Below are 72,089 nucleotides of genomic sequence, written 5' to 3'. Positions count from 1 at the left end.
GGGGCGCAGAATCCACGACCACTGCAGCATCATAATATGCGTGATAGGAGACGCATTAGAGGAGGTGGTGGTATTCTAGACAAACTGCCAGTGGAATTACACATTCCAGGGTATAACTACTGTCGACCTGGAACAAAGCTTCAGAACCGCTTGGCACAAGGTGATAATGGGGTTAATCTGCTCGACGAAGCATGTATGGAACATGACATTGCATACACTGCAAATAAAGATCTCTCAAGTAGTCATGTTGCAGATAGGATTTTAGCTGATAAGGCTAAGGCAATACGGAGAAGAAAGGATATTGGTATAGGTCAATGCCTCACATCATTTGCAGTTAATAAAACCATGCATGGAAAAATTAAGTTGGGTTTAGGACTGATTAATTTCAAGCCAGTTATAAATGCTGCACGTTGTGCACTGAAGAAGGAGAAGAGCGGGAAGCAGAGCTGTTTGAAGAACTGTGTCCTGACAGCGATGTATGCTGCTAAAAACACACTGACGCATAAAGGTGCTGGAAAAATAAAGAAGAGAATTGGTTAAAGCACCTCGAGTTCTACCAATACCCAAGACGTCTGGTGGTTTTCTTCCATTCGTCATCCCAGCCCTCTCCACACTCTTGCCGACAGGGTTCATCGCTGGTGCTGCTGCAGCTATTACTCGAACAGTCAAGAATGTGCAAAACTTCCAAGCACAGTTAGAAGAGGCAAGAAGATGTAACCGCATGATGGAAGCCGCAGCCATCGGAAAAGGACTATACTTGAAACAGTACAACAAAGTGCTTGATCTATTCATAAATTAAAAAAAGCCCATTAGCGGTCCTATCAGTTCGACCACTCACAAACACTGATCTACTTAAGTTTGTTAGAAAAAAAAATCAACATTCCAAGATTCCTTGGGGTGTTTAATCAGGGTACATTACCAAAGACTATGCGGAAAACTAGTGAATGTGGTATTGTGAATTTATATGTTGCTGGCGGCCCCGCTAAATACTGGGTGTCATATGTTATGAAAAATTCGGATACCGTCTACTACGAGTACTTCGACTCATTTGGTGAACTGCAACTGCAAGAAGAATTACAACGATACTTTCCCTCAGAGAAGACGTGTGTTCTACAAGTTTCGGCGCTATCAGGACTTTAATGCACACCTCTGTGGACATCTATGCATCGAGTTTCTCTTGACATTTACAAAGAAGAAGAAGCAGGCTATAGAAAGACGAGCTTTAAACATTCCTTCATCAGTTGAGGTTCAGATGCAATGTCATACACTTTGACGTTAAAAGAATGATCATCTGTACTGTATGCAAATTACTTCCCACTAATTGATTTGAGCATTGGTGAATGGAGTATTGCCTTGATTGGACTGGAGATGTACAACAGCAACCCAAATATCACCGAGACTAACAACAAATTGCATCTGGATATTAATGGTGAAAAAGACATTGTGGAAATAGAACTGGGTGCATACAATATCGACGATTTAAACGAAGTCTTAAAACAGTCTGGAAAAGGTATTGAGCTACCTGGAAACATCAGTATACTTAAATCTGAAATAAGGACTGTAAATGCAACGATTGACTTTAACCAGGAAGGTTCAATAGGGCGCCTACTGGGTTTCACAAAAGGGTAGGTTTTGAGGAAGGATCCTAGCAAATTTTACAAGTCAGATCAGACTGTCGACATACTGCCATCAGCACAAACCGAGTCGAGCGTAGCACTGCAACGAACTCCTATCTCAACGATAGTCTCATTCGTACTGTTTACGGATTCTTCCCCTCAGTTGCAACAGGGTATAAGATTCTTTACACTCCTGCCAATGCAATATACAGTACCTTCCAGTGACAGCTCAGACATTGAACTATTTGGAGCTGTGTACTGCGGACCAGAATAATCAACTTATTCACTTTCCTGGTGAGGAAATAATTGTATGATTACATCTAAGGCAGGATGGGCATACGGTATAAAACCGGTGTACGCAATCCACAGGGCGTCACTTCACTGCAGAACTGCAAAGTGATAACATGTGCGAACTACGAGTTTCTTAAATCAGTTGGCTTGAAACCTGCAATGACGTCCTCAGTATAATCAGCCCAGTAAAGTATGGTGAGAAAATTATACGTCAGGAATACTTCTCAAATAAACGTTACACTTCAACCAGTTTAACAGTACCAAGACACACTGACGTTTCCATGCAAGAGTTTCATATAACTAAAGGGGTCATTCAAGAAGACCGATGGCAGCGATACAGAGGGATCTAAGCTTACTTGTAACACTTTAGCATTCCTGTTCCAAGAGATACGTTATGAACTCAGTGGGTCTGAGATCGACTGTACTCGCAATGTCGGCATAACATCAACCCTTAAAACATACATCTCTGCATCACTCGTGGAGTTGCATAGATTAGAAAATTCGGGACAGTTCATAGATTATCCGGAGTACAAGCGATTTACTGCATGCATACCTCTAAAAATGTTTATGGGCTAGTTTGAGGACATGAGGCAGATTATCATTAGCGCTAAACAGGAACTCATTCTGTGCAACGGACAATAACTCATACATTCAAGGACCTCAAGAGGACAATATGATCACAATCAGCAAGAGAATATGGAAAATGCCTCACTTCAGTGTATCAGATGAGGAGCGTGTCTATCACTGACATTTCGCTCGTGGGAAGTTTTCAAGTGCCCAGTCTTACCAACTGCGAGAAGACAAATTTGGGCTATTAAAACCTCTTTGCAGCAAGAGACACCTAGATTCATCGTACTTGCGTTTCAGAGTGATAGAAGAAGTAATGTAGCAAATGATTCCACTGTGTTCGACAACTGCAAGTTAACTAATGCCAAAGTCTACCTGAATTCAGAATTCTACCCATATGACAACATACTCCTGCAGTGGAATGAAAATGTATGCAGACTAGCATATCACATGTATGCAAAGTTTCGCGCTTCTTATTATGATAGTGCTGAAGAAGAAGGAGGAGGGTGTCTACTTAATCTATGGAAGTTCAAGGGGCTATCACTGATCATCGTGGTAAACTGTTCAAAACAAAATGAGATAATTACGTCTGGGCCTATAGATGCCCGAACTGAATTTGAATCTTCGATAAATTTCACAGAACACACTGCCATGATGCTCTAGTTCTACATGACTGTGTGATCAACTACTGCCTGCTCACCGGTGTTGTGCGACGAACTGAATAAGTAAACAGGTGCTACACCATACCTAGAGCATTCCAGAATGGCATCTCAAGGTGTGAACATCAGTACAAACGCTCAGGGTTTCAATTATGGTGTGCGTAGGCAGTTCTTTTTTAAAGATGTTGCATTCGTAGTGTACACAGATGCTGCAGGAATAATAGAGAAATTCTCAGCAAACTTTACATCACAGAGGTCTTTCAAGTATGTGAAGTGTGCTAAGACATGCAAGAATGCAACGTGGTTAACACATTTCTACCATGGAATTCACTGGGATAATCCAGGCATACCCTATAAAGATTTGGTGACATCGCTTCAATTATTTGACCACACAGATACCATTATCTACGGGAAGGGAAAGGAGAAGATCTCATGGATGTGTCGAATCTTTAAGTTTGCTGCTATTCTATAGGTGTTCTTCTCTCCATCGACTCAAGAAGAAGAAGATATGTGAAAATAGTGTTGCAGTGTCTGCTTATGAAAATGCAAAATTACTTTTAAGTTGGATGGCAAATAAATGAATTTTTACCTCACAACCTCTGTATTCTTTCCTTTTTTTTTTTTTTTGCAACCTTTTACCTCTTTGACCATGTACAGTCTTAACCACATGCTATGTCTGTGGTTTTCTTCAAGCACAGGACATATAATTTTTGACATGTCTGCTACATGTCTTTGTAAGTGGACATGGTCATGTGCCTCCTGCTCCCATACCCAATACGTGATGCATGATAGGCGTAATTCCATGCAACCATTCTATATATTTTGTTATCTTCCATCTTAAACTTCACCTCCTTAATAGCACTCGCCTTCAGCAAAACTAATGTCATTTGTGATCTGCACAGCATTTATATACATATATGTACATAACAGAGGATAGGTCTTTTGTAAATAACTACAACAAAGTCGTATGGTGACGATTTTTTTTTCTTCGTTTATTCAGTTCACACAAATACAATAAGTTGTTGAGATAAAATATAATTCTTGAGGTACAATGTAGTTTTTGAGGTACAATATAGTATTCTTCAGGTATGAACTGACTCTGCTGTTCCAATGCAGAAATACTTTTAGCTTACTTGCTACAACTGTAACACTGGTTGGATTTTTTTTTTATAAATCTACGCTAAAACTAATTTGGAGATACTTTCTTTACTACAACTAAATTCCACAATCCCAGTAGCACAGCTTTTACAATAATTCTGAAGGACTGTGCATGCTTAGGATCTAATTTCAACAGCCCCAATAGCAAAGGTTTTTACAGTAACAATTCTGATGGACTGTGAGCTATGTAGATATATACACACTTAAAAACTATTCTGACTTGGGTGGCTAGTGGCAGGTGAAAAACTTAAGAACTATTCTATTTACAAGATGCACATGGTATGTAGGTATTCATATTTACAGCCTACACATATGTTGCTTATGAACAAATAAATAAATATACAAATATTTTCTTTTTTCTGTTTACGCTCTTTTAATATTTTTATCCTTTTTTTAAATTTTTTCTTTTTCTTTTTTATCATTTTTCCACACATGCTCCCTATGTCTCTATATACACGTGTACATAGTACACATAAATATTTAATCGTACACACACACACACACACACACACACACACACACAAAATTACTTACACTATGATAAAAGAACCATACTACTACTCTGTAGACTCTCTCTCTCTCTCTCTCTCCCTCTCTCCCATTTTTTCTCACTCTCACTCAATCAGAGTCTCCCACCCCTTCTCTCGCTACAACTGACTGGTGTGAGTACAGGAGAGTTTTAGTCTCATCATCACAAATGACTCTTTTATCGTCATGAGGCGACAGGCCGATGTTAGATTGCAGCATAGGGTGCACCTCATGTCCACTCAATCAAATGCTGGTCTGCCATACCATATGCGGCAGCTGCGGTGCAGCACCGCGAATACTGCTATACAGACGCCACAAATAGTCTTTGATAGAGAGGGCTCTTGATGCCATACGACGCACACCCTTAGCCCAGCTCTGGGTGGCACCTCCCAATGTGCGATTTTTGAGCGTAGACCTACAAACTCCACAACTGGCAATCCTTCATAAGACCGATAACCTTCTTGCTCTGTGGAATAATACCATAAGGATTATCGGCCTGTATGAGGACGTGTCGAATTCATTACTGTGAAATCTCATTACTTCATATAGATCACAGTTCTTTGCCCAGTAGATGACGCTATCTGTATCCATATAAAGTAATTTAGGGTCTGCGAAATAAGTTTTTGCAAACTCATAATGAAAGAGTTTGGCTATGTCTACTACGCACATCCCCACATAAATAGGTTTCGTAAACTCTACTGTAATCTTTGCCATCTCCACAGCAACAAAATTCTTATTGATTATGGTGACCCGCTTAGAATTTGGACTGGTAATGCATTTTCTTACGCCATTACGCCCATCCCATTCGGTTCTAATCAAATTCTCTATTGTTTGAACAAAAATTGAATTATTAATTTGTAAAAATCTTTCTCAAAGTAACATGTCATGGAAACTCTCTGTCTCGTATTCAAATCAATATACTTCTTGAACCAGGAGGACTGCTTGAAGGAGATAGCCTGGGTGATTCTAACCAGCTGCATGCCCAAGCTGAGACACTGCTGGAGATTACAATAAAGAATAATGTATCTCTTTTTATTCCCCAACGTTATTAGTTTTGTCATGGAGCCTCCTCACAGAACTAGTTGCTCTGGACACAGCAGTAAATAGGTGTGTGCATCATGCAAACTAGTAGTATATATGAGTTCTGCCTTCATCACATACCCTACATCAGAATCAGCTGCCATACCCCACACGATTTTTCCATCTAATCCCTTGCATTCGTCTTCAGGCACCCATCGAGGCTCTCCAATCTCCAGCCATTGCTGCATGACGTGCCCATATAAGTTATTTACGTCCAGGTACATTATGTAACTTGAACCAAGGGATGCGTTGAAGCTGTCACCCATCCATGGGTTATATGCCTTTGTGTAACTATGGACACATTAGCAAGGTCCCCCATGGATCCCTCGCTCAAAGGAAAGAAGCATGTCAGCATTGGTCAATAATTCAATGCTGCACTTCGTTTTCTTGAGCACTGAGTCCAAAGACAACCCAGGCGACATGTAATAAAAGGCAGGCAGGATCCAGAGAATATGTGGCCATGCATAGACTCCAGAATTTCTCGAAAACGTCCACAAGGAAGCGCACATCTGTGTCCTTGTAAAGCAATGCGTACTCTCCTAAAGTGGAGATGATGAATTCCCGCCAGACATTCACAGCATGCTCAATCTCTGCATCCATTATGGCATCACCTGTAAGGTTGCTGGATATGCAGTTATGTTGGGTAGTTTGGTATCGTTGGGTTTCGCCATACTATCCACGTACTCGTATGGGAAAACCCCCTTCCTAGTGTCAAGTTGAAATTTTCCTCGTGGGGAAATGCAGCTCGAGTGATATGCTTATCCTACCAAGGTAGAGTTTCAACGAGTTTCTGGAATGGAGTCTGCATAAAACGCAGCGAATCAAGGAAGCGGAGCGTAATTCTTGGCGTCATTCGTTTGGAGAACGAAATGTATTTCTCGACGCTCTCAGGTAGGACACTGGCCTGATATTTCTCCATGCAGAAATCAGCCAAGTACTCAACTAGAAATAGAGCGTCATTCCCGCTTAAATTATGGAAGGAAACGGGTATGCGACTTGGTAGCTGGTACTTCAAATTGCACACATTGTGAGCGACACCACGGAACTTCCTCATAAGATGACAGTGGTCGTTGGGAGGAGTTTCCGATTTTCTGTGTAACGGCGGCCCACAAATATGGCAACCAACAGCGTTTTTATACAAATCTTCATACTCCTCCTATCTGGTAATGGGAACATTCTCACTGTAAAGCTTGTAAACCTCCCGCGAAAGTTTGTCGAGCTCAATGAGCAGCAAACTGCAGAATTATCCCCAACATATTTGTAGTGGATAAGAGTGGAATCAAAGGACGATACAATTTGGTACACTGCCGCATATGGTACGCGTTTTTCTGTAAAGGTAGTGTGTGAGGCTGTAGGGTCACCTTCACGGCGGGTCACAGCAATGAGGAAGCATTCACGTCGGTGTACACTACAAATGGGCATCGCTCCTGGTGGTGAGCATTCATGAACTTTACGAATTTGTTTTCCTCAGTAGGCATAATAACATATACCTGGTCATTGGAAACGCAATCCACTAGATACACGGCTAGTAACTTGTCTGAGGAAAAATAATTCAGGCACCTTAAGCAAATATGCTATTTTATGTTCGGTTCTGACAATTGACTGTAAAGGAGTCGGGACATGTTTTGATCCAAACATGGTGATAGTTATCCCTTTCCTATAGGAGCAGCATGTTTACATGCAACTCACATTCACCAGCAAATTTTGAGAAATGGAGGGTCCTGACAACAATGTGCTTGTTTGCTCATCTGACTTGCTTTTCTTCTCCAGGCCACTTACTGTGTACCTACATGTTTGGTTTGACTTTGATACTTCATCACAATATTTTATGATCTGAAGATGACAGTAGCCAAAACTGGTAATAGTGTAGTGTAAACGTTTGTGTGATCAAGACAGACCAGTAAAATAAAGGTCCTGTTAGGACAAGAATTTCCATGCAGACAAGCTGAGATATCACATAAGCTCCTACATCAACAGCAAAAGAGACTTTGACTATTTCTGAGACACTTTACGAATTTGGAGAAGGGACTCATAGGTATTGGACAGGTTGTCCTTTTAGAATCGCTATGAAGACTGCAACCTGTGTTATTCTGGGAAGTACTGCAAAAGATTTCTATACTGCATCCAGAGGGCTACCTGGCTGTTATTTACATAGACGTGAGACAACAGTACAACAATGAGAACCTTTTAGCTGCACCTGCTTGGGTGAGTCACTATGCAGACATCTCTCACTTGGCAATTAGGTCTGCACTGGACCGGCAGGTATGCGTGATGGCTGGGTAAACACATATGCGTCTGGAGGTGTCTCACTTATGAGATAGCTGTCCCGTTAGGATCGCTAGGGAGAATGCACCCTGAATTATTCTGGGAAGCATTGCAACAGATTTGTATAGCACAATTCCAGAGGGAGACTTGGCTTTTATTTACACAGACACGCGACGTTAGTATAACATTGAGAACCTTTTATCTGCGTCTGCGAGGCTGAGCTGCTATGCAAACATCTCTCTCGGCACTGGACCCACAGCTATGCGTCAGCCATGGTGGCCAGGAAAACTCGTGTTTCGACCAGAATTTCTCAGGTGTCAAGTATGAAAGGGATGCCGGCGCCTCAAGCTTGTGAGTCCCAAACAGACACCTGTGCATGGCCTGGCAGCTGACACTCGCTTTGCAGGGCTGACTGCACCGGTGTGTGTGTGCGTTGGACCTCTGTTGGGAACAGTTCGCTGATACGTCACGGTCGAATTTCTTAATGACAGTTCAAAAGCTATTTTACCTGCAATTAGTGTTTGTGGACTGCATTATTTTCGGCAATTAAGCTTTGTGAGCATGTTGGCAGAGCGTTATATATGCATTATTTTTTGACGATTTACGAGTTGTTACCATGTCTGTACATCAGTGTATTGCATTATTTCGATAATTTACAAGTAGTTTGCAGGTCTGTAGGCTCTGCAATGCATTATTTCAACAGTTTACAATTAGTGAGCTTATTTGCAGAGCATTATACATGCCTTTTTTTTGACAATTTACGACTTGTTTGCGTGTCTGTACATCAGTTTACTGCAACATTTGGGTGACTTACGAGTAGTTTGCAAGTCTATAGGCTGTGAATTGTAACGCCAAGCACGTCAGAGCTACGTGAAATCCGTCCCTAAATAAATTGTTCCAAAATAAATAAAGTACTCTCCTTCCTCTCTCCAGCAGCCCAGCACAGGCTGAGTCGTTTTCTGCCCATTTTTCCCAAGATCGCCATGGGATGATAGGGCCCTCTGGTGGCAGTACTGTGTACTAGGTCAGTTGGACTCCGGACCTCATGGTGAACACACTGGATGGAACTACTGCCTATGACAACTCAAATCATTTAAATAAATACTGACTGCAAAATAAAGACTTACATCCATCCTATCCAGAAGCTCAGCACAGGCTGAGTCCTTTTCATGCTAATTCCAAGGTACCTGTAATGGTCAGATGACTTAGGTTAGTGGAGGTAGCCCAAGTAACCTATTTTCCCGCCATTTTCTTAGGTAAGTGGAGATAACCCATGTGCCCTTTTTTCCCTGTGAAAATTTGAACTTCCCACTATTTTCTAGCGGAGGGGAACGGGAGGGTGAGGGAAGGGGGTTAGGTTAGTGGAGGTAGCCCAATTGACCTATTTTCCAGCCAAAATTTGAACTTACCGCCATGACATCATTGCGACAATGCCACATCTAATGCCGCTATCTTCGATCCGCCACCTTGAATAAATTTGGCAACAATGCAAAATGGAGTGATTCTCCCCTCGTCCTATTACTAAGCCAGAGATAAAGATGTGGGTGAAAAAGTGGAAAATTAAAGGTACAAACAAAACACTTTACATTTTCACTCACCAAATTTTACAACATTGTACAACAGAATGGCTTCAATTGGTATATTCCACAATGTGTCTAAGACATTTGACTGTGTCACACTCAATATTCTCCTAGATAATCTGAGGTTTTATGGAACTGATCTTATAAACTACAAATGGATAATGTCCCATCTAACTGTAACATAACTGTAAGGTTGAAAAACGTTGTGCTTAGTAATTCAACCAAAGGAAGGAGAGGAGATTCGTTTGACTTGTGAGGAATCATGTATGGAGTTATATGAGGCCCTCAGTTGTATGTTGTTTTTCATATATGTAATCAACATTCTGTCTAGCATTCAACAAATAGAATTCGTTCTTTTTGCATATGGCATTAGTATTGTAATCGATCTAGTCATACATAAAACAATAGAAGAAATGGTAAACGTTATTCTGAAAGTATAATTGACTGGTTTTATGCGAATGGTCTCACTTTCAATTTTAAAAACACACAAGATAGTCAGTTCTGACGCAATATATTCGGTTCCCGACATTTAGGGTTACTACATCAGTGATAAGTGTAATACACGCTGAGGAAATAATAAATAGGGTAGAAACTTCAAAATTCTTAGGTGTCCATAATGATGAGAATTTAAACTGGAAAAAACACATTTTGGGTCTCCTAAATCAACTTCGTTCAGCTACATTTGCACTTAGAATCATTGCAAATCTTGGAGAGAAACAAATCAGTAAGTTGACATGTTTTGCATATGTTCATTCATTAATATCATATGGAACAATGTTCTGGGGGAACTCATCTTTAAGAAGGAAAGTCTCCATTACACAAAAATATGCTGCAAGAATAATATGTGGTGCTCACCCAAGAACATCTTGTAGACATCAGTTTAAGGAGTGGGCATTCTGACTACTGTTTCACAATATATTTATTCCTTCTTGATGTTTGTTGTAAATGATCCCACTACAATTCAACAGAATGATGAACATAATTACAGTACCAGAAGGAATAATGGGATTCATTACCCCACATTAAGGCTGTCTTTAGCACAGAAAGGGGTGCACAATGCTGCAACAAAAATTTTTGATCACTTACCAAGTGATAAAAAATGTCTGACAGACAGCAAAGTAAAATTTGAAAACGAATTAAGAATGTTTCTCCTTGACAACTCCTTCTATTCTGCTTAAGAACTTGTATTACTGTAATGTGTAAAAGGTTGAATATACCTTTTTTCGTTATGGCTTTTTAAATGCTTTTTTCTGGAGCTCTTAAAATGAGTACAATGATTTGAGTACACATAGCACTTTAATTTGCGCCATAAATAGGAATCACAGAGAGAGAGAGAGAGAGAGATCAGGTGACTGAGTTGACCAAGAGATTGTGCTGCCCTTGCTGATTGTCCTGAACTGTGCACTCCTGACAATGTTGTGCTGTCCTCCTTCTTGCTGAAACTATCTATTCATCTTGTGTGAGTATATGCATATATACGTTAGATAGGTCCTAGACAAACCAGTTAGCATTAACCAGTAAACCCCAGATTCTTTGAAAAATCTAACTACATTGTATAAAACTCTATTTAACTTCTGAATACATTACAAATGAGTTAATGTGTTAAACATTTGACATTAAGCTTGTAAGATAGAAAAAGGTTAGAAAACGTTTCAAATTATGGTTGAAGTTTGTAGGAAGTTGCTCTCATTATGAAGCTATAGATGAACACAGTGTAGGTTATTTTGCATTTCAAACTTTCAATGATATATGTAGATAATGTCTGCAAAGTGTTGTGAATAGACTTAGTAGTAAATAGTAATAAATTAAAACGTTGTACCTGATGCTGAAGATTTACTGCAAGAACAGGAAAAATGCAGCCAGCGATAAACTACTTTACTTTCATTATTTTTTGAGGGGGGAGGGAGGGTATGAGGGAGAAATTATTTTTAAAGCTTGTTGGAAGTCGGTAATTGGTCTCATTCTCAGATGCTCGCGAATCTATTAAGGGTAGTTTGCAAATTGTGAGCTACACTGTCTCAGGATATATATACATTTTCTAACTTTAAGACTTATGTTAAACTTTTAACATAAGATTGTACTTCTAATGGGTACATTATGGCAGCATTTAAAAATTTAAATTCGATCAATAATCATACGAAATATTTAAAATAAAATATTTTGTTCCTGGAAGCCTTTAAATAAGCAACTTGCAACTGGGGCTGTGAACTATGAGCAACAAACTGAAAACCAGGTTATGTGGTTAGCAATATAGACAGCTCTTCAAAGCACTGATGGGGTTTTTCTGGTGCATAATATCATATGTTCTGTGAGTTCACACACCGAGACAGGCTGAACCAGGCATCATCTGAAGAAATGAAAAGCGAAAGATTCAGAAGTCCTCATTCCACTTCACTCAGTAACCACTGGCAGCACTCCATACGCCATAGTTTGTATGGACGCTTTAACTCAGGTGCAAAAGTAAATTTGTACTGTTACAGATACAGATTTGATATGACAATCTCTTAATTCCGATCTGCATGGATAAATGGCATTGAGATTTCGTCGGTTTTTTGTTCCAGGGTTTCCTTTATTTGAGCATTGTTTTCTAGTGTTTTACTCTTATAAGCTATAGAGCCCATTTTCCATTGCAGGCTTTACCAGGGGTTGTGTCGAAACATTTCCAGTCTTAAGCTCTCATACAAACAGTTCCAGACAGGTTTTCCACAACTTGTGCTTTACATAGTACTGAATAATGATGATGAACTGCCGGCCGGGTTGGCCGAGCGGTTCTAGGCTCTACAGTCTGGAGCTGCGCGACCGCTACGGTCACAGGTTCGAATCCTGCCTCGGGCATGGATGTGAGTGATGTCCTTAGGTTAGTTAGGTTTAAGTAGTTCTAAGTTCTAGGGGACTGATGACCTCAGAAGTTAAGTCGCATAGTGCTCAGAGCCATTTTTTGATGATGAACTTTTTATCTTCAGCTACATTTCGTGCTGTATTCAACTGATCACTAAACTTGTCTGATCCTGTCAGTCACTCAGATGTAATGACACAGCGAATTACTCAGGACAGAGTAATATTTGGAGATGCACATGTTATGGCAGCAACTGATTGAGCCATTGAAATAACAGTTTCCAGTATTTTCTGTTATGGCCAATTCTCCTGGTCACTATCAAGGATCAATTTTTTCATCAGTCTTTTAAATATTTTACGATCTGGTTTTATTTTTGCCCAGCCCATAGAAAACTCTTTAAGTTATTTTTGGAATAACTGTGAGTTGTGATACTGGACGATATGTTTATTTTATCAGTGTAGACTTTTTTTAAATAGGGAAGTTACATCAGCTGTTTTTTAGGTTATAGGGAAAGTTCCAGCTCAGCAGGACGTATCTACAATGTACGTTTTAAGTTTTATAACACAATCGAAGTACTTTTCAAGTAGATACCCTCGACCACCATAATACTTCCATTAATATTTGGTTTTAAGTGTATTGTTATTAGTTTCCTCTTTATCTTTTCTGACTTGTTAAGAGGCCATAGAGTTCAGAGTAGTATTTACATAATTTGGGAGGCACATGGGTAGGTCTGTATAATGATTCTGAATTGAGCAATTTGCTATGTTACAAAATACTCATTAAAATTATCAATGACATCTCTTCTCTCTGGATGTGTGTTATTTTCTGTTAGCAGATAAATTTTTTGACAGTAGTTATTATTTGCCAGTTTCTGAACTGATAACCTTCTAGATAGCTTCAATCTTATTTTCTGAGGCTGAAATTATCAGTATTATGTGTGTTGGCTTCTTTCATCACCTTGTTATAATTTAGTTAGTTCATTATTGATGCTCAGGATTCTAGCAGACGAATTTATGTGTTCTGCTGTTCCATTCACTGCAAATACAGATACTGTTGCTGTATTTTCTTTCTTTGAAAGTGAGAACCTGCCCATTATATCCGTTATTTACATAGCAGTATACAGGACAAAAAGTATTTAAGAAGCTCTCCCAATACTACATGAGTGTGTTATTTATGTGAAGTATGTTCTAATATGCGCAAAAAATACAATTCACTGCCAAGAAAGTAAACTTCTTCCTTTGATCTTGAAAGTAACTGAAACACCAGCAGAAATATGCTTGCACCATTATCAGAATACACATTGGCTGGATATGTGCTTAATCTGAAATCATTCTTGTTTGGAAAAGACATTTCCTGAAATAACTAGCTTGTAAATTTTCTTTTATACTTAACAGGCAGCTGACAGTGAGACAAAATCCCCTTTTAACTCTTTCCCACATGTGTCACTCTTCTTATGTATTTTGTTTTGACAATGAGTGGTAGTTTGTTTTTACCAGATAATCAACAAGATTTGAATATTCATTCGCATTCCCATCTTTCATGCTTAATTTGTAAATTATTGACAGTGACAAGTCCCAGAAGTTCTCAGAACTGTGAAAGTGAGTTATAAAATTTTTGTAGATGGCAGGACATGAACCAAAACTACCATATTACCTAGACCACCCCAAACACAATTAAGAACAATAACCACTACAACACACTTACGTCATGCAATTGATAAATTTTTCCTGGGTCATATCTCTCCTGAAATCTCTAAACATCAATAACCCATTATCTGACATTTAATATTAACAAAATGCACCTTTTCGAAGGATCCCCAATGTGCTAGTGTTTTGTAACAGCTTTTCTTTATAGTATGTAAATTATAATGTGGTTATAATTTAAAACACACCAAATACTAGCTTGACAAACCTCGATATAATCTGACCCTTGTGCTGAAGCCAAAATATAGCTTTCAAAGCAGCACAGCCACAGTACCTCTCATAACATTTATGGGAATAAATGCATGTGATTTCAACCAATGCCACCTAGTGGCATCTAGATGGTGTCACTTCAACTACAAAAACAATGGTATATGACATGTATATACAAAGAGAAATATAAAGCCTATATAATCGATGTTTCTTAACCAAAGAGATACAGCCATTTAATATTTCATAAAGAAAATATTTTTTCTACAAATTTTATGTTTTTAAATAAATCTGTAAGTATGATTATAATACTGAATTTTAGATTTTCTTAAATTTAAATTATAGTATATCAGTTACTTCAACATTCCACAAATTATGAGATGTGCTGAGCAGCTGCATTAATGTGTCCATAGCCAATGAAGGCAAAAATACTGCAGTGTAGCTCTTACCGCCACAGTAACAACAACTTTTTGCACCTCCAGAGAATGTATTTGCTTGTAATCTGAAAAATGTTATTTGATTAATAATAACATAAATTTGTCACATTCATTATTACTAAAAGGTTTATTTATTTTTATTTATTAATTATTTTTTGTCCTATGGATCAAATCAGTACAGTGTCTTTTACCCCTAATTTGGAATAGGTCAGTACAAAAATACACATTGCATGGGATAAGACAATACAAAATTACATGTTGCAACATATACAACATAAATATCACACAGCATTATTATAAAATTTTACACACATTCAATGCCTATACCTGTATAGTACAGGTTCTAAAAGCTACAACTTCATGTAATTTATTATTTTATATTCTTATATGCTGCATGAATGTGCAAGATGCCATATACTGAAACAGTTACATTTTTTAATTAATTTACTTTCATTTCTACAGATAGTTTAAAATGTGCATGACAATAGTTTAAGTGATGATTGTTTGAAATACTCTTATTTATTAGGACAGCTCATATTAAAAAAATTTCTGAATGGTGTAAAAGCAGTATTTTATTAAGAGAGAATTTACATTCATTTTAAATTTATTTACTTCCCAAATTTCTTTTATTGATGCTGGAAGGTGATTATCTAACTTTATTCCTATACATTTAACATCATTACTGTACAAGTTTCTTGAATGAGGGCTTAGTCTTAAAAAGGTTTTGATCTTGTGTTATCATAGTGGCAGTCCACATTTCTGTCAAGTTTGTTAATGCTTTTCTTTGTGAAATGTAATATTTCTAGTATGTATTCATACAGAAGGGGCAATACATTTAGCTTCTTCAATAGAGGTTTACATGTTTCTCTTTTTGTTTGAATAAAATTGTTCTGACTACTTTCTATTGAAGTTTAAATAGTTTAATTGTCTCAGGACTTTGACCCCAAAAATAATTCCGTAACTAAGTACCAAATGTACAAGAGCATAACACACTGTTGCCATTGTAATATTGGTTATTGTCTTCCTTATTCATCAGGTCATAAAACATACTTTACTGAATTTTGAGCTAGTTAAATCTATATGTTTTTTTTTTTCAAGTAAGGGCGCCAGTTAAGTTTCATTGCCAAATTCAATATTATTATTGTCCAGTGATATAGTTGGTGCCAGTGAATTTCTATTTTGGCAGTCCAAATAGTTAATATGACTGTCTTTTTTACATTGAGAAGCAACCTGTTATCTTTAAGCCATGAATCTGACTGATCTGTGGTAATATCTACAGCAGACTGGAGAGTTTTATCTGTAGCAGATATGAGAACAGTGGTGTAATTAGCAAGCAGAAGGGTCTTGGTGTATGACAGACTATGTGGAAGATCATTTAGGTAAAGTAAAAATCAATAAGGGACCCAAGACTGAGGCTTATGGAATGCCTTGCTTTATGGTTTGTCTGGAAGAATGTGCAGTGCTGTCTGTTCCCGAGGGCCCTATTTTATTTAGTTCACCATACTGATGTCGATCTTTCAAAGCTTTTAAACCAGCCATGGGCGGTTCCTCTTATTCCATAGAAATACGTCTTTAGCAGCAGGATGCTGTGATCAGCCATGTATAAGGTTTTTGTCTAGTCTAGAAAATATCTATGGCTGGTAGTTTTTTTGTCAACAAGCTCCAATGTAAGATCAAATACTTCATGTATTGCACCAGCAGTACATTTCTTTCCTTGGAAGCCAAACTGAGGAGGTGACAAGATTTTTGCTTCGTTTAAAAATGATTAAGTCTGATGGATATTACACAGTCAAGTACCTTTCTAAATATTGAGTGCACTGCAATAGGCCGTTCATTGCTCGGGTCTTCTTACTTCCTTTTCCATCCATGCAGTTTACTGTGTCTGCAAATTCCTATGCCACTCTAATATTGTTTCTATACTAAGAAATTAGTAAGGTAACTTACCTTTACAGACAGATCAGGGTCTTTGGACATCTAGGAGATACAGACATTGTACCTCTTATAATGACTGAAGTCAAAACTATCAGAATTTGTATTTCCCTTAATACAGTACTGTGTCAGTAGTAGGCTTTCTTCACAGTGTTCCCAATTGTCATGACTCTGGTTAGTGTAGAGTCAGCTGTCCAAGCACCGGTATGGTAATTTCAATGTGCCATAATTTTCTACTTTAGAACAAAAGGATCAGTATAATTTTGGTATTATTTTGCATCAATGGTGTGCAAAGTCAACTATGAATACTTCGTAATGAGGAAGCAGTTATACATTTAGGGCTAAGTAAAGTAGGATACCGTCATTATCAACTACCTATTCTAAAAAGAAAGGTTACCTTAATCACTATTAATGGCCTCATTGACACTGTGTGGGTATATGAAGTATTTATAGTATTCAATCGCAGTAAGGCACCATTGTAAGTTAATCTCTGGCAAATATTACATACAGATCTCAGATAAATCTATAGTACTGTACTGTGTGAGGAAAGTCTGTTCCACCATAAATACGTTGAACACTTTTTCTAACTTTGGACTTATTTTTATTTCTAGAATGGTCAAATTATATCTCTTGAGTTTCTTTTATTGTGGTTGAGACAGGACTAATGCATCTATAGTTTCCTTATTATTTCTCTGGAAGCCACATTAGGGCAATTGTTTAATTTGTCTAAGGAATGTGTGACTCTTTGGTTTTTGTGTTTGCTATCCTCAATTTGATATTTATTGACAACTTTATTTATTTGGTTTTAAGTGATATACCCCTATTAATCAGCTACATTACTTTATGGATTACATATTCTGATATAGTTACCTTCAACAAAACTGAAATTACACAGTAATGTCACATACAAATACATATGCTCAATGCTTGATTTGCGACTTGCGACAGTGTGCTCTGGTACTCTGCAATGCACGCTTTGAAAATGCACAGAAGAGTGTTACAATAAGGTTTTACGAAGTCTACATTTTCCCCCAATCCCCAGAAGGGCTTTTTTTTAAAAAGAAATATACATACATAACTAACTATTGATCTCTACAGCTTTGAGATATGTTCCCTTAATCTGATAAATCCTTATATTGTTCATACTTAATAGAACTATAATGGATATCGGCAAGGGAATGTTCAGCTGGTTAAATTTTGATATAATTTCGTTCACTGTGGCAGGTATTTGGGGCATACTAAAAGCAAGAAAAATGCGGTTTTGTTTACAAAACAAATATTTCTGTGCTTGCTGCAAATGAAAGCCACGCAATAAATTTGTTAAAATTTCATGATTTAAGGCAGTTCCTTCTTCGCTGTCTTGACTGCATGGGGAATCAACAACTTTAATGTTATAAAGGTGATTTGGGAATTATTATTATGGTGTTATGGCGCTGTTTTCTCATTCTGGCTCATTTAAAACAACAGACTTCTCGGCAGTTCGGAATGAATACGAGCATAGAATCTTCCTATGTTGTCGATGATGGAGGCTAAAGAATAAAAATTTTCTTAGGGGCAAATAAGAGCTAGCATAAAAAATCCCGTTTCAAGATAACAAGAATGTAATATCATTTCTAATATCTGACCGGACGCTGCTCAGTCACACTAAACAATTGTGACCATGGAAATCTTGAGAAAAATATTGTATGACAAAATATTTAATTGGGTTTCTGCTAGAAAAGTGAGAAATATCGGAAGAAATGAATAGCTGTTATGGGAACAATAAGATTTCTGTCTGACACATTTCTTCTTCAAAAACGCATCTATTTATGCCTTGGTATTTAAACTTCCAGAATGAATGATTCGAAAGACAATAAATATCATAAAATTCTTCGATTATATTCATAAGTATTGCTTATTTCTGTTTTTGTTACTGTATTTATTGTGGTTCAGAAAGTCAACGTTTATCTTTATTAGATCTTTCCCGTAACAAGTCAGGTTGTCAGTACTGTGTTGCCTTATTGCATGTGATTTTTATTACGTTGTGTTGAAGGATACAGTATAATCGTAAATTTAGGACCGAAATTAAATTGTTGGCAGTGAATTTCAGAGTATGACAAGTACTCTGAATATGATGGCAATAGTGTTTGATGAGTATTCTGTTGTCATTACGAAGAAACTTCAAAATAATGACACGAGTTCACTGTGACATATTAACTAAGGATATTATTAAACTCAAGGAAGACGACGGACACAATAGTTATGAACTTAGCACGGTGAAGACGGTATGATGTTACTTATTAATGTGATACACTGTAACTTCGTCGGATCAGTTTCAGTACCCCTGATATACATTTGTATTTATAGCGAGTAGGAATCTTGTTTTCCTTGTGATGAAGGTTAAGTGTTATATATTTGTTTATTACCTGATTTCACAGATTACACCCGCTTGAGAATTACAAAGTACAAAATGATGGAAGATTTACAAGGAGCTGACATATGCCGTGTCTGCCGATCGGAGGGTTCCCCAGAACGGCCCTTGTTTCACCCGTGCATTTGTACTGGAAGCATAAAATGGATACACCAAGAGTGCCTAGTTCAGTGGATGCGTTATAGCCGAAAAGAATACTGTGAATTATGCGGTCATCGCTTTTCATTCACACCTATTTATTCTCCCGACATGCCCAGGCGTTTACCTTTACGGGATGTAGCTGGCGGTTTGCTTACAAGCATAGCTACAGCTGTCAAATATTGGTTACATTATACGTTGGTAGCTGTTGCGTGGCTAGGTGTTGTGCCTCTTACAGCGTGCCGTATCTACAGATGTCTCTTCACCGGCTCTGTCGACTCGGTGAGTACAAATTTATTGTGAAAAACTAATTGTGTAACAATGTGCAATTGTGGAGTAAAGAAGTAGGCATTTTATTCCAGTAATATGACTTAATAGTTTGTCAACGAAATATTGCTTTGCTTATTTAAATTTATATCATGGTCAATTGGTAAGGAGAACTTGTTTCATATTTGATGTGTGATAGATGCCCAGTATCGAGTCACTCAGCTTTTCAGCTGTTCTGTGCAGAAGTTACTATGGTTGGAATTACAGAAAGTTATTAACAATAATTTGATTTGAATGCTGCCTTTATTTGGTATTGTTTTCAAATATTTATTAAGTCCCACAGAGTTGTGTGTACATCTCACAGTAACAAATCTGTTAGTACAATCTAGTTGTCCGTGACACTCATTACAGCACAGTGTCCTTCTAGCAGCTGTATATTGTTGGTCCTGTGTTCAGTGGTGTGTTCTGCCAACATATGTATGTAAATATATTTTGAACAAATTGTGGGACTAGTGTGAACAATGTAGAATTGCGCTGACAGCCCCATGGTGTACACAAAAACACCATAAAAATAAAATATGACAGGTGGGAGTTATAGGGAAGCTGTTAATAAAACCAAGAATGTTCTTGTTATTAATGTCATTAAACATATTACAAACTTTAAAATAAGAGTGCATTGGAAAAATAGCTGTTTTGATCAGGTACTATGAAATCTGGAATGTATAAAGAAGACAGATTACGTTGTGGGTCATTCCATATCAAATCACCCAATAAAAAATAAATTTTACACCCACCTACTTAGATTTTCATGAAATTTGGCTCAAATGGTTCTAATACCATCCTGACAACACCTGCAAATTTTTTTTTGCTGTATCTCTTATAGATTTTTAATAAATTTTTAAAGTTTTTATGTTTTGCGTTTTCCAAACCTTCGGAAATGGTAAATTTAATTTGTATTCAAAACTTTAAAATTGCTTATCTTAAAAACTCTTTTAGATAACATCATGAATTTTTGCAGCAAGTTTATTTATTATACATATTTGAAGATAAAAATGATACTATTAAAATATATTAGTATTATCTATGAAAAAATATACATTTTTTTAACGGATGTTTTGTTTTATAAGAATTGCAATATCTAGAGTCTCAGACCTGATAGAATGCTCAAATTTGTTTTAATTTACTCTTAAACATATAGGCTACTTGATAAAACAAAAATAATGATGGCTTTTTTAACATGTTTATTAATTATAGTAGATTACATTAGAATTATGTACAAAGATAGTGTACTTACGACACTTATGAATAACCCAACTGATTGCTTGAAACATTGAATTTTTTGAGTAATTTTGTCTTTTTAATAAACATTAATGCTGATCAAACCGTTTTTCCACTTCATCCAAGAGCTTTCAGTTCTTTTGATACAGTCTTTTTTGAAGTAATACATTCTTCCAGTGCCGCTTGATTGAGGTGTGTCTACTACACAGACTATGTGCTCCAAAGGCACTATGCAATTATCTTCTCTTTCAGGACAATAAAATGATGCAGCTGGTCCTGAAGGACGTAGAAATAGAATTTCTGCATTTTCTTCATCATTGAATGTTGTTTTTACCAGTCCAAAGTACCAGTTACCATCATAATTTGCAGCCACATAGCTATTTATGGATGGTTCAACACGAACCCAATCAGAAGAAGAATGGAAAGAAAAGACTAAGGAGGATTTTACACTATCTGTAGTCCTTCTAATTTCAAGGTTGTTTGTTGGAAGTGGTTTGAAGTTATGAAAATTTCTTGTTCCAGGAATGGTTTGGGTTGCTGGAAACCGTTTTTCTAGTTTTAACCATAGCAAATCAGCTTCTTTTTTGTCAATAAAGTGAAAATGAATGCTGTCAATATTTTTTTTCACAAAACTTGCACACATCGATTGCTGTCATTATTTGTTCTTTGTCTGAAAGCTGTAGACTGGCTTTCCTTAAAATTCTTTTAATAGTTCCTCCTAGGCCATCACAAATTGACTTCCCATGACTTGTTGCAAAAAAAGAGTGTTGGGCCTTCAAATTAAAGTCTCTCATGTGTTCAGTCAAATTTTTAAAACTGTTTCTATTTTTGTACTGCCCAGCACAACCATCTGTAAGATAGTGAACTGAGTCTATGTCAGTATGATGTAATGACAGCCACTTTGTAATTTCTTTTTGTACAAAGTTAACAAAACCAGTGTCATGTTCTTGGTCATCACTAATAAAGCAGTGGTTGGAAACAAAAACATTGTTTTCCTCATTTCTTAAAAAAACTCCAGCTGGGTGTAGAGTACAACTACCTCTATTCCAGTGGTAACTTTGGATCTCATTTTGTATAACAAAGGAACAATTTTCACTGAAATCCATCACAATAATTGGTGTTTTGGGTGGTGGGTCTTCTTTCAATCTTTTAATGGCTGCTGATTGGGATTTTGGTATAAACGAGTGCAGGGTGAGCTTTTCCAATGACCTAACCAATAAAGAAATGTAGTCTTCAACACTGATAGACTGTTTGATCATTTCTGCCCTGTCTGTGTTAACCCACTGACTGATTACAATTTCTTCTTCTAAATCATAATCTTCACGTAGTTTTTCAGTTAAGTACTCAGTTAGTGCAGTATTTGCAGGACAGCTGTCGCAATGATGTAGCATGCTGTTTTGGTTTTCCGTGTTGCACACAAGCATCTTAATTAGGTCTTTATAAGATTCTTCAATTTTCACAGCATCCAGTAATGTTTAACATTCTGGTGGATACTGGATACTGCATACGCATACAGTGTGTGTGCCTGCAGCACCAGCAAGGATACACCATTTAGATCTCAAGAAACAAAATTTTGAAAATCCTACTCCTACCTCGGGATTCTCCCATTTGAAAGAATAATAGAGTTCTCTCAAGTTACACAAAATGAGTCTTTTTTTTGCATGTACACATTTTTTTGAACACTTACTTTGTCTTTTGTTCCAGGTAGCACTCTGGAACCTTCATCCTTTTCAAAAAAATCTGTTACAAGTCTTACTTTATTTTCAGAAAGAGTTTTACCTTTTTTGGACCAGGAGTTTGCAAAATACCCTCTTCAGATTTTAGCTTCCTAGCTTGTCACACCATGTACTCACTTACATTAAATTCTTTCATCACTTTATTTCGACTCCACCAATCTGGAGCCAAGGTCAGAATCTGGATTTTTCTAGACCTCCCAACAGATTAAATCTTCTCTTTCATAAGATAAATCATTACATCAAAATCCTTTGCTTTCTCAACCACACTTGTATCTTCTTTGTCATCATCAGAACTTGGTGCATCATATTTTAATGCTTTTGAAACCACATTTTTGCAGTCTTTTCAATACTGCTAACCTTCCTTTTAAAATAAGACCCTTTGCTTTGTTCTGACAAGCCATGAAGCTTTATCAGTGTTAAACCTAAATTATCAAGAACAATGTTTGTTTGTACAAGGGATTCATTTCTGGATTCCAATGATTCCAATTCAACCGTGACTTCATCATCTGTTTCACTTTCATTGACTTCAACTCTTAATTTTTCCTCACAAAAGTTATGGCATGTTGAGCAAAGCTTTTGTCCAGGTTTTATGCTAATATTTTTTGTCAGTAATTGTTTCGAAAGATCCAAGCCTAAACTTCTCAATGATTTTTTGATGGGCTTTTTGTGTTTTTTTTAGTGGGTCTACACATGTGCTTTGATACTTTTCAAAAACATTTAAAAAGCAGTAGCTGTGGTGTGAACATATATTCTTAAATTCACACAGATTAATTCCAGATCGTAAGTGGATCAAATCTTTTTCTTCCTCACTCAATTCAGATACCGGTTGTAACTTTTTTTGAAGGTGTGTAGGTTGTTTGGAAACAGTCAGATTTTTTTAAATAACCCTAGGCTACAGGTTTCAATATCTGACATACTGATTTCACTTTTGGTCTGATTACTGTTCTGGTTACTTTTATACGATATTGGAAAAGAATCACTGTAAACTAAGTAACAGTACTTACTGAAAGTTCGAATAAACTTAATAAAATACTATTCTTTAATATACAAATTTTTTTAGTTGTGAGGACATGTTTAAGTTAAGATTTCCGACTGCTGAAACAACGCCAAATCTAAATACTTTAAAAATTTATAAAAAAGAGCTATAAAAGATAGAGCAAAAAAATTTTACAAGTGCTTTCAGGATGATAAAAGAAGTAATTGTACCAAGTTTCATCAAAATCTGACATGGTTGGTGTCAAGGCCTGGGTGACTTGACATGGAATGACCCTCATTTCAGATGATGTCGGAATAATAAAAATGGCACCATTAAGTCATTGAACAAGGTCCTTATCTAAGTGTAGTGTACATCACAACCCAAAACATAGTGGATCATTATCTCCACTAGACCTACATAGGTCTAGTAAACAACACGATCTAAACTACTACCCACAAGAACTAAATTAAATGTTATATTTACTATGAAATAGCCAATAAGATAAACAAAAATATTATGAGTGGCATCAAAGCAAAATGTCAAGTGAGGTAACTTACAGGAAAAGAGAGAGGTACAAAGATTAAGAATTCACTAAGTAATTTAAAGTAGTGATACGTTTTAATGGGAGGAAGTATAAAGAACTACATTGTTTTGTCTACTAAAACCTTGTTTACATTCTGTTGAAAACTGAAATGTGTGATTTTACTTGTTTAACACACGTAGTCCTTCTTATAGGTCATATTTTTTTCAGATTTTCAGTGTACTGTAATTGCAAATCTTTTGCATTGAAGTGATAATAATAGTGTTTGATAAGATCCAGATTAATAGATGAAAGCATTGACACTCAGTTAAAAACATTGTATTGAAAGAGCTATTTCCTTTTTTTTTTTTTTTTTTTGCAGATCCTGACTTTACCCCTTGACATGCTCTCCACGGAAAATATTGCATCTGATGTTTTCCATGGTTGTTTTGTTGTGACCTGTACATTATTTGCATTCATTGGGCTTGTGTGGCTAAGAGAACAAATACTTCATGGTGGCGGCCCAGATTGGCTGGAGAGGGACAACCACCCTCAACCTTTGGCAGATGCACCAGCCCCACCTGCTAATCCTCCACACCATCCTGACAACAATAATGTTCTACATGGTGGTGGTCCAGATTGGCTGGAGAGAGACAACAACCCCCCAGCTGTGGCAGATGCACCAGCTGCACCTGCTAATCCCCCACAGCCTCCTGACAACAATGATGTCCTTGAACAGGTAATGTGTGTTAAAACACTGAATGTGATAAGAAGTGTTTTAATGTAGATGTTCGTAGACTACAGGGTGATAGAAACATTATTAATATTTGCTTGCCTAAACCGACAGGTAGGCTGTCCAAAGCATGTGGAAGGAGAAGGTTGTTTGGTGTGACATTCATGAAAGAAAATTTAGACTCATTTCATATCATAGTGAGAGGTTTCAGTTATGATGCATGGAAAGTGCAATAGCTAAACATAACAATACAGATTATTAAGATTTGTTTAAATAATGACAATGTTATGAAAAGATTAGATTGCTACTCACCGTATAATGGAGATTCTGAGGTGCTGAAAGGTACAACAAAAAGACTGCAAACAAGTTTAGTTTTTAGCCAAAAGGCCTCCGCGGTCTCTCTCGCTCGCGCGCGCGCACACACACACACACACACACACACACACACACACACACGCGCGCACGCAGGATGGTCCATTGATAGTGACTGGGCCAAATATCTCACTTAATAAGCATCAAACGAAAAACTACAAAGAATGAAATTCATGTAGCTTGAAGGGGGAAACCAGATGGCACTATGGTTGCTATGGTTGGCCCGCTAGATGGTGCTGCTATAGGGTGAACGGATACCAACTGCTTTTTTAAATATGAAGCCCCCTTTTTCATTACATATTCGTGTAGTGCGTAAAGAAATAGGAATGTTTTAGTTGGACCACTTTTTTCGCTTTGTGATGGATGGCGCTGTAATAGTCACAAACGTATAAGTACATGGTATCACGTAACATTCCACTAGTGTGGATGGTATTTGCTTCGTGATACATTACCCGTATTAAAATGGATCATTTACCAATTGCGGAAAAGGTCGATATTGTGTTGATGTATGGCTGTTGTGATCAAAATGCTCTATGGGCCTGTGCTATGTATGCTGCTCGGTATCCTGGACGACATCATCCAAGTGTCCGGACCGTTCGCTGAATAGTTACGTTATTTAAGGAAACAGGAAGTGTTCAACCACATGTGAAACGTAAACCACAACCTGCAATAAATGATGATGCCCAAGTAGGTGTTTTAGCTGCTGTTGCGGCTAATCCGCACATCAGTAGCAGACAAATTGCGCGAGAATCAGGAATGTCAAAGACGTCGGTGTTGAGAATGCTACATCAACATCGAATGCACTCATACCATATTTCTATGCAGCAGGAATTGCATGACGACTACTTTGAACATCATGTACAGTTCTGCCACTGGGCACAAGAGAAGTTACATGACGATGACAGATTTTTTGCACACATTCTATTTAGTGGCGAAGCATCATTCATCAGCAACGGTAACGTAAACGGGCATAATATGCATTATTGGGCAACGGAAAATCCACAATGGCTGCGACAAGTGGAACATCAGCGACCTTGGCGGGTTAATGTATGGTGCGGCATTATGGGAGGAAGGATAATTGGCCCCTGTGGTATACACCACTTCTAACAAACACCGAACAATGCGCTCCAGTATGCGGCCGCCAAATACATCGCTGGCCGCACTTATCCGGGCGGCTCGCGGCTACCATCACTGGCCGCTTTCGCGCGCGCACGTGCGTTTGTCAGCACACAGCAATTGGCTACGCCAGGAAATATTGCGATTGGTTTTCCCTGGAAAACAGCGACCCCAGCCGACGGGTCCATTAACTAGCAAGCCTTATATAAACCCGGCCGCCACCGCAAACGACAGTTCGCATCGGGAAGTGCAGTATGCTGTGTTCCAGCTGCTTGTGGATTACTCGCCGCACCACTTGTGGTTACCTGGCTGCTCGGCGGAAAATCTTGCGACTTCACTTGGAGAGACTGAACTTCACTGGACTTGGGAATAATTACGGAATGTGCACCCCACCATGCACATTCGGACATTGGTATAACCAAACTTTAATTCTGCATTACTTCTGAGTGTGAGCCTGGGTAGCCGCTTGGCTAACATAATTGTTAAAAGTGATTTGTGATTTAATAAACCAGACTGAAGAGGTTATTGTGTTATTCCTGGTTATAACAGCCCCCATTTTATCAAAGGCAATCTAAATGGCACAATGTATGCTCATTTCCTACATAATGTTCTACTGATGTTACTACAAGATGTTTCACTGCGTAACAGAATGGCGATGTACTTCCAACATGAGGGATGTCCGGCACAAAGCTCGCGTGTGGTTGAAGCAGTATTGAATAGCATATTTCATGACAGGTGGATTGGTCGTCGAAGCACCATACCATGGCCCGCACGTTCACCGGATCTGACGTCCCCAGATTTCTTTCTGTCGGGAAAGTTGAAGGATATTTGCAATTGTGATCCACCGACAACGCCTGACAATATGCGTCAGCGCATTATCAATGCATGTGTGAACATTACGGAAGGCGAACTACTCGCTTTTGAGAGGAATGTCGTTACACATATTGCCAAATGCACTGAGGTTGACGGACAGCATTTTGAGCATTTATTGCATTAATGTGGTATTTATAGGTAATCACACTGTAACAGCATGCGTTCTCAACCCATTCATATATCGTATAACATCGTTAGCGTGAACTCGCACAAGACGAACTCATGGTTAACGCATAAAAAATGTTGGTCCCGCCAGGAATACATTAGTTCTTATGGTATGTTTTATTGGTTAACACGAATTTCGGTTAAGGTGATTTACGAACTCTGTTTCAGTTCCTAGCATAATTAAATTTCACTGTAACACAAACTTCCGACAGAGTATTCTGAAGCATAATTATTATTAGATATTTTTTTTTTTTTTTTCCCGAAATGAATGTAGGAAATGTAGCTACAAAGCTAATTATACTTGTTGTTGACTTGTTTTTAACGTATTGTAGGTCGGTAGCCGTGATTATCACCTCAACAATCAGCGTATGCTGTACATTGTAAGATATTCAATAATGTGTGCAGCAGCATTTAGGAATGTACTCGGTGCCAGATTTGACAGGTGTCCTGTTAGTTGTAGCCGTATCGAGTTGGAATACTGAATAAAAACTACAGTTACAACCAGTACCGTAGCACGCGAAAATGGCAAAGAGGAAACAGACCTCTCTAAATGTACAGTTAAAGCTTAAGATTCTAGATGAAGTGGACCATGGTACCAAGAAAACAGCAATTGCAGATCAGTTTGGAATACCTAAATCTACTTTATCTACTATTATTAAGAATTGAGAAAAAATTATTAATGCTGCGGCATCAGGCTCTGGAAACAAATCCAAACGACTTCGTACCGCCAAGTATGAAGACATCGATGCGTTACTGCTAGAATGGTTCAATCATATGTGTGCATCTAACATACCTTTAACTGGCCCTGTGATTCAGTCAAAAGCAAATGGTATTGCTAAAGATATGGGCATCGCAGACTTCCATTGTTCTGCTTGTTGGTTGTATCGGTTCCAAAACAGACATTCAATTTCATCTGTACAAATTTGTGGTGAAGCAAATAAAGTTGATGAAGAAAGTGCGAACAGCTCGTTGCATGAATTAAACCAATTGAGGGAAAAGTATGCCTCATGTGATGTGTTTAACATGGATGAAACTGGATTTTTTCCACAATCTTTTTTCCAAATCACACCCTGAGGATAAAAAGTGATAAGTGTCATGGTGGAGCATGAAGCAAACAATGTGTGACTGTTGTTCTGTGCTGTAACACTGACGGCAGTGAGAAGTTTCATCCCTGGAATATTGGTAAACCCGAGATACCAAGTTGTTCTAAAAACATAAATATGGACACTTTACTTTGCATATACTCTCACCACAAGAAAGCTTGGAGCGATGGCACATCATTTTGCAAGTGGCTTCTTCGGTCCGACAGTCGAATGGTTGCTCAAAATAGACATGTTCTTCTTATATTGGACAGATGTGCTGCCCATAACGTTCATGATTTAAACCTATCCAACATAAAGGTTCAGTTTTTTCCACCCAACGCCACAAGCCGCCTTCAGCCTTTGGACCAAGACATAATCTCTCTCATAAAGAGAGCTTATCGTAAGCGACTTGTAAGAGCTGCAATTTGTGCTGCTGAAAACAATAGTGCAACCCCAAATTGGAATCTGCTTGACACAATAAAAGCCATCGCAGCAGCCTGGAACTCGCCACATCATATATCGAAGTGCTTTAACAGAGCTTGGAGACATAGCAACACTGAAGATGTCCACGAGTTAGAAGGTGCCATGTCACCTGCTGAATGGACAGTTCTGCAGGACGTTGCAAACCCTGGGATTAGTTTCGAAGAATTCATTTTTGTAGACGATGATGTTGCCGGATATGCTTCTGTGGAATCGGATGTGCCAAAAGCTGTTAACGAGGTGCAAGAAGGGCAATCAGAAGAAAGTGAAGAGAAAGAGAATAAAGATACCATTCTGCCTACCCGTCAGGAGATGTTTACAGCCTTGGACTGTTTAGAACGGTTCACTTCAACATCTGACATCACTGCTAGGTTTACGGATGCTATCATTAAAATTGGTTGTGAAATTACAAAATATTATCATTCCAATGAACGTCAGCGAACTATGACCGAATTTTTTCCAAGAAAGTAACTTACATAATTTGTGAGTACTTGGATTTTACAGTCACTTTATAGTGTTATAAGTCTTCAATAACATGATTGATAGTGTAGTGTATTACACATTAGTGTACTGCTGTACATGTATACTTACTAAAATCTGTGTTTTTCACTTAACACAAACTCCTGATTTTTTGGTCCCTTCAGATTCGTGTTAACGAAGTTTTACTGTACATTATCCACAAAAGATTGCAGCTCCTTTTCGATAGCCATTTTTCCAATCTTGAGCATTTGATCTTGTTAAAGCTTCATCAACTGTGATTGGCTCATTGTTGATTGTTTAGGCAGCATACATTTCATATTCTGGATATTCTTTTGGTTTTGCTATACGTGATGACCACCTTGAACAGACTTCCTCTATTGAATCTTCTTCCTCAGTTTGATTCTTGGGTAGCCCATCAGCTTCCTCTTTTTTTTTCTTGTCTTCCTCTGTTTCAGTTTCCATCTCTGTTCCAGCGCTTTCACACATTATGCTTTGTTGCATCACTGTATCATTTTGACTACTTTCCTTTATTTTAGCTCTATAATCATCTAAAAATACTACATCTGTACTACTTATTATCTTCTTATTCACAGGATTATAAAATCTGTAACCTTTTGAATCCTCAAGGTAGCCAACAAAAATATTTTTTTGAGATTGCATCCCATTTTCCTCTTAATTGTTTTGGAATCTGAACCATGGTTCACATCCAAAGACTTTTAAGTACTTTAGATCTGGTTTCTTCCCAGTCCATGCTTTATAAGGTGTCATGTGTCTCACAGCTTTTGTTGGTGATCTGTTAATTAAATACACTGCTGTTGACACATCCTCTGTCCAAAAACACTTACATAGCTTAGCATCGCTTAACATACTTCTTTCCTTTTCTACAATGGTTCTGTTGGCTCGTTCTGCAACTCCATTCTGAGGAAGACTGTAGAGAATGGTAGTTTGATGCCTAATACCCATTTCATTCAACTGTTACTTAAACCATCTGTTTACATATTCTGATCCATTGTCTGATCCAATAATTTTAATTTTCTTCCCAGTCTGTCTTTCGACCATTTTGCAATAAACAAAAAACACCTCATTCACTTGATCCTTGCTACTTATAAAATAAACATACATGTATCTAGAAAAAGTATCGATGAATGTCAGGAAATAGAAGCCAGCTCCTAAGGATTTGTTCTCCATAGGTCCACAGAGATCTGAGTGTATGAGTTGCAAGACTTCGGTAGATCTGCTCTGACTTGTTTAAATGGCAGTCAAGCCTGCTTCTTCTGCAAAACACACCTCACGTTGGACATTATTCATTCCATAATTTTCCATTCCAGTTGCCATATTCTTCAGTAAAGTCATACTTTTCCTATTCAAATGTCCAAGTCTCCTATGCCACAAGAAACCTTTTGCAGCATCAACAGAGTGATTTTCTGTTTCGGCAGTATTTTGAGATGTATTCACTTTATAAATACCCCTTACATTACTTGCAGTAGCTACAATATCACCACAAGTCTATCACTTGGCTCCCTCTATATCGAAGATAATTTTGTTACCCTTCTTTACTCTTTCGCTTACTGACAACAAATTAGTTTCAATATTCTTTACATAATGTACATCATGAGAAGTAACAATTTCCTTTTCCCCATTCACAAGCAAATTTAAGATCCCCTTTTCCTGCGAGTTCACACCTTAACTTAGATCCGTCAGTTGTGGAAATTTCACTGTCAGTCCTTGACTGAACATCATGCAAACCTGACGGGGCTTTGGTAATGTGCACAGATGCTCCTGAATCTAGGAAGCATTCTGCATGATCGTCACTTGCTTCATTGAAAGAGTAAAAAACAGAAAATGCCTCACCTTTATGGGTAGTCTTTCTCTCAGGACTACTAGAATTAATACTTAACTTTTCGTTGCACTGTGAAGCAATATGTCCAATTATCTGGCATCTGAAACATCTTATTGGCTTCTTCTTCTTCATGTAATGGTATTCCCGAATTTCCCAAATCCATAATCATTGGTGAATATTTCTCTGGTAGTCCAGCTAACAATAAACTTCCAGTCCATTCATCTGCAATTTCAAAACCAATATTCCATAGATGATTGGGAATTGAAATTATTTTATTCACATATTCATCTATGCTTTTACACTTATTCAGTCTTGTGGTTATCAGCTCATGAAGTAATCCTACTTTTGTGGTTAAACCACCATCTTCAAATACGTTTTTCAATTTGTCCCATACCTCCTTTGCTGTGTAGCCTTTTCTGTGTGAAATAATTCACTGGATCAATCAAAAGGATTAGTTTTGATTTCACCTTCTGATCCTTAGTAGCAAAACTTGATTCCATAGGTTCCAATTTACCGTTTACGACATCCCATTTCACTTTAATTCAGTAGCTGGGCCCTTAACCTGTTGTAGTTTATTCAGATTAACACAGCTAAATGACAAGTAACAACTATTTAAGGGACAAAATAGGCTTTTGCTTTATTTGCACAACACGCATTAATACATTGGGCTATGCAAATATATTACATTGCCCATCAACAAACACGGAACATGTATATTCTACAGAGTCTAGTGCACTCTGCACATCATATCTTGTGCACCACTATGCATGCTAGGAAATGTTTGTTCACACATCCCCAATAACGCACTCCCTCCCTCCCTCACTCACTCACTCACTATTGAACACTACCTTTCCCAGCACCCTATGGATTCCGGTGTCACCTCAAACAAATCTGGGATATGGCAATGGGCACCCGCATGACACTATCCTATGCCAACCTATCCATTTGCCATCTAGAGGAATCCTTTCCTAACCACCCAGAATCCCAAACCCCTCACCTGGTTCAAATTCATTGGTGACATCTTCACAATCCAGACCGAGGGTTAGGACACCTTATCCACATTCCTGCAGAACTGCAACAGCTTCCGCATGCATTTCACCTGGCCCTCCTCAATCCAACAAGCCTTTTTTCGTTGATGTTGACCTCTACCTCAAAGGTAGCTATATTAGTAGCTCTGTCCATACCAAGCCCACTAGCCACCAGGAGTACCTCCACTTCAACAGCTGCTACCCATTCCATATCCAAGGAGTCCCTTCCACATAGCCTAGCCACCTGTGGCTATCGCATCTGTACTGAAGAGGAGGAAATAAATCATGGGCCTCACTGAGGCCTTCACAGTTTGTAATTAATCTTCCAACATTGTACCGAGCGAGGTGGCGCAGTGGTTAGCACACTGGAGTTGTATTCGGGAGGGCGACGGTTCAATCCCGCGTCCGGCCATCCTGATTTAGGTTTTCCGTGATTTCCCTAAATCGCTCCAGACAAATGCCGGAATGGTTCCTTTCAAAGGATACGGCCGACTTCCTTCCCCGTCCTTCCCTAATCCGATGAGACCGATGACCTCGCTGTTTCGTCTCTTCCCCCAAATAACCCAACCCAACTCCAACGTTGTCTGGAAACAGATGTCTTGTGCCTTATCTTTCAAACCTTCCACCACGTCCCAAGATCCCACTGTCCGGCCACAGAGGAGTGTTCCCCTCGTGACTCGTTATCACCCAGGATTTGAACAACTGAATCACATTCTCCACCATAGCTTCAAATACCTCATGTCATCTCCTGAAATGAAGGATGTCCTCCCCACTATCCTTCCCACCCTCCCACAGTGTACTCCATCGTCCATTGAACCTGCATGATATCCTCGTCCATCCCTACACAACCCTGGCTCTCAACCCCTAGTCTTATGGCTAATGCAAGACCTGTCCCATACATCCTCCTGCTGCCACCTACCCCAGAGTGATCACAAGCATTACATAGTCCATCAATAGCAGGGGTGCCTGTGAAACTAATCATGTGGTCTACAACCACTGTGGTGTGTTTTACGTGAACATGACAACCAACAAGCTGTCTATTTGCATGAATGGTCAATGACAAACTGTGGCCAAGAAACACGTGGACCACGCAGTTGCTGAGCCCGCTGCCCAACATAATGTTCTTCATTTCGGTGACTGCTTAACAGCCTGGGCCATCTTGATCGTTCCTACCAACACTAGCTTTTCTGAACTTTGCAGGTGGGAACCCTCCTTGCAGTAAATTGTATGTCCCCGTAACCCTACTGGCTTCAACCCTCGTTAGTCGTCCTTGTCCATCTAGTACATTCCCTGTTCCTATCAGTTTTGTTTTATTATTATTATTTCTTTTGTTTTCTGCCTCTTCCCTGGACACTCCCATGAGCAGCACTTTGTAATCCCCCACCTCCAACCTACTATCACTGTCCCTCTCAGTCCCAGCCTCCTCCTTTCCCCCACCACCCAGATTGCTTATCCCATCAGTCACAGCTGCTCGCAGAGTTGCCTCGACTTTCAGGGACAGTGGTCATATGAGTGTGAGTTATATTTGTGCATGCGCACCTGTGTGTGTGTGTGTGTGTGTGTGTGTGTGTTGTCTAATGAATGCAGAAGAGTGTTTTTGCCAAGCTTAACTTTTTAGCAGCCCCCCCCCCCCCCTCCGTTATTTTTTTCCTACTCACGGTCTCCACTGTGTATTGAGTAGGAATCTATCCTTTTCATAATGCTGTCATTATTCCATCCTGGATTTTCCATCATTAAACTTGATAAAATTTTGGATACTTTCTTTACATACAAGTTTAGACATTTATGGCAGGTTAAAATTGTTTACTGGGCCGAGAGTCAAAGACCTTTGTCTTTCAAGAGTTATCAGTAAAATTTTTGACTGGAGTGTCTGTCTGCTGATACATTGCTCCTGCTGTTTTTTGCAAATGATTATAACTCTGTATCAGATGTCATTATCATGGCTTTATGCATGTGAATCTAGTAGGTTTGGAAAATGGGGCCAACTGAATTTCACAGTACCACCCATCTGCTTTAATCCTGGATGTAACTGTGTTGTATGATATCACAAGGGTGCAGGGAATTTGAAATGGATTGTGTTTGCAGACACTGTGTTGGAGTATGCAGTGGTGTGCTCAAGTATGGAATGTTTGTCTCTAAATGGTCCAAGAGTCCTGTTAGTGATTCATTGGGCTTCTTGAGTGCAGTTTGTGAGATTAATATTAGAAGAATTCGTGGCAGTTTGTTAACGAGTTATTTTGATGTCAGCACTTTTTTTGCAGTAGATTAGTTTTCGGGTTGGGTATTGTCAGTGTGATGTGTTGTTTATGGCTGGAGATGTAATTTTATGTTTAGTTCTTTATCAGTAATGAATGACAACAGAGTACGCAAGTAGACCTCTGCATTCTTTAAAGGATTGTTGGTTGGTTGGTACTGTGAAATTCAGTTGGCCCCATTTTCCAAACCTACTAGATTTACATGCTTGATGGTTTTGATGTATTCTTCTAGGATTGTTTTACTTTTGTGATGTTTTAAATAAATGTTTCATTTTAAAATGGCATGTGATGTTTTGTTAAAAAGGTCAGTTGAAGTGTCAGATTCCAGAGTTGTTGAGCTGTTTGTGGTTTTGTGATGACATGGTCTTTTTTTTTCCCTTAAGAATGCCACTATTATGAAATTTTAAGATGACGATGATGTAGTCACGAAGACTGATATGGGTAACCAATTTTGTATTTGTGTTCATTATTTTTTAGACCATTTGTGAATAGGAACATTTGAAAATTAAAAATGAAAGTTTTGACATCTTTCTTAAAGCTTTAAGTTTTGCAGAAAAAATTTCTTCAAGCAAAATGTTTATTGATAAAATAGTGTCATGATGCTCTAAAAACAGTCCATTATTTTTGTTTGTTTCACAGGAAGCACTTCCCATGGTAATAGGAGCTTTTCTTGGTGGTGGTGGGGGTGGGGGTGTACCTCCACCACCAGTAGCTGGTGCAGAACTTGGAGCTTTCCTTGGTGGTGGTGTCCCTCCACCACCAGTGGCTGGTGCAGAACTTGAAGCTCCAGCAGATGTTTTAGAAAATGGGGGCGCTGAAGGGGACGAGCAGGGTGCTAATCAGGGAGCTGATGAAGGCAACTGGAATCCTATTGAATGGGATCGTGCAGCAGAAGAGCTCACATGGGAGAAGCTTTTGGGCTTTGACGGGTCACTTGCATTTCTGGAACACGTTTTCTGGGTTGTCTCTCTCAACACTCTCTTCATACTGGTATTTGCATTTTGCCCGTATCACATAGGACATTTTGCAGTTATGGGATTTGGTCTACAGCAACATGCTACGGCATCACGTTTTGAAGGACTTGTAACAACACTATGTGGGTATGTCATGATAGGCCTGGGACTTGTTGTGCTGCGCACTATAGCATCTCTTCTGGGATTGAGGCGTTCAAAGAGAATTCTTGGTCTCTGTTATGTTGTTGTTAAGGTATGTGACTACTCTATATTTTATTAGAAATTAGGCTGCTAGCAGCAGTAGATGAATGAGTTGCCATAGAAGCATCATTGTTTTCCGTGATACGTTATCATTATGCGATGATAGTGTGCATCCTGAATAAGTGATAAATGGTTTGATCAGTGCCTATAACTATTTATAACTAAGGGAGAGGATTGTAATGGTGGACAAGAACTAGCAACAAATGAACACACTGATTAGGGAAAACAGCTATATGTAGACAAAAATCATGTAATTCTTTCATAAGAGAGACAGAACTGGTGAAATAGTGGTGACAGATTGAGGTGTCTTAAAGTGTGCTGTTAGATATCATGGCCATTGATTATGGACTATTTATAAAATGTGGTTGGAAAATCCCTGTGCTTCCTCCCTATAATCCAGCTTTAACTCCTGATTACCACCTATTGGGACTTGTGAAGTATCTCAGGGGGAGGGAAAGGGTTCGTGACATGAATTTTGGCGCCTCTGTTGGCATCAGAAAACAAATTTTGGGGATCTCAGAACTATATGCAATTGAATGGAAAATGCATTGAAGAATAAAACAATTTTAATATTCAGGCACATAAACTTTTATCATTGTTGTTTTTTGTGGCTTAGAAAATATGATCATGACTTTTTGCTTTTTCTCATATTTCAAACTCGGGGAATTGAGTTATGGCACACAGGAAGATCAGTTGAAAAGCCCAGGCATAACTTCTGGATTATTAACTTTTTCTCATACTCTGACACTAAGGAGTATACCTGTAAGAATCTGCATTTTGTTAATGTAAGAACTGAAGACCTCCTCTCTGGTTTGACAGGAAGGGTAGCAGGTGACTAAACTTTATGCAGTACAGCTGGAAGAGTGCATTATCATATTTAAAGGCGATATGTGGGTGTAAAGGGTGCAAAATTTAGTACACAATCCTGCCACCTCTGTCAGCGATAATGGCTCTAATCTTGCTAGGTATCAAGTCGTGTGAATTCCTAAGGGATCAAACTGTAAGTATCAAGTCGAAATAAGCTTGGTTGGTAGGCATAGGTTCATCTTTCCGTGCTACTACAACTCTATGCTGGAGTTCATCAATTGTATTGGCTGGTTAGTGGTGATATGCCAGTCCATCAGCAAGCCATAACCAGATCTTTTCAGTGAGTCAGATACCTGGACAACATGCTGGCCTGGGCAACATTCAAATACTCTCTTTATCAAAGAAGATCAGGACAGCAAAGGCAACATGTGGTCTTGTGTTATTTTGTTCAAAGATAAAGTCACAAAGATCTCTAAGATACACCACTGCCTTTAGTCTTAAAACATCTGAAACGCAGTGCATGCTGCCCGAACTAACAGCCATATGAACCAGAGGTCATCTTCTGTACCCATAGCACTGTTTCATCGTGCCAGATGTTGGACCCATGTGTCAGTTAGTGGCCTCTGGCAATGTTAGTCCCCCTTGGAGCCTCCATGTATGCAAATGTCCATCATGTTGTTGTATACAGAAAATAGGAATCATCTGAAGAAATGCTGCGGTGCCACTCTTCTGCATACTATGTTGTCATTGGGGCCATGTCTGTTGGTGTGCCTCTCTCTCTTGCTGTGTCATCAAGGTACACTATATAGAGGCAGAGCCAAGCGAACAATATGTCTATTGCATTAAGTGCTAATAGTGTGGGTGCTGAGATCCTGCCCTCCTGAACCCATTGATTCCATATTCAGATGACAGTTACAGGATCCCATCCAGTGGAAGCAACAAAATTGTAGAACAATAAACTGCTTTCTCAATAGACCATGATCCTGGCACTGTTGGATTCCAACACCTGCAGGTGACCATTTCTCCGTGTTACACAAGGTGTAATATGATCTTGCCAACAAAATCTGGATGACAAATCCACTGCATAATCTGGCCTTATATGCTTAATGTAGAATTTGTTACTCCAACCTACATTGTGTGGATGGACTGAAATGCTAATTATTTGCATACCCAAATCTATAGTGTAGTTCATGCCAATTTTATGATTGTTAAATGGTGCAGTTTTAATGGCCAGGAGTTCAGCATTCAAACTTTTAATTAAATGCTTATTGTGGCTTCCGTTACACATCAGAAAATTTGCATTGCCAACTTTAGCAATCAGTCATGTAGAATAGACACTGGAACAACCTAAATGGTAATTACATATTCATAATCTAATTTTGTGAACACATCTGCCCAAAATGAAATTGCGTAACTACGCAAGACTTGCTGGTGTCAGTATTTCAGCTAAAAAAGTCTGATTGAAAAAACTGAGTGCAAGTTGAATTTCAGTTCTGTAGTGGCAGTCACAACAAATCATATTAAACCATACAAATTAGTGACTAGAACTGGTGGAAAATGAATCTGGGTAATTGTTTACATTTCACACAGTTTTGCTTCCAAACTATGTATTTAAGCATTTGTGCAATTTAACAGAGATGAATCAGTGTATACAAATAACTTTTGTGTGTTCTGCAGTAATATCGCACCCATCTGCATGCACATACAGGACTGGCCCGTTCTCAGTCTTAAGTCAGACTTGTCTTAGCCTGTCTCTTCTTTCTTGCATTCCTTCCTTCCTTCCTACCTACCTACCTACCTTCCTTCATTCCTTCCTTCCTTCATTCCTTCCTCTAAGCACTCAAGGAATCACATAACTTGCAATTATTGAGTGAGTGTATTGTAGGTTTCAGACTAATGACCATCACACTGGATTCACAACATTGATGGAACGATGGTAGATACATCAGACTGCGACTGTAGCCAACTACAGAGATGTTAATTTAGTTATTGCTCACCATGCATTTGAATTTTATCATTGCTATCACATTGCTTACTCAAAAAGAGAGAGACACACACACTAGAACACTGTTTAGTTATCATTCTGTGTGATAGGAGTAGAATTTAGAGACAAAGCTTTGAGCTTCTTTGTGCCATGAAGTGCTAGTAAAATAGAGTACAGTGAAAATTAAATGTAAGACTCTTCTTCAAAATGAATTATTAAAAGGGAAAATTGGTGGTAGTACATGCCAAATAACTATTCTGATTACCACACTGTTACTTGCTTCAGTGCCCTTCGCACATTGCTCATGTGTGTCCCGCTCCCTGATGAATGTTTTCACAAGTATTCCTAATCAGAAAGCAGATCTATACCCTTTGCTCTCTACTTTAATAAATATTTAATATTTGTGAGGCAGACACGCAGAGATCACAGCTTTGCCATTGGAGCCAAGACCATTATTATATTGTGCTACTCTTTGGTAACTTGTTTAAACAATAGTTTCTTAAATTGTTGAGACTGTCAGTTCCTTTTCTTTTCTATATCTTCTGTTGTTTATTTTGAGCCCACAGTGGAGCTTAATTTGTGAACTTTCTTGAGTAGTGTAACTCATATTCTCTTGTAACATATGATGATACTTTGCTAATTTTTGTGTAGGGCAGATGAATTGAACATTTCTTCTTTTCATCAGGTTCTACACAAGTGTGAGATGTGGCCACACTCTAGATTTATAACAGTTGATGAAAATGACCAGAGCTGAATCATCATCTTAGACTATCCATTTGTATAGATACTTCACAAATGTAAATGTGAATGTTGACACAGAAATAATGTATTTACTGGGCATAGCATCCTTAAGAGATGCATTTTCCAATTTTTGATAGCAGATAGGTTGTTTTCCATTAATGCACATGATGTTGCAGTCTCATTGTTACCTAGTCACATTTACAACAGTTTTTATGGTTTTAACCCTATGCTGAAGTATCGTAGTAATCCATGTATGCTTTAAGCTATATTGCCAGAGCAATTATTGATTGTAGCTAATTTATTTTTAGTTGATATGAGCTGTTCCTTACATTTTTTATCCACTGCACGAATTCAATTAAAATTTACTTTTCTTTGCCTCTGTCCATTCCTTTCTGTTTTTTTTAATACATTTTTGCGTTACGGTTTGATAGGAATAATCTATTGTGATTCATTTTGCTACAGGTCTCGTTGTTGTCCGTTGTAGAGATTGGGGTTCTCCCTCTAATATGTGGATGGTGGCTCGATATTTGTTCGTTATCAATGTTTGACGCCACTTTGCGAGACAGAGAAACCAGCTTCCAAATGGCACCTGGGACATCCATGTTTATACATTGGCTTGTAGGAATGGTGTATGTGTATTACTTCGCCTCCTTTATTCTTTTGCTGAGGGAGGTTCTGCGACCTGGAGTGTTATGGTTTTTAAGAAATCTGAATGATCCAGATTTCAGCCCAATACAGGTATGAACATATATATTTGTTTCTTTTTTTCACTTGTTAAAAAGGACTTTTCATTTGTTACAGATGTGTACATTGAGAAAAATATAAATACATTGTTTTTAGTGTGACTGTAATATTTGTTTATGAGAGAGAATTTTAGTGGCACATGCTAGCACTGCATTGACATTCAAATGACAATATTAAACAAGATAATTGACTTCTTCTAGGTGGGAGCAAGTTTTAAATCTCAAATGGAATGGTTCCCAGAGACAAATTCTTGATTATTTTCCTCCTCAACTTCTTGACTGATTATTTGACTGTTCTGAATTGCATGATCTTGATGTCAACAGTCCATTAAATCCAGACCTTTATTCCTTTTTGTTGGAGAGTAACCTGATTGCATGGATGTTGCATATGACATGCTGAGTAAGAATTATGTTTAGTGAAAAAACAAAAAAAAAACAGGCTTCCTCTGTAGCTGTAACTGTTTGTTGAAATGGTTGTGTATCAACAGGTAGCCCATGGATGTAATAGAACCTTTCTAAGTTGGCCTGTTGATTACATACCAAACCAGTCTTGCAAAAATGTGTGAAGAGACAGCAAGAGAGGTATTTGTATGGGATCATCAAAGAACAAGAAATGCAGAAAGCTGATAGTGCAGTGTAATTAGTTCAATGACTTTGGAAGTTGGAAATTACTGGCTTGGACAGGAAGTGTAATATGTTTTTGGAGCATTTAATGGTTTATTGGAAACAACAGATGTATGAAAAGTTGACTGGAATTTAGAGCTGTAGATGTAAAGTAAATGTTAATTTTAAACACTCAAATGTCAGCCACTTCTAAGGTTTAAGGAACTGAGGAGTGCTCAGGATTACAAAACAGAGTTATAATAGAGACAGAATTTCATAAAGCATCCGGATGAATTGAGCTGTGCTGCACTTCTTTGAGCATACACATTAATCCCAGTATACTACTCTCGGGAATGGCAGTAAAGAAATAAAAAGACCATATAACATTATTGGTTAGGAGACGTACCTGGGGTGGTTTGGCAGGCTGGTATAATTGTTTCTGTTTGACTGCACTTTGCCAACTTACACATTGATGAAGTGATTGGTACAAAATTAGGTTTTACAATTTAAGTGAACCAGTCACTATAAGGTGCAGGGTAAAGGGTACTTTATAGGTGGAGTGTGGGTAAAATAATTGCTTACATGTTTGATATGAGTGAATTTTCCATTAATTTGCAAAATGATGGGACCATTCATTACGCAGTTGATGAATTGAGTGGTTCACAAGCAATAAAAATGATAGAAATCATCACTAATGTTTCAGACGATATCCTTCATTGTGCCTAACAGGCCAACAAAAAAATAAGATAAACACAATTGCTTCATTGCCCAGGCAATACTGCATGACTGAAGTGCATGCTTGTTTGGTTGAAAGACTGCGAAGCACAAGAAGAAAGGTGGGGGGAGGGGGGCGATGAAGGGTAGGGGTGGATAGCATGTATGGGGATGTAGCAAAGCAACTGTAAGAATGTGGCACCACTGAGCTTACCCCGCCAAAGGCAGGAGAAGTTACATGTGACACATGATGAAGTGGAGGAGAGGGTCCGGGAATTAGGCACGGAGTCACAGAGTCTGTGGAGAAAACGTAGTGGGTGCAGAATAATGACTAGGATGTTGAGTTAGAGTGGAGTATGAAAGGGAGTGGAAGACTTGGGGACAGGGATGAAGTTGGGCACGGGAAGGGCTTGCCGAGATCATGTCCTGATGGTTTATAGGATTGAAGGCTGTTCAAAGGACATTTTCCAGCTATGCAATTGCGAAACTGGTGTAGGGGTGGGGAAGGATCCAGATAGCATGGGTTGTGAAGCAGGCATTGCAGTTGAGTGTGTTGTGCTCAGTGGCATGCTCTCACATTGGGTGGTGAAATTTGCTCTTGGCCATTGTTTGGCAGTGGCAATTTAGATGATGGTTGGTTGGTGGTCACATCCACATGCAACATTGTGTAAAAGTTACAGTATAGTTGATGGAAGACATAATTGCTTTCGAAAGATGCCCTGCCTCTGAAGGAGTAGGATATGTCTATGATAGGAGTGGAATGGCATGTGCTGGCTGATTGTGCAGGTCAGGTCATCTATCTTGATACTGCACAGTGACATAACACATGTATGGAGGGGCCGCGAGTGGAGTTCGTATTAGGACAAATCCCTCGTTGCTTCTCTCTTGCCAACCTGTGCACTTGGAGTGTTCTCATTGCTAGTTCTTCGCTGCACGGCATGGCACCACTGTCCTTGTGCACCGTTGTTGCAAGAAGAGTCATTCATGATCAGACACGTTTGATTATTTGTAAGAGGCAGCAAAAATCTTATTAAAACTGTGTTCAAGAAGGTTGCAGGAACTGCTGGCTATTCCAGTTGCACAGTAAACAGAACGAAGGAGGGGGAGGAAAACATAGCTGCAGGCTCCCCTACTCTCGAAAGAGGCAGAAAAAGGAGAAGAAAATTTAATTTTTTGGCATTACTATCAAACAGTTTGTTATGAGACACAATTTCCATGCAACCCATGTTCATTATTTTACAATGTCAGTATTGTAATAAAAATGTTGTCTTCTATGCCACATTTTTAGCACTTTTTTGTTTTGAGATTCTCTTCTGGCCATAGGTGGTCAGATTTGTTTTGAATTGGTCGAGCATTTTTGTATGTGACAAATTTTTTTAGTGTCAAATGAGAAAATGTTCTCTTTGAACATCTTTATTTGTGGAATTGTAACAATATTGTGAAAAGGAAAGTTGCTACTCACCATATAGCGAGGTGCTGAGTCACAGATAGGCTCTACAGACAGACTGTCACAAATATAGGTTTCAGCCAGTAAGGCCTTCATCGAAATTAGACCCCTCCCCGGTGCTGAGTCACAGATAGGCTCTACAGACAGACTGTCACAAATATAGGTTTCAGCCAGTAAGGCCTTCATCGAAATTAGACCCCCCCCCCCCCTTCCCCCCCCCCCCCCCCCACGCACACACTCATAAAAACAACTCACACACACACACACATGACTGCAGTCTCAAGCAGCTGAGGCCACACCTCTTTGTGCATATACATTAATCCCAGTATACTGCTCTCAGGAATGGCAGTAAAGAAATGAAAAGACCATACGACATTATTGGTTAGGAGACCTGCCTGGGATGGTTAGGCAGGCTGGTGCAAGTGTTTCTGTTCAATGCCACTTTGCCAACTTATACATTGATGAACTGATTGGCACAAAATCAGGTTTTACAACTGTAACTGAACCAGTCACTATAATGTGCAAGGTAAAGAGTACTTCATAGGTGGAGTGTGGAAAAATAATTGCTTCAGCATCTCCACCATATAGTGAGTAGAAACTTTCTTTTTCACAATATTGTTGCATTCCATCCCGTATTTTCCATTGTTGATATATTTGCTGAATTATTGGTCATACAGACATAACCCATTAATTCAATCATTAGCCGACTTGCTAGATGTAGCTTATAAGTTTCTTGAGATGTGCATTTGAGTGAAAGCTTGAGCTGTCAAAATCCATCTCCTGTACTGTGTACTGCTCTTTCGGGCTAGAGACCCCACCACCCCTGGTGCCCCCTCCTCTACCACAGATACAGACCAAATTATTTTGTGCCAACTTTAATAACTGGGGTGTTCTTTTGCAGCTGGTTTGTGTGGGGTGGGGGGTGGGGGGGGGGGGGGGTTGGTAACTTTGTGTGTCCTGTCCACACGTTTCACCAAGATGAAAAACGTAGGCACACTGCAGAGGCTAATTTTGAATTAAATGAAATGTTAAGAGAGGTACATCTAAAGTGCTGCATGAGGAAGGAAGAATGATTTGGAGGAAATGAGAAATTGTAGGTGCCTGTAGGTTTGGAGTCTATTAGTGAAAATTTCAACTCTCTGTATGCCTTGAAGATATCAGTAGCACTGTTACTGAGAATAGTAGGGGCAAAAGAATTAACATTAGAAAAGTTGTAAAACTGTTGTTTGCGTAGTAAAATAGCCACAAAGGATTGAACTTGTGTGCTGAGTTGTCACTAAGAACACAATTAAGACAAAATTTTGCTAGCTTTCCGGTCATGTTTGAGTGAAGTGTTACCATGTTGGCATATATTGTGTTTAAATTATAATTGCTGTTACTTTTCAGTTTTTAACTGCTGCCTCCCAATATCTTTAGTAACCGCTTAGTTAACTTCACTGGAAATCTTAAAACTGTTATATTTTCTTAACTTTGTCAGTTAATTGAAAGTATTTTGGGTTAAATCCATTTATATTGCTCCTTCAAATAGAAAGAGATAACACTTCATTAGAATGTGAATTCGTACATCAGCAATAACATTACATGCACTCTGTGTAACATTGTTTCATACATGATAGTTCACTACTGATCTGATGGATAGAATCAGATCTTTGTTTCTCGTGCAATGTCGCTCTCATTGTCTTTTTGTTTCTCGTGTCATGTCACTCTCATTGTCATGGAAGACACTGTTCTGTGGCATGCATCACTTTTCTGAGCCGGGATGTGATTGCATGGAGTAAGTACCCCACCAGCAGGTACCACAGTTCATAGCAAAAACTGCCATCATCACAGGGCCTTGAAGAGCACTGTTCATGTTTAGTAGAGTGCAAGCACAAATGATGATGATCTTCCCAACAGCTTGTGCGTCAAAACTAGTTAACTAATAAAAATAGTGCTGCTATGTTGATCATCATTTGTTGCCCAGGAACACATTGGATAAGACATTGTTTTACGAAAGTGATAAGTTACACCACAAAAGTTAGAGGGGTGCCCCTAATCCACACCCACGCATCCTACATGGTGTGCCACCATTGTGCAAACACTCCATCTTGAATGGGGAGAGGGGTTGTGGCAGGCAAAGTGGGCAAGGGGGGGTGGGAGGAGGTAGGGAATGGGACGGATCTTTGGGGAGGAGTGGGTGAGGGTTAGGAGGGAGAGGCAGCAGGTACACAGCATAGGAATGTGGCACCAGTGAGCTCACTCTGGATGCAGGCAGGGCGGATTGCAAGCCATGCACAGTCATGTGGAAGAGTGGACTGAAAGGAGAATGTTGAAAACAGTAAGAGGAGGAACTGTGGTAAAGAGTGTGTGGTGCAGGATGGGTAAATTTGGGGTAATGGGCAGGGATATGAGTGGATGTGGATGTGGAGCAGGGCCCAGCAGATTGAGACCTGGAGCATTACTTTTATTGATGAATAGGTTGTGGGAAAGGTTGTAAAGCAGTCATTGAAATCACACATGTGCTCAGCAGTGTGTTCTGCCACTGTGTGGTCTGCTTTGCTTTTGGCCACAGTGTGATGAGGCCACTCATTTGGGGGACAGCTGGTAGAAAGTCATGCCCACATAAAATGCAGTGCAGAAATTACAACAGAGCAGGTAAATGACGCTATTCCATTCATAGGTGGGCTCTTCCTCTGACAGGATTGGAGTAGGATGAGCTGAGTGGTTGTCTCATCTAGCACCTGGGACCTCCACAGGGGAATGGCTTATGTTTCAAGAAGTGTGTGCGTATAGTGTACAGATGGGCTTGGATGTTGTGTAGATTGGGTGGGTGGTGGAATACTTTTTTTGGCAGGGGGGCGGCGGATTTGCTTTGGGAAGGACAGTTGGTTGGACTACTCGTCTCATTTTCAGACACGATAAGTAGTTGAAGCACTGGTGAAAGATATGGTACTGAGGGTGATAAGGAGAGGGGGGGGGGGGGGAGGAGAGATGAGCCGGCCGCTGTGGACAAGTGGTTCTAGGTGCTTCAGTCCAGAACCACGCGGCTGCTATGGTCGCAGGTTCGAATCCTGTCTCGGGCATGGATGTGTTTGGTGTCCTCTAGGTTGGTTAGGTTTAAGTAGTTCCAAGTCTAGGAGACTGATGACCTCACTGTTAAGTCCCATAGTGCTTAGAGTCATTTGATTTTTGGAGGAGAGATGACAATCCTTTGCAGCTGATTTCTGGGAACGATTGGAGGATTAAGGGTGTATGTGGATAGGTCATGTCTGCAAAGGCCGTAGTAAGGTCACCAGTATATAGGATATAGGATTTCTAATCACTGCAAATGCACTGTCCATGGGTTGCCAGACCATACAACATCTCTTTTTGGAAGGGGTGGCAGCTGTCAAATTGCACTTACTGTTGATGGTTTGTGGGCTCAGTATGGACAGAGATTTGGATAGACACAGTAGAGAGGTGAGTTAAATGTCCAGGAATGTGGATCTACAGACTGAGGAGGACTGGGTGAAATGGCTGGGAGAAGAGGATGTGGCGGGGGGGGGGGGGGGGGGGGGGGTAGTCTCTCTTGGCCCTGGGTCCAGATTATGATGATATTATCAATTAACTGAACCAGACATAAGAACTGGGATTTGGGGTATGTAGGAAGATATCAACTGGGAAGAAATAGTTATAATACTAACAATATTTACATATCTTTTCTTCCTCACTTGCACCTCATTTGTGTGTATGTGATTTATGGGCACTCAGCAGTAAGTTTATCAGTACTCTTGCAGCTTGTTTACAACTCATTGTGCATAAGAATGGATTTGTTATTGTAATGAGTGAAACACTTTTCTCCGCTTGATTTCTTGACAGTTCTTTTCATCGAAATTGTTTCTCACATCACAACACATTACAAAACTGAGTGCAAGGTGTTTCGATAACATAAGACTTGAACAAAAGAATAAAACACAACAATTTTATCACTGTGTGGTTACTTACCAAGAATAAGAGACCTGTTGAACCTCACATGACATGCAGTTTGCACACTTTCTATTTATAACCTAGTTGTTTGTGGCAGAACCTTCTCCAAAATACTTTTTTTAATTACTGCAGTTTTATAATTAGAGCATAAATTTTAACAAAAATATGTATTTTGGAAAACTACTATTTTTGTGTTCCAATAATATACTAGCAATTTAAATTATTTTCGAATTCATAATCGAAGACTCTAGAATTTGAAACTTTATTTGTTTAATAAAATTTCAAACAAAAGATTTTTAAACAAAACTTATTATTTCTTTAGGTGGAAACAGAATTACACAATTGAGAAGTAAAAATTAATATAAAAACCTTCGTCTATTTAGAAAATTGGATGACCCTTACTTTGTTTCTCTTATAATTTTGTGATTTCTCTTTAAATAACATGCTTCTTATGAAACAATGTCATTTAAAATACCTAAATACTGAACAATAAATTTCAATCCAAAACATTTTAAAGAAAATTCTTAAAATTTCAGAAATTCACGTCACTTACGTATTAATAGATTATATAACAAAGAATTATTCTGTTGAATAAATAACTAGTTCCTAGTTTATGTTTCTAATTACCTCATCTATGTCTAAAATAACCAATGATGTGACAAACATTTGTTGGTAGATATGTATTGCACAGGGAGCCAAAGGCTATTTGCAATTTGTACAGAAGCCAGATGGCAGTTATAAGAGTTGAGGGGCATGAAGGGGAAGCAGTGGTTGAGAAGGGAGTGAGACAGGGTTGTAGCCTATCCCTGTTGTTATTCAGTCTTTATATTAAGCAGTCAGTAAAGGAAACAAAAGAAAAATTTGGAGTACGAATTAAAATCCAAGGAGAAGAATAAAAACTTTGAGGTTCGCCAATGACATTGTAATTCTGTCAGAGACAGCAAAGGACTTGGAAGAGCAGTTGAACGGAATGGACAGTGTCTTGAAAGGAGGATATAAGATGAACATCAGCAAAAGCAAAACGAGGATAATGGAATGTAATCAAATTAAATCAGGTGATGCTGAGGGAATTAGATTAGGAAATGACACTTAAAGTAGTAGATGAGTTTTGCGATGTGGGGAGCAAAATAACTGATGATGGTCGAAGTAGAGAAGATATTAAATCTAGACTGGCTGTGACAATGAAAGCATTTCTGAAGAAGAGAAATTTGTTAACATCGAGTATAGGTTTAAATGTTAGCAAGTCTTTCATGGAAGTATTTGTATGGAGTGTAGCCATGTACAAAAGTGAAACATGGGGACAAATAGCTTAGACAAGAAGAGAATACAAGCTTTAGAAATGTGGTGCTACAGAAGAATGCTTAAGATTAGATGGGCAGATCACGTAACAAACGAGGAGTTACTGAATAGAAATGGGGAGAAGAGGAATTTGTGGCACAACTTAACAAGAAGAAGGGGTCGGTTGGTAGGACACGTTCTGAAGCATCAAGGGATCACCAATTTAGTATTTGGAGGGAAGTGTGGGTAAAAATCATAGAGGGAGACCAAGAGATGAATACACTAAGCAGATTCAGAAGGATGAAGGCCCCCAAAACAAATGTTCGTATTAGTTAAAACGCACTTTGAATGAAACTGTTACTTTTGTGTGATCATCTGTAGCATTATTTGTAGCACATGTTCTTAGGTATCAACAGCTACTTTTGATTTTTAAGTTTTAGTAATGTGCTCATCATAAGATTTATGTTGTCATCACATGTACAAAATTGCACTCAATGGCTTTGTTTACTGTTCCTGTGGCCAAGAAGTATGGTCTGCCTAACTGTCATACCCATGTCAGAATTAGGTGTGAACAGTTAAGCTGCCACTAGATGTATGTAATGCTGTTTGATGCAGTGTATCATGCTACTGGTGTGTGTCAACAGTTATGCAGCTCATCAATTCAGAAGATCTTTTAGCCTGTCCTCCACACATTGTAGGCCATAGTATTGGATTTTGAAGTGTCCTGAGAGTGTGACCCTGATTTGGTATTGATCAAAGGCACAGTGATTTCACGTGTCATACAAGTTGTGTGTAACTAGCACTCTCATACGCAAACGTAAAAGTGGCTTAACTCTCCTACATAACTATCTCATATGAAATTGTTTACCAGTCTGTTTGAAAATCCTTTTTGCTATCTATGCTGCTAATAAATTATGTGAGTGTAATGATCTACAATTTTCAAAATACTCTGTGAAAATGGCAAAGTGCAACAAAAAGCAAGGATGCAGTGAAATGAAAAGTGCACAAAGAAAAGTAAGAGTAAGAAACAAAGAGCATACTTGGAAGGTGAGACGGAAGCTGTCATTCTTACAGGCTTCCCTGTGGCCAGTCTCATTAAGTTGAAATAGATCCGTTTACTTTCTGGTGTAGTTACAGTATTGTCTCAGATTCTCATAAACTACAACAAGTGGATTTTACTTATGGCTCAACTCATAAGCCCGGAAATACACTCTCAAGCGAGAAAAAAAAGTGATATTTCAGCTGTAATAACATTTTGGTTTAACAGTGAGAAATAGTTCTCGTCTTTTAAGATTTAATTTTTATTGTATGTTTAGAATGGTTCAGAAGATTGATGGCCTTACATGTCTCATAATAAATACTTTCTTGCTTCCAGGAGATGATCCATCTACCAATATTAAGGCATGTGCGCAGGCTGCTTGCATCAGCAGTTATTTTTGGAACAGCTGTATTGTTAATGCTGTGGTTACCAGTAAGAATACTAAGAGCTGTATGGCCAAGCTTCCTGCCATACACTGTTGCTCTGCAGACGGAGACTCAAGTGAATGAACTGTCGCTGGAGCTGTTGCTACTCCAGGTAGCAGTTTGTCTCCAGACAGTAAATATTTGATATGCTGCAATCATTGATATTTTAGATAGTATTATGCAAAAATTGTGTAGCATCTTGAACACATGCGTCAAACTGATTTTAGTGATATTTTATTGCTAATTGTGCATGTCTTTTAGTTCTGCCCAATAGCAGTTTGTATTTTCAAAGGCTTCTTTGTGACATGTTCTTACCTCTCTCCTGCTGTGTATCCTAATACTGTCTTACAGAGACAGTAGTTTATCACTAGAAACAACTTTTTTTTTTCTTTACACAAATAAAGTGGGGCCAAAGGATACCAGCATGGTATTATATACTCAAAATTGAAGTACGTAGATGCAACCAGTAAGACACCAAATATTTTCTTTCCCGGTTCCTCACCACGTATTAGGTTTGAGGAAACATTTGAATATATTCATTTAGTCCTACTCCTAAACAAAAATTTGAAATATGATGGTGTTTATTGCGTCTCTTTATCATTTTTACAGCATATAAGGCATAAAAATTATTGCTTAATGAGTACACATGCACATTGTAAATGTTTTGTAAGTTATTGTAGACATCATTAGAATTATGAACACTTGTTATTTTAATGATTGTTTTGGGTTAGGACTGTCTGAATGAAATTGAATAAAGTATTTGTTTTGACAAGTTTTTTTCACCTCAATATATTAAGGCATGATCCACAGTTGTGTGTGTTGATATTGGTCTCCATGTGCTTCTGCTGTACTGCTGGTGAAACTGTTGTCTGCCTATAGCACTAAAAACGATTTTCAGCATGGGACACAAACTGCAAATACGTTCTTCCATAGGTGGAAAAGCGAGTGTGCATGCGTGCACATGCACATAATTTATATTGTGTGTTCTTACTGCTGCAGGCAGAACAACGGCTTCGCCAGCAGTACAGCAAGGGCACATATAGAACAATATCAAAACACATGCACACGAAATATCCATGGATGATTTCTTAACAAAATGAGGCAAAGTAAATATTGCCTTTATCCAGTTGCATACAGACTCTCATAGCCCGAAACTCACTAAAACAATATTAATGGCAATGGTATGACAACATTAAAGAAGTATCTACTCTATGTTCATGTTAGTACGCTGTTATGGTATTGAAATATGGTAAGGAAAAGTGTTGGGATTGTTCGTTTTTTAACTGTTTTACTGTAAGACAGTTTTACTTCATTGTTGTGTATATGTAGCCAAACACTATTGAAATTCAACTGTCAGTTGCTTCCAATTCAGATGGCAGTAATAGCAAAAATATTGGTAGGATATCCATGATATCACTGATATTATGAAGAAATTGCCTTGCTGTACAAAAAACATCTCATCAAATCATTCCTGTTGTGTTTACAGGTGATACTACCAGCTCTGCTAGAACAGTCACAGACACGAACATGGTTGAAAGCTCTTGTACGAGCTTGGTGTTGTGCAGTAGCATGGCTGCTTGATCTGCGACCTTATCTACTGGGTGATGAACGTGACCGTACACCTGGTGGAGGACAACAGCAGCAGCAGCCGCAGCCGGCAGGAGAGCAGGTACCTCTGCCTGCTGCCCTCGCAGGTGGTGGGCTGGGAGCTGCACATCAGGCACTCCTTCAGAGGGATGCACCATCCGGCTTCCAACCATACGAGCGTCCGCGCTGGTTTGCGGCGCGACTTGTTGGTCTGCTTGCTTGTGTGTGTGTTACATTAGTCGCAGCCAGTTTGGTTGCCTTGACAGTACCAGTTTGGTTGGGACGTGAAGTTACTGCAATGTGCCTCCCACAACAGCCACCAGGAGTCAGTGCTTCACCAATAACAGCAACGCGTCCTGGTACAAATGGTACAGCGAGAGTGCACGAACTGTACACTGCAGCTGCAGGCACATACTTGTGCTGGCTAGTTGCACGTGCTATCGCACTGGCACTCAGTTGGCTGCCACAAGGTCGGGCAGCAATCCTAAGTTGTTTACGACAATGGTGTATCTATGGTGCCCGTGCTGTGGCAGCCTGCTCCATCCTACTTGGTTTAGTCCCACTGTTGTTTGGCCTTCTGCTGGAGCTGGTAAGTTTTCACTCCTTTGCAACTCCAGTTTTCTTCCCCCTCTTTGTACTGTACATTTTTTCTTGTGAAAGAATAATTTTCAGTAATATTACTGACATATTTCAGGATGATTTTTTAAGTTTCTGTATGATTTTTTTAATGGTGTTACTTCTCACTTTTTTTGGTATAGCTTTCCTGTCTCCAATGGTCTTTATTAAAAGTGGACTTAACATTATTACCTTTTCTTGGGTGTTAAATTTTAGAAGTGCTGTCTAAAAGTGTTAACATTAAACAAAACTGCTTCCAGATTGTCGTCTTGCAATATGAAGGGGATGAAAATGATCTTTTATTAAAATCTTATATCAGAGGAGAGACAAATTTGTTTCTTTGGTACCCCTCGTTAGTCTGGGAAAAATGAGCAGTTGACTTATGCTAGTGCTCAGCAACAAGATTATTGTAACTTAGTGAGGCATGTCCTGGTACTAGGAAGTTTGTTAGTTGGGAATTAAATCAGTCTTGCAGAAATCACTTGTTCTTATGAGAAATTATGTAGACACGGTGGGTATGAAAGAGCAACTTACAATGTGTCTGGTGTTCTATCACTCCTTCTCTTCCTCTCAAAGTTACAGGGTTATTACAAATGATTGAAGCGATTTCACAGCTCTACAATAACTTTATTATTTGAGATATTTTCACAATGCTTTGCACACACATACAAATACTCAAAAAGTTTTTTTAGGCATTCACAAATGTTCGATATGTGCCCCTTTAGTGATTCGACAGACATCAAGCCGATAATCAGGTTCCTCCCACACTCGGTGCAGCATGTCCCCATCAATGAGTTCGAAAGCATCGTTGATGCAAGCTCGCAGTTCTGGCACGTTTCTTGGCAGAGGAGGTTTAAACACTGAATCTTTCACATAACCCCACAGAAAGAAATCGCATGGGGTTAAGTCGGGAGAGCGTGGAGGCCATGACATGAATTGCCGATCATGATCTCCACCACGACCGATCCATCGGTTTTCCAATCTCCTGTTTAAGAAATGCCGAACATCATGATGGAAGTGCGGTGGAGCACCATCCTGTTGAAAGATCAAGTCGGCGCTGCCGGTCTCCAGTTGTGGCATGAGCCAATTTTCCAGCATGTCCAGATACACGTGTCCTGTAATGTTTTTTTTGCAGAAGAAAAAGGGGCCGTAAACTTTAAACTGTGAGATTGCACAAAACACATTAACTTTTGGTGAATTGCGAATTTGCTGCACGAATGCGTGAGGATCTCTACCGCCCAGGTTCACACATAGTGTCTGTTCACTTCACCATTAAGAAAAAATGTTGCTTCATCACTGAAAACAAGTTTTGCACTGAACACATCCTCTTCCATGACCTGTTGCAACCGTGCCAAAAATTCAAAGTGTTTGACTTTGTCATTGAGTGTCAGGACTTGTAGCAATTGTAAACGGTAAGGCTTCTGCTTTAGCCTTTTCTGTAAGATTTTCCAAACCGTCGGCTGTGGTACGTTTAGCTCCCTGCTTGCTTTATTCGTCGACTCCCGCGGGCTACGCGTGAAACTTGCCCACACGCGTTCAACCGTTTCTTCGCTCATTGCAGGCCGACCCGTTGATTTCCCCTTACAGAGGCATCCAGAAGCTTTAAACTGCGCATACCATCGCCGAATGGAGTTAGCAGTTGGTGGATCTTTGTTGAACTTCGTCCTGAAGTGTCGTTGCACTGTTATGACTGACTGATGGGAGTGCATTTCAAGCACGACATACGCTTTCTCGGCTCCTGTCGCCATTTTGTCTCACTGCGCTCTTGAGCGCTCTGGCGGCAGAAACTTGAAGTGCGGCTTCAGCCGAACAAAACTTTGAGTTTTTCTACGTATCTGTAGTGTGTCGTGACCATATGTCAATGAATGGAGCTACAGTGAATTTATGAAATCACTTCAATCATTTGTAATAGCCCTGTATTTTTGTGACATCACAGTGTGTGTGGTAATAATTTTACCTTAAGTGATTATTCTTTATCCTTTCTGCTGCATTAGTGGTTGAATTCATAATTTGACAAAATTATTAGTTGAGTGGCACTTATTTTCTTTAAGTAAAAATCATTATGTAACACCGATCTTTCTTTACAGGTTGTAGTGGTTCCTCTAAGAGTACCACTGGATCAGACACCAGTCCTTTTTGTGTGGCAGGACTGGGCACTAGGTGTTCTGTACACAAAAATTGCATGTGCAATTATAATGATGGGTCCAGAGTGGCACGTGCGTCGTGCTATTGAGCGCACATATAGGGATGGTATACGTGATATGAACTTGGGATTTGTTATGCGTGAGTTGGCAGCACCTATTATCTCTTGTTTAGGGCTGGCATTAGCAGTGCCCTATGTTGTAGCTCATGGTCTAGTGCCATTATTTGTAGCCAATCCACAGCTGCGCAATCTTATTGCAAGGCGACTATATCCATTCCTGCTGCTCGTTTCACTCACAGCAGGAATTATAGTTTTCCAGGTAAGAAAAACTTTTATCTCTATTTTAATTTAAAATTAATTTTTGTTATATGTGCTCTATTGTAAAAGGGTAAATGGTATTGGGGAGGACGTACAAGAGTTCACCACCACCACCACCAACAACAACAACAACAACAACAACAACAACAACAACGAAAATCTAGCTTGTGAGGGATAGTCATAAAGTTTAATTATCACTTCAAAAAATAGTTACATATAGGTACTTGCCTTTAGTACTGGTACTCAGTAAAATCCCTACGCCACAACACCGTAGCACACCAGTAGAAGAGGCAGAACGAAATTGTGCAGCCCATTGGTGAACTGAAGAGTTTTGTGTGAATTAAATTTCTGAATAGGAAGGAGAACAATGCTCTGCAGCAGTGCATGTGGAGTTGGTGGCAGTGTATGTTAATGGTGCACAATGATATGACGCAGTGGTAAGATAGTACAGACACTTCTGTTGTGGTTACACAAGTATGAATGACAAACAGTGAAGTGTTAGAGCTATGTCTGTGAAAAAAAGGAACTGCTAGAGAAGTGAAGACCTCGGTTCTCAATGACCTGCTTAATACAATTGAGACTATTAGTGGAAGAAGTGAAAGTCATTCGCGGATCAGTTTTCGACATCTTGCATGACAATTTGAACATGAGGTCCTGGGATCTGCAACCACTCACATACATTCCAAATGTTAGCAGAAATATTGCAACTATGTCAGGCTAATTCAGATGACTACTTTGGCCAGCTAATCCCCATGCACAATTTCTGGATGTATTCTGTTACACTGAGTCAAAGAAACAACACAGTTGGTGGTAATGTGTGAATTCAGTATCACTGAAATAGGCAGAGACTCAGCTGTTGTTGGGCAAGGTGCTGCTAAGTGTTTTGTGGGAATGCTGTGGTGTGTGGTACTAAACAGATGGATCTTGTAAGGGGCAGACCATCACAAAAGCTACTACCGAATATGACAAAGTTATGACAGTCCATCAAGACAAAGCATTGTGGGAAAGGGCTGCTTGGCTCCACAACAATGCCCCAGCTTATTCTGCACAGGACGCAAAATTTTGTCTTCCTCTATCCACTCTCACTGTACCTCATACGGCATTCAGTGACTTCTTTTCTCACTTGAAACTATTGTGTGGCGGGCATTCTCAGAGTGACAAGAAGGTGCTTTCCAAGTGGAAATTTTCCTGAACAGCCAAAATACACTTCTACAACCAAGGTCTCCATCTGTTATTTGGGGGACAATGAGTCACACTAAATATGTAAAGGAGAACTAACATAACCACTAGGTTTCATGGTTGGCACTTCAACTTCTCAATGTGATAATTAAAATGTTGATTACCCATTGTACTTTTCCAAACTGAACATCTGTATGATCATACAATGCAGACTTTCATGGCTAGTATTTTTGCTGCAGTCAAAAGCATATTTCTGTGCCAATGTTGCAGGCTTCATCAGAGGCTATAAAGACTCGGATAGCAGTTTCAGATTTAAACCAGCTCTGCAAGGCCTATTGTTTGTTTGTTTGTTTGTTTGTTTGTTTGTTTGTTTGTATCTCTGCATTTGGAACTGTACATATTTCATCCTTATGTTGTTATTATCATCTTCATCATTATTATTTAAAATGAACATTAGCAATCTGAAATTCTCACTCTGCAATGGAGTGTGTGCTGATATGAAACTTCCTGGCAGACTAAAACTGTGTGCTGGACCAAGCCTCAAACTCGGGATCCTTGCCTTTCGTGGGCAAGTGCTTGACTGACCGAGCTACCCATGCATGACTCACGACTTTTCCTCACAGGTTCACTTCCACCAGTACCTCATTTCCTAACAAAGTTCTCCTGTGAAACTTGCAAGGCTTGGAAAGTAGGAGGCAAGTTACTGATGGAAGTGAAGCTGTGAGGACAGGTCATGAGTCTTGATGGGTAGCTCAGTCAGTAGAGCACTTGCCCGGCGAAGGTCCCAAGCTTGTCTCGGTCTGACAAACAGTTGTAATCTGCCAGAAAGTTTCAACATTAGCAATATCTGTCTTTATGATACAGCTTAGACCACGAACATTGCAGCACCTTGAAGACGGTAGGCAGCAAACAACAAATTGTCGTGAAGTGTATTACATGCTTGTAAATGCAAATGGTGAGCATTTCAGTTCAACTGCACAATATAGGTAGGAGTGATACCATCTAAATTCTCCATATAATGAAAGATTATGCAGTGGATTTCTCCTTCTGCAATAATGTTTGAATGTTTGTTTCTGAGAAGATCTTGTTATGCCTCATGTAAGAACAACAAATGTCTACCAGCATTTGTTAGACTTTACAGTGGTAGTACTTTAGGCTCTCGAGACTGTGTTTTATAATTCCTTGGTAGTGTTAGTTGTCTTGGTTGGATCACATTATTTGTGCATGAGTATGGCACTGATGGATTTAGGAGAGGCATTCTCGGCACCATGCAGGATTTCTGCAAATATCCACATGGACAGTATGCCAGTTTCTGGAGCACTATTGACTGGCAGCAAGGTGACCATTGTTGTGGCAGAGAGAGGCTTTGACAGTGGTGTGCCCAGCAAGAATACAAGACACAGAGTGGCACCATGTCTTTCCAGGTGGTGTGCTGTCTTGCTCCAAACAAGCCTATATCTTGTCAAAAGGCTTATGACATAGCTGTGCGATCCTGCAAGGCCCAGTGAACTGTCTCTGCCCTCTCTGGCATTGGACACATGGAGCTGTTTAGATTTTCTGTAGCATTATGTGTGGTCATTTGGAACAAAAACTAGCAGCAATCTCATGGAATGATAATCTGCAATGTTGATAGGGAGTAATTCCACTGCTGCCAAATTGCGATACATGCAGTCTCAGAGACTGCAGCCATGTGTGCAAGTTGCGTTTGATTTAGTGTGTGTGTGTGTGTGTGTGTGTGTGTGTGTGTGTGTGTGTGGGCTTGTGTGCATGTGTGTACGTGTGTCTACTGCTGACAAAAGCCTTAATGGCCAAAAGCTATAATTGTGTGAATCTTTTTGTTGTGCCTATTGCGACTCAGCATCTTCGCTATATGGTGAGTAGCAACTTTCCTTCTCTGGTATTGTTACATTCCATCCTGGAATTTCCATTGTTTGATACATGCTTAAAGATGTTTCTCCTTCTTACATGAGAGATACATGAGATCCTCATAAACGACTAACAGTCAAGTGCAATTTCTGAATGAGAGACCCAATTTATAATTTTTTCCAAAATAAAGATTGCAGATAGTGTTACTCCTACCTGCTTTGTGTGATTGTGGTGAACTGCCAATAATTTGCATAAAGTAGCATGTTGTACAATTAATGCCAATGTGACGTTTCTTGCATGCCATCTTCATGATTTTGCAATTTCAGTGGCCAGCAGCGTATTTACTAAAATCGAGAAGCAAAGGTTTCAAACAACACTGATGATAGTGCAGTCGATATTTTTTTATACTAGCACTTCTCAATAGATATGACTCATGGAATGGTTGCTTATTTATGTAACTTGAACTGTTCATTATAACAGAGTACTCTAAAGGTGATACTGGGAAGCAGTTACGGATAAAAAGGCCTAAGTTAATTTGTTCTTTGAGGTTTTCATCAATATACACATAGGTGTGGCAGTCATTTTTATCATGTCCTAGGTGTAGTCTCATGATTTCATCAACATCATGAGTTTGTCTTGTTAGAACTTCCACCTTAAAGGATCTCAAAATTAGTCTTTCCCTCTATTCTCGGGAACTCTTTTACTAAATTTTCCTATGGCTTTGTAATGGTTTATTATTGTTGGATATATTTTATTATCAGCTATTTTCGTAATGTGATCCTAACATTTTATCTGGTGTGCTTAGAGTTCTTCCTGTATACTCTGTAGTCCTTATTGAGTTTTATATCTTCATGATTTTGTTGATGAAATCAAAAAAGAACCAAGACTTAATTTCAATCTAACACTCAGTTGACATTACTGAGAAAGACAGTGTAGTGATTAAGACACTGATCTGAGTTGGGGGGGGGGGGGGGGGAGAACAGGATCAAACTGTTTCCAGTCATTCAGATTTTCTTTGCTTTCCTTAAACAGGGTGAATACACCCCAGGACAATTGGGAAATCTAGGAATTTTTTTCATCTGGGAGAAATGCGGGAATTTTTCATTGCTTTAATTTTCAGTTAAATCTTTGTAATTTCAACTAGTAAGAGCTAACACCCTACAAAACATTTTACTTTAGTCCATTGCTGCAAACACTTCAGCAATAAATCATAAACGAGAGAATATCACCAAAATGAAATGCAAAGAAAATGTGGTATCTACAATAACAAAACACAGTGCACACGCAAGCACTGTCTGTTTTGCAATTAAAATTCCAAGAGCATACATCTAAGTTGCCATCTGGTGGCAAACATGAGCATGTGTAATTGGTGCAATATAGTTAAGTTTACATTTGTACATAACAGGTTCATACAGGATGATTTTTTTCCACCATGTAACACTCTAGGGATTGACTGATCAGAGGATACAGAACAAGGTCTAATGAACTTATATTCGGAAATGCATTGTTTCCATGTTAGAGACCATTTACTCAATCATACTTTGGTCCAGAGACGGCGGTCTAATACGTGCTGTACCATGTAGCCACAGTTACAGTATGCATGTTTTCTGCCTGGAGGGTGGTGCTGTTCCTCCTCCATCATGCCCTAGCACCCTTTCCTACCATAGTAACGGGTAATGTTGTGTCCAATTCACTTCTCTTGCTTCTCTGTCAGAGACTATCGAGTACCCCATAACAACAAACTGCTTTCAATGCATCGTTCTCGTGGGCATTTTTTTCAGTGAGCATGACATCACAACTATTTACATTTGTAACAGGTGAAGGAGATCTGAGGATAGTTACATTCAAAGTGAATTTCTGGTACTTTCCATGAATCGGTGCACATCAAAGTAGCTGACCTATTACATTTATATCAAACAATTGACTCTCAAGATGATGACGAGAGAAATGACAAAAGACGGACGTATTGAAAATGAAAGATACTATTTAGTATTGAACATCATGACGTACATCAAAAAGCAGTCACTACATGGGTGTAACAGTTCTTTCAATTAATGGAAGCAGAGTGGGAAAGCTAGGAATTTATGAATATTTAATTTGGCACCTCGAAATTGGAATGTTGGTGGTTATGTCAGTTCTTCTCTAGCATTTTTGCATATAAGCTAATAAGGATAATTAAGATTGACTTCTCTCTTGCACAGGGTACATGAATTTTGCAGCACCACAGTGCACGCAGTTTCTCACATCGTGACTGGGAAGCAACCCATACTTCCAACAAAATTTCAAACATTTCACTGTATCAGTAAAAAGTGAAATCTACTCCATCTACGTTGTTGTTGTTGTTGTTGTTGTTGTTGTTGTTGTGGTCTTCAGTCCAGAGACTAGTTTGATCCAGCTCTCCATGCTACTCCATCCTGTGCAAGCTTCTTCATCTCCCAGTACCTACTGCAACCTACATCCTTCTGAATCTGTTTAGTGTATTCATCTTTTGGTCTCCCTCTATAATTTTAACCCTCCACGTTGCCTTCCAATACTAAATTGGTGATCCCTTGATGCCTCAGAACATGTCGTACCAACCGATCCCTTCTTCTGGTCAAGTTGTGCCACAAACTTCTCTTCTCCCCAATCCTATTCAATACTTCCTCATTAGTTATGTGATCTACCCATCTAATCTTCAGCATTCTTCTGTAGCACCACATTTCAAAAGCTTCTATTTTCTTCTTTTCCAAACTATTTATCGCCCATGTTTGACTTCCATACATGGCTACACTCCATACAAATACTTTCAGAAATGACTTCCTGACATTAAAATCTATACTCGATGTTAACAAATTTCTCTTCTTCAGAAACGCTTTCTTTGCCATTGCCAGTCTACATTTTATGTCCTCTCTACTTCGACCATCATCAGTTACTTTGCTCCCCAAATAGCAAAACTCCTTTACTACTTTAAGTGTCACATTTCCCAATCTAATTCCCTCAGCATCACCCGACTTAATTCGACTACATTCCATTATTCTCGTTTTGCTTTTGTTGATGTTCATCTTATATCCTCCTTTCAAGACACTGTCCATTCCGTTCAACTGCTCTTCCAAGTCCTTTGCCATCTCTGACAGAATTACAATGTCATCGGCGAACCTCAAAGTTTTTATTCTTCTCCAAATTTTTCTTTTGTTTCCTTCACTGCTTGCTCAATATACAGATTGAATAACATTGGGGATAGGCTACAGCCCTGTCTCACCCCCTTCCCAACCACTGCTTCCCTTTCATGCCCCTCGATTCTTATAACTCCCATCTGGTTTCTGTACAAATTGTAAATAGCCTTTCGCTCCCTGTATTTTAACCCTGCCACCTTCAGAATTTGAAAGAGAGTATTCCAGTCAACATTGTCAAAAGCTTTCTGTAAGTCTACAAATGCTAGAAACATAGGTTTGCCCTTCCTTAATCTATCTTCTAAGATGAGTCGTAGGGTCAGTATTGCCTCACGTGTTCCAACATTTCTACGGAATCCAAACTGATCTTCCCCGAGGTCGGCTTCTACTAGTTTTTCCATTCGTCTGTAAAGAATTCGCGTTAGTATTTTGCAGCCATGACTTATTAAACTGATAGTTTGGTAATTTTCACATCTGTCAACACCTGCTTTCTTTGGGATTGGAATTATTATATTCTTCTTGAAGTCTGAGGGTATTTCGCCTGTTTCATACATCTTGCTCACCAGATGGTAGAGTTTTGTCAGGACTGGCTCTCCCAAGGCCGTCAGTAGTTCCAATGGAATGTTGCCTACTCCGGGGGCCTTGTTTCGACTCAGGTCTTTCAGTGCTCTGTCAAACTCTTCACGCAGTATCGTATCTCCCATTTCATCTTCATCTACATCCTCTTCCATTTCCATAATATTGTCCTTGAGTACATCGCCCTTGTATAGACCTTCTATATACTCCTTCCACCTTTCTGCTTTCCCTTCTTTGCTTAGAACTGGGTTTCCATCTGAGCTCTTGATGTTCATGCAAGTGGTTCTCTTATCTCCAAAGGTCTCTTTAATCTTCCTGTAGGCAGTATCTATCTTACCACTAGTGAGATAAGCCTCTACATCCTTACATTTATCCTCTATCCATCCCTGCTTAGCCATTTTGCACTTCCTGTCGATCTCGTTTTTTGAGACGTTTGTATTTCTTTTTGCCTGCTTCATTTACTGCATTTTTATATTTTCTCCTTTCATCAATTAAATTTAATATATCTTCTGTTACCCAAGGATTTCTACTAGCCCTCGTCTTTTTACCTACTTGATCCTCTGCTGCCTTCACTACTTCATCCCTCAAAGCTACCCATTCTTCTTCTACTGTATTTCTTTCCCTCATTCCAGTCAATTGTTCCCTTATGCTCTCCCTGAAACTCTGTACAACCTCTGGTTCTTTCAGTTTATCCAGGTTCCATCTCCTTAAATTCGCACCTTTTTGCAGTTTCTTCAGTTTTAATCTACAGGTCTTAACCAATAGATTGTGGTCAGAGTCCACATCTGCCCCTGGAAATGTCATACAATTTAAAACCTGGTTCCTAAATCTCTGTCTTACCATTAGATAATCTATCTGAAACCTGTCAGTATCTCCAGGCTTCTTCCATGTATACAGCCTTCTTTTATGATTCTTGAACTAAGTGTTAGCTATGATTAAGTTGTGCTCTGTGCAAAATTCTACCAGGCGGCTTCCTCTCTCATTTCTTAGCCCCAATCCATATTCACCTACTACGTTTCCTTCTCTCCCTTTTCCTACTACTGAATTCTAGTCACCCATGACTATTAAATTTTCGTCACCCTTCACTATCTGAATAATTTCTTTTATTTCATCATACATTTCTTCAATTTCTTCATCATCTGCAGAGCTAATTGGCATATAGACTTGTATTACTGTAGTAGGCGTGGGCTTCGTATCTATCTTGGCCACAATAATGCGTTCACTATGCTGTTTGTAGTAGCTTACCCGCATTCCTATTTTCCTATTCATTATTAAACCTACTCCTGCATTACCCCTATTTGATTTTGTGTTTATAACCCTGTAGTCACCTGACCAAAAGTCTTGTTCCTCCTGCCACCGAACTTCACTAATTCCCACTATATCTTACCTTTAACCTATCCATTTCCCTTTTTAAATTTTCTAACCTACCTGCCCGATTAAGGGATCTGACATTCCACACTCCGATCCGTAGAACGCCAGTTTTCTTTCTCCTGATAACGACATCCTCTTGAGTAGTCCCCGCCCGGAGATCCGAATGGGGGACTATTTTACCTCCGGAATATTTTACCCAAGAGGACGCCATCATCATTTAACCATACAGTAAAGCTGCATGCCCTCGGGAAAAATTACGGCTGTAGTTTCCCCTTGCTTTCCGCCGTTTGCAGTACCAGCACAGCAAGGCCGTTTTGGTTAGTGTTACAAGGCCAGATCAGTCAATCATCCAGATTGTTGCCCTTGCAACTACTGAAAAGGCTGCTGCCCTTCTTCAGGAACCACACATTTGTCTGGCCTCTCAACAGATACCCCTCCGTTGTGGTTGCACCTACGGTATGGCTATCTGTATCGCTGAGGCACGCAAGCCTCCCCACCAACGACAAGGTCCATGGTTCATGGGGTTAACCCTAAGATCTATAAGATCCATCTACGTAAGAGCATCCAATACATTCATCATGCTTGCCTCACCCAGTACATGTTCCTCCATCGTAATATTTTACTGCTCTCAGCTGACGTTCCGCTGGCGAAGTATAAAACAATATCATTGTTTCTCGCTTCATGACTCGACAGTCAAACATTAGATGGTTATCCCTAGCAGTGGGTCTGCAATTTCAGTGTTCACCAGTTCTTGGAAATTATCAAATTTCCCTTTACACATGATAAACTATGTTACATCTCAGAATATGTGATGAATTTCTTAAATTGTGGGTGTTAGACTCTTATTCAAAACTTAACACTGAGAACCAGTCACTTCAAAAAATTTCTGACCCAGGAGACCAGCCATTTATTGCCATTATTTAGAACTTTATGCAATAACAATTGAAAGAAGTATAATTATCCTTCAAAAAAGTGCAAAGTGAGTTCTTGAGCAATTTCACATGTAATTGGCTTTTCTATGGAAAATTCAGTGTTTTATGTAACATGTATTCAGTCAGGTAACTCACAAATTGTTTGGTGCATAGCAGTGAAATTTATATTAAAAAACAGCAAAATATTTTTGGTGACTAACTTTATATGTGAAAATAAAAATATTATGAAAAGGAAAGTTGCTGCTCAACTTATAGCGGAGATACTGAGTCGCAGATAGGCACAACAAAAAGACGATATAAACCCTCGGCCAACAAGGCCTTTGTCGAAAACCCGTGTGCGCGCAACCCCCTCACACACACACACACACACACACACACACACACACACACACACACACACACAGGCTTTAGCAGTTATCAGACTGATAATGCTATTGTTGTTTGCGCAAATGATTGTCAGAAAACACAGAAAGACTTGTTTATGTGGAAAAAATGTTTAAGCAATGTTACATATGGTACTAAATATTTAAATTTAAGTAAATGCTGATGATTCCACATAACTGTAAACAAAACAAGGGTCTTCATGAATATGTGATATGTTTGTGAGTTTCCATTGTCATAGAAAACTGGATATCTGTGTGATGCACCATGAACACGTGAAATATATTGATAAGTGAGTGGTGGGTTTTTGGTGCACATTAGGAAGTCTAGTAAGGTACAGTTTATTTTTTAATTAAATGATTTTTATCTATTGTAAGATACTTCCCAGGTAATCTTCCAATGAATGATTTCCCCGTGCAGCCTGATTGACATGCTGTTGGATTTATAAATTATCATTACACAGTATTATACAGCTTTCAGAAATATCTTTTGAAACACAGTTATTTGCCCCAAGAACTACTCTTGATATTGTTTCAAGAGTTGGTAATTCACATTCAGATATTATTATTATTATTATTATTATTATTATGTATGTAACGGAACCAATAGCCAACGTAAAGGAAGGTGTGACATATCGGAATATGTGCATTGTCGTTTTTCCAAAGGAAAATTTAGTTTACATGTGGCTTAGAGACAAGGTTGCATGGGAAGCGTTCCAGTGGAACCTGCATTGCAGATCGAAAGAATACACTTGCAATAAAGCAGGGCTTGGGTAAATGTTGGTTTCATAGGTGGCCAGGCTGGGATCTTCAGGGTATGTGTTCGGTGAGGCAGCTACCAAACACTACACCCAACCATGTAGGTAAACAAAGCCAGGAGCAAGCATTGATCCATTGTGACTTGTCTGATGTAGCAGACAGTTTATCGTATTGAAAATCACTGGCACTTGCATAGAGTTCATATGAGTAGTATAGAGTAATATTGTGCCTGAAACTTCTCACCAAAGACAAACTCAAGTGTAGTGAATGAGATGCCCTGTCATCAGGTATACTTTTTCTTTAGAATAAATTTATTTGAGAATAATGTAGCTGAAATTCAATTTTTGTCAGCTATTTCCATATTTTACAGTTCATGCTGCACAGTTGCAAATTAGACTGTTCAGTCTTGCAAAGAATTGTGCATTTTTATTGACCACCTGCTGACATATTTTTGTTTTCATTCAAACAATATTGTGAGAAGGAAAGTTGCTACTCACCATATAGCAGAGACACAAAAATATGTCAGCAGGTGGTCAATAAAAATGCACAATTCTTTGCAAGACTGAACAGTCTAACAGAACCAATAGCCAACGTAAAGGAAGGTGTGACTCACCATATAGCAGAGATGCTATATGGTGAGTAGCAACTTTCCTTCTCATAATATTGTTACATTCCATCCTGGATTTTCCATTGTTTGATTTTGTCTTTATTCAAAGCATTTTGTGACTTCACTTTAGTGACATTCAAATAAAGTGCATTATGTATAAATTTGTTTCAGATTCGACAGTTTCGGAAACTATATGAACATATTAAGAATGATAAATACCTTGTTGGACGAAGGTTAGTGAACTATGATCATCGTCGTCACAAATCACCCTCCATTCGGCATTAGAAGCTATAGCTGTTGATAATACTATTGCCTTAAATTTGATAGCTTCCTCCGTCACCTGCGTGGAGATAACTGAAACCTGAAGAAATTTTCTTAATGATTGTAGAATTAATATATTGAGTGTACATGTTTCGAATAAATGCTTACGTGTATAGTGTGTTTCATGAACTTGTCCAGTTTAGTATTGAAATTACTGACGACAGTTTAAACAACTTTTTCTCACAAATACAATGTGCACATCAGCAATAACACCAACTACTTTAGTATTGTGTTCCCTCATGTGAGAATTTTCTTCTTGAAATAGATTTCATACTTCTTGCAGAAACAGTTGTATTTTTTCTGTCACTTTTATCTTTGTTAAAAAATTATAAATTATAGAAATAATTAATTTCTAGTTGTGTGAAAAAAATTGTAGTCTCTCTCAAAAGCAACCACAACAGATAGTTGTCATCTCGAATATTATTTATTAAGAACTCTCCTGCTTCAAGGCTAGGCTTTTTGACTATAAGACTATTGCCTGGGAATAAAGTACCTATTATTTTTACTATTAATTTTTTTAAATACTGAGGCAGATATCAGATAATCTAGTATCAGATGCTATCTGATGTAAATGGTTGAAGACAGTTTTTAAGTTATTTGTTCTTAATTTAAAATGTGAAATGAAATTTCTTCGCTTGCTCATAACTGTACTTTGCCATACTTGTGTATCTGGTTGAAGATGCTTGTATATTATTGTTAATAACTAAAATTTCCCAGTTAATATAAAGACTGTTGCAGATCTGGTGTATCTTATCTTTCCATTGTAAATAGCTCTAAGTATTTATTACAATATTGTGTTGAGGTTGTGGACACTTGATGTATGAATCATTGAAGTGTTGACTATTGGGCTTCAGAATTTAAGTTTTTGAAGACCATTTTGTAGAAACTCATTCCTAACATGCTAAAGGACTGATTTCAATTACCACTGCAAAAAAACAGAGTACTTGACTGTGCACACAAAAATATTGTCACTTTGTGTATCCAGTCTTCATTCTTCAAATAAACATAATTTTAATTATTATTTGAAAATGTTTGATGCCACTGGAGTACTATTGTTGTTTCACAAATTTTTATTAAAAGCGCTGTGCAGTTGGTAGTGGAGCATTTTTCCTGTGTTTGGGAACAATAACACAAACAGTACAGATAATTACTAAGTGTATTGATCATGTGTAATAGTGCTTAAAGAATATAAACAATGAAGGAAAAAATGGATTGTGAGAAACTATGATACACACACACAAAATCGCCAAATCCTGCGAGAGAATGTAAGACTATAAAAGCAAGTGGAGTGTACCTGGGGATGTTGTAAGTTGAAGGAGGCTTAGGAATGTGGTAAAAATGAGATTTTTTTATAGGAATAGTGTGTAACAAGTCACTGCAATACATTTCTGAAGACAAATAAGACGTATATTGTTCATTTCACAATGAAGATTGTTGTTCACTTCCATTTTTGTATGTCAAACTAAAAAACGAATTGTCTTCGATTTCCTTGTGGTAACTGGCATTCATTTTATATAGTCAGTTGTTAATTTATCAACTTCTTCACTTGGCAAATATTAAGACAATTTTAACTTTTTTCCTCCAGGACAATATTTTGGTAATGTTGCTGCATTATTCTTTTGCTAGCAATGCATTAAATTCTCGTTAGATCTGCCCACTTCAGCCCTCAGTCTGTTAATGGTCCTCCATGCAATCTGATGTTTTCTCAGCCTATTTCTGACTCATAAAATTCTCCAGTGTCTGCTCAGGTGACATAACGCCAATATTTTTGCAGACAGCACCCAAGTACTCATCTTCTTCCCTGCAATTTCTTCTGACCTGAATTTCATAGTCTCACCTCAATAACACCAGTTTCAGTCACCGCAAAGCTGAAAATATAATTGCATGAGGGATGGTGTTTGTTCATTGATGTACACGACACCAACATGTTGGTTGACTAATACACATGCAAAGTTCCATTATCAATTATGGTGATTAATTTTCATGCTACAAACAATAATAATTAACACAAGTTTTCAGGCCAGTGCACATAATCATGGCAGGAAGTAAGTTGTTCTATTGCGGCACAAGATTAACAGTTCACATTTACACTCATAGGAAAAAGGATCACAACACCAAACATAATTAATGTAGAGTAATGATTTGTCTAGCTAACATATTTAAGTGATTAACATTGCAAGATAGGTAAGTGTGATATACAGGTGCTGTACAGATGCCGGATGCCGATTTGTGGAGTGGAGTTCTACACCTGTTACACTTGGTCCGTCAATACACAGACAGTTAGTGGTGTCTGGAGTTGTCGTCCGATGATGTCCCACATATACTCGATGGGTGACTACAGACTTGGCTTATTGAGCCTGCCAAAGCAACATCTCGACAATCTGTAGAGCATGTCAGGTTACAACAGCAGTAAGTGGGCAAGTTTTATCCGTTGGAAAACACCCCATGGAATGATGTTTATGAATGGCAGCACAACAGGTCAAATCATCAGATTGATGTACAGGTTTGCAGTCAGACTGTGTGGAATAACCAGGAGAGTGCTCCTGTTGTAATACGGAATTGCAACCCAGACCAAAGGTCCAGTGTGTCTAGTACAAATTGGTTGCAGGCTCTCAACTGGTCTTCTCCTAAACAACACACATCACTGGCACCAAGGCAGAACCAGATTCCACAGGGTGTATACGGCCTGGGAGATCCGGGAAAAACCCGGGAATTTTTTTAGAATTCCGGGAATTTTTCGTTGTTCTAGTTTTCAGTTTAATTTTTGTAATTTTGACTGACTGGTAAGAATCGATACTCTAACAAAGGATATTACTATATACCCTTACTGCAGAATAATACTGCAACAATAAAATGTGAATGAGGAAAAAAACGAAAATAAAACATAAATTGCAAAGGAAATGTGCCATATACAACTAAACACAGTACTCATACAAGTGTTTGCCAACAGCAAAGTGTGTCAAAGACTGTGGGAAGACTATGCAATGCTTCGTAACAACAAATGGCCTCCAATGAGCGTGACGTCACAATTGTTTACATTAGATTTGATTTAGCAGTTACGAGCGGGCTCATGCTCATGCGCTGTTGAGTGGCGTGTGAGTAGTACCCTGTCCCGTTTCTGGCTACAGAAATGTGGCTGTTGGCTGTGTAAGCGGTCGCAGCAAGCAGCTATATGCAACCAGGAAAAATTTTACTGCTATGCCCAAGCTACCAGATTCACGCATGCGCAGCGGGTCTGGATCTATGAGGGGGGGAGTGGGGGGGGGGGGGGTGCCAGATTCACATTCTTGAGAAGAAGAAACCTTGTTTCACGAAGCGCCTAGCATCCAGCACACGTTGGTCTATCGATTACTCATATGATTTTGATGTGCATCCCTGTTGGTTTTTGAGCACACTCTGTAAATTGATTCCTGAATGACTCATAAGCCACACGGGGTAGCGGTCAGAGGCGACCTGTCATGGTTCGTGCTATTTTGACGTCGTCTCTCAAACATTCGTGTGTGTGTGTGTGGGGGGGGGGGGGGGGGTGGTGAGTGCCACTATCTTAGTATTGCCCTAGTTCAGAAATATCGTAGATCCAAGGCTGATGCACAGAGCAGTCTGAGTTATAGTGGGGAAGTGTGTAGTCTCCATGTGACCCGTGTTTAAATTTAGTGATTTTGCTGTTTCCTCTTCGTTTACTGCTCTCACATCAAATGAAAACAAAATGGATTTCTGTGGCTGGGAGCTATCAAGTGAATTAAAGTACATTCACATAATTATGGAAGGCTAATATACATTATTAGTTTCAGATTTTATTTTATTTCCACTTTTATGACAGCCATGCATTAATCGCCTTTTAGAACAATGAAGTTATTTTTGTCAGTTTGCTAGAGAAATTTGGTTTTTTATTAATCTTATATGCTGAGGCAGTCAATGTGTTTGAAACAAAGTGTTTAGTTCCACACTGTTGGCTAATTTCAACAGCTTACAGCATTTCAGGTGCACATTTTTATCCTCTAGCACGTATGGCATTATGCCATAATAAAGAATAAAAAATGAGTTAATATTGTACCGGTACTCGAAGAAAATTTACATCCCGAAACCCACACTGAAAAGCTTAATATCAGGCCGAGGCCTACTTCATTGGGAATATGGACATACAAATGTGCTCTTTAAGTATGCTCTTTAAATGTGCCATTTTAGTATGGTTCACAAAATTCTGATGCTCTTGGAATATCTCCTGATGACCTTTTCTTTTATGACATAATGTAAGATCTTTTAATGTTTTACACGTACGAACATACGGGCTTCCTGCAGCATAGCAACTGCCAAAGCGGGGTGGCGCCTGTTATCTGGCACTCTCTGACAACGACTGAAACGAACCTATTCCTAACAGGTCACAGGAAAATATTGTGAATGGTGGTTTGAAAAGCGTTAGTTTCAAAGTAAATTTCCTTTCACACAAGTTGAACTATGTGCGAGAATGTACGACGAATTTCGTAAATCACAGAGCGTTTGATGAAGAGCCATTTAGAAGTATTTCGAGCCCAGAAGATCAGACATTCATGTCGTTATTATGAGCAAATTGATGTAGTGCTATGGGAAGCTCTCTCTCCTCTGCGGTAGCTAATTTATTTGTGTAAAACTTTGAATTCAAGTCACTGGACTCAGCTAAAAATTTTACTGGCACGCACGCAAAATACATCACAATTATATGTGAAAGCTTAGCTTCTCTTGCAGCTTATTAACCTTAGGGACCAATATTATATGTGAAAGCTCTGCTTTTCTTGTAGCAACACTATGTATATTAATTTAAAATATTAACTTTTCCTCTTTGTGTATCCACGTTGCTTAACAGTGATGTTGCTATTAGCTGACTACATCATGTGTCCTGTGGTCTGAATATCCGGCGTCATTGGCTGGCAGGAATCACGTGACATGAGCTATGGCTGACTTACAAAAGTGCATCGCAATCTCAACTACAATGCGTCAGAGAGTAACATGCGGTGTTTGGTGGTATTCGAATTTATACTTTTGTAATATGAAAATATGCAGCACACATGTTGCTGCACATCAAAAATCTTTCCAAAAGGAGTTTTCTTCCCTGAGTTTCGTTTTCTAAAGTCCCAGGAAATTCTACACCCGTGTATAAAAACATAACCATTCAAAGGATTGATAAGTTTTACAGTTCCAAGGGAAAATATACTGTCACTTAATAACAAGGAAAAAGTGTGTTTTCATCTGGGAGAAAGTGTATTTTTAACCAGAAAATCTGGGAATTTTTTTTTCCTTGTCCACGTATACACCCTGTTCCATCAGAAAACACAACAGATCTCGACCCTGCCTTCCATTGAGCTCTTACTTGACACCACTGAAGTTGCAAATGGCAGTGGTTAATGGTCAGTGGAATGCACGGTACAGGGTACCTGGCTGGGAGCTGTCCTTGAAGTAACTGATTTGTAACAGTTTGTTGTGTCACTGTACTGCCAACTGCTCCTCAAACTGCTGCTGCAGATGCAGTATGATGCACCTGAGCCATACGCTGAACACAAGGTCTACCCCTCTCAGTAGTACCACGTGGCCACCTGAAGCCCAGGCTTCATGTGACCATACATTCTTGTGACCACTGCTGCCAGCAGTCATGTACAGTGACTACATTGTTGTCAGTTCTCTCTGCAGTATCACAGAAGGAACTTCCAGCTCCTTGCAGTCCTATTACATGACCTCATTTAAACTTCGTGAGGTGCTGACAATGGAGTCTTTGTCACCTGAAAGGCATTCTTGACTAACATCAACTCACCACGTCCACTCTCAAACTTAACTAATGCTTACAACCTTCACATGGGGTATTTAATGCAAACCTGATTTGCCTCCTCATACTGGTGCTATTAGCGCCAGTCTCATGCAACTGAGGTGAAGTTTGAATAGACATCATCTTTCAGATGTGGAAACATGACTAGCAACTTTCGTTGTCGCACAACTCCTCCTTGGTGTTGCAATTTTTTTCTGTCAGTGTATTTAAAAATTACCTTGTTCAAAGTTAGCACAGTTCCTGATCAAGACAATTACACACCAGTGGTTCTTTTAAGTCAGTCCATCATACGAATCACTCAGTCTAACAATAGCTCAATCCAATGACAATAATAGTTCACAGTAGTTGTTGATTGCATCACAGTTATGGCAGAATACTCATTTTTTTACATACTAGCCACTCAAAAAGTAATTAAAGATCAAGAGTTTAACAGTGACATAGTGCATATTGTTGCATGCAGAATATATGTAATAGAAACATGAGAGCGTGTTTGGTATTACTCATTAGCCATCAAACTGTGGACTATTTCGTTTTCAGATGGCCCTATAAAGAATGGTGTAGGAACAAACTGTTATTTTGAACTCTACATAACACTGTAAAAATTGGCTAGGGTGGGATTTACTGTTTCTGATGAACTACAAGATAAACAGAATTTTGGGCTACAAAAAAAATTTCCTGTTAGTTTAGAAAAATACATGGACAGTATTTTTCTTTTACAATGTGGATTTCCTTGTTTACCTGAGTAGGTGCCGAGTTGCAAATAATGGTACATTACATGAAATTATTAATCAGTGAGAGGTAATTAATGCTGTAATATGGTACATAAAAATTAAGGTAACAAAAGTAAGTAATCATAGTCCAGAATCTAACAGTGGTTTTGACGAAATCTGTGATGTAAATTTGTACTGGTTGAGGACTTCAAATTTAGTTATTGTGGAAACGCTTAA

General features: G+C 38.9%; 1 protein-coding gene across 2 annotated transcripts; it reads left to right on the top strand.

The window, feature by feature from the left end:
• The first annotated feature begins 18,836 nt into the window (after positions 1–18,836).
• LOC126175325 (E3 ubiquitin-protein ligase MARCHF6) lies at positions 18,837–66,369 on the top strand. 2 transcript variants are annotated; one of them, XM_049922041.1, is made up of 9 exons: positions 18,837–19,120; positions 19,274–19,686; positions 24,564–24,920; positions 35,245–35,811; positions 39,814–40,089; positions 49,457–49,657; positions 51,032–51,721; positions 53,835–54,209; positions 65,199–66,369. In XM_049922041.1, the coding sequence occupies exons 2-9, from the start codon at positions 19,306–19,308 to the stop codon at positions 65,310–65,312; spliced, it is 2,961 nt and encodes a 986-aa protein (XP_049777998.1). In that variant the 5' UTR covers positions 18,837–19,120; positions 19,274–19,305; the 3' UTR covers positions 65,313–66,369. The 2 variants fall into 2 exon arrangements, with proteins under 2 accessions (XP_049777998.1, XP_049777997.1); XM_049922040.1 differs by having other exon boundaries at positions 49,457–49,678.
• The last annotated feature ends 5,720 nt before the right edge of the window (positions 66,370–72,089 follow it).

This window comes from Schistocerca cancellata, chromosome 3 (genome assembly GCF_023864275.1).
Source record: "Schistocerca cancellata isolate TAMUIC-IGC-003103 chromosome 3, iqSchCanc2.1, whole genome shotgun sequence".
NCBI lineage: Eukaryota > Metazoa > Arthropoda > Insecta > Orthoptera > Acrididae > Schistocerca > Schistocerca cancellata.
Note: the sequence above shows the minus strand (reverse complement) of the source record. Positions and strands in the feature narration are given on the sequence as shown.

What these genes read in the sequence shown, in the direction of transcription:
- LOC126175325 (XM_049922040.1), top strand. Translation starts at nt 19,306, where the DNA reads ATGATGGAAGATTTACAAGGAGCTGACATATGCCGTGTCTGCCGATCG. An exon ending in TCTGTTATGTTGTTGTTAAG is followed by an intron (nt 35,812 to 39,813) that starts GTATGTGACTAC and finishes ATTTTGCTACAG; the next exon opens with GTCTCGTTGTTGTCCGTTGT. An exon ending in CAGGAATTATAGTTTTCCAG is followed by an intron (nt 54,210 to 65,198) that starts GTAAGAAAAACT and finishes AATTTGTTTCAG; the next exon opens with ATTCGACAGTTTCGGAAACT.